This window comes from Trifolium pratense, linkage group LG6 (genome assembly GCF_020283565.1).
Source record: "Trifolium pratense cultivar HEN17-A07 linkage group LG6, ARS_RC_1.1, whole genome shotgun sequence".
Lineage (NCBI taxonomy): Eukaryota > Viridiplantae > Streptophyta > Magnoliopsida > Fabales > Fabaceae > Trifolium > Trifolium pratense.
Window position 1 is genome coordinate 14,985,024 of NC_060064.1, and position 69,031 is coordinate 15,054,054.

At 32.3% G+C, this 69,031-nt stretch overlaps 4 protein-coding genes across 5 annotated transcripts; 3 read left to right on the top strand and 1 right to left on the bottom strand.

Moving 5' to 3' along the window:
* Window positions 1-409: 409 nt before the first annotated feature.
* On the bottom strand, window positions 410-7,017 carry LOC123893179 (amino acid transporter AVT1A-like). Of its 2 annotated transcripts, XM_045943107.1 has the most exons (13): window positions 6,932-7,017; window positions 6,528-6,796; window positions 6,117-6,388; window positions 5,224-5,438; window positions 4,303-4,326; window positions 4,036-4,216; window positions 3,673-3,892; window positions 3,279-3,414; window positions 3,153-3,172; window positions 2,897-3,042; window positions 2,389-2,432; window positions 2,039-2,101; window positions 410-847 (listed from the first exon to the last, which is right to left on the bottom strand). In XM_045943107.1, the coding sequence occupies exons 2-13, from the start codon at window positions 6,713-6,715 to the stop codon at window positions 746-748; spliced, it is 1,611 nt and encodes a 536-aa protein (XP_045799063.1). In that variant the 5' UTR covers window positions 6,716-6,796; window positions 6,932-7,017; the 3' UTR covers window positions 410-745. The 2 variants fall into 2 exon arrangements, with proteins under 2 accessions (XP_045799063.1, XP_045799061.1); XM_045943105.1 differs by lacking the exon at window positions 6,932-7,017 and having other exon boundaries at window positions 6,528-6,902.
* Window positions 7,018-13,592: 6,575 nt separating this feature from the next.
* LOC123893181 lies at window positions 13,593-15,167 on the top strand. Its single transcript, XM_045943109.1, has 4 exons — window positions 13,593-14,070; window positions 14,204-14,324; window positions 14,462-14,534; window positions 14,740-15,167. The coding sequence occupies exons 1-4, from the start codon at window positions 14,040-14,042 to the stop codon at window positions 14,986-14,988; spliced, it is 474 nt and encodes a 157-aa protein (XP_045799065.1). The 5' UTR covers window positions 13,593-14,039; the 3' UTR covers window positions 14,989-15,167.
* A 1,179-nt stretch (window positions 15,168-16,346) lies between these two features.
* LOC123893180 (phosphatidylinositol 4-phosphate 5-kinase 5-like) lies at window positions 16,347-20,580 on the top strand. The gene is made up of 8 exons (XM_045943108.1): window positions 16,347-17,605; window positions 18,006-18,173; window positions 18,336-18,501; window positions 18,580-18,696; window positions 18,911-19,104; window positions 19,299-19,429; window positions 19,548-19,620; window positions 19,951-20,580. Exons 1-8 carry the CDS (start codon window positions 16,347-16,349, stop codon window positions 20,240-20,242), a joined length of 2,400 nt encoding a protein of 799 aa, XP_045799064.1. The 3' UTR covers window positions 20,243-20,580.
* A 4,361-nt stretch (window positions 20,581-24,941) lies between these two features.
* LOC123893182 (ferredoxin-dependent glutamate synthase, chloroplastic) lies at window positions 24,942-47,641 on the top strand. The gene is made up of 33 exons (XM_045943110.1): window positions 24,942-25,647; window positions 27,207-27,519; window positions 27,799-28,241; window positions 28,325-28,456; window positions 29,697-29,795; window positions 31,369-31,439; window positions 33,315-33,411; window positions 34,221-34,313; window positions 35,293-35,438; window positions 35,997-36,156; window positions 36,715-36,825; window positions 36,920-37,135; window positions 38,009-38,166; window positions 38,596-38,725; window positions 39,830-39,888; window positions 40,059-40,164; window positions 40,830-40,926; window positions 41,096-41,211; window positions 41,295-41,492; window positions 41,619-41,729; window positions 43,089-43,328; window positions 43,418-43,516; window positions 43,635-43,730; window positions 43,818-44,015; window positions 44,096-44,170; window positions 44,325-44,453; window positions 44,558-44,656; window positions 44,879-45,021; window positions 45,113-45,206; window positions 46,265-46,503; window positions 46,639-46,717; window positions 46,903-46,986; window positions 47,126-47,641. Exons 1-33 carry the CDS (start codon window positions 25,387-25,389, stop codon window positions 47,285-47,287), a joined length of 4,854 nt encoding a protein of 1,617 aa, XP_045799066.1. The 5' UTR covers window positions 24,942-25,386; the 3' UTR covers window positions 47,288-47,641.
* The last annotated feature ends 21,390 nt before the right edge of the window (window positions 47,642-69,031 follow it).

Genomic DNA, 69,031 nt, shown 5'->3' on the forward strand with positions numbered 1-69,031 from the left:
CAAAATAATATTTTCATATTTATTTTCTTAACCAATGCCCAAACACACTAATAGTATAAGTTTTACGGCATTTTTGTGTAATTTCATGAGTGTTTAATTTCCCTTAAAAAAAAGTGTTTAATTTCATGAGTGTTGACTATCTATCATCATATTGTACTCCCTCCGTCCCAAAATATAAGCAAAAGTGAGTCAAACAAACTTGATGTATTTGGTTCAAAATTTGGACCAAATACATTCACTTTTGTTGACTCAGTTTTGCTTATATTTTGGGACGGAGGGAGTATGCCACATGATTTAAAAATATTACATCACAATTTTTGAGTCCAAATATAAGAGAGGGACCAAAACTATGAGATTATAAAACTGAGAGACCAATTCTATGAGCGGATGAAACTAGAAAGACCAAAGCTGCAATTAAGCCTTGTATAATACAATACCCTATAGATTAATCCTTCAAACTTAATATCCATTCTTAATAAGAAAATTAAGTTCATTCTGAATTTTAGCAAAGAAGAAGAAAAAAGAATCTAATGAGTCACCTCACACAGCTGTACTAGTATGAGACAATGCTCAAAAACATTGCTCTCAAACAGCAATCTAAACTGACTCTATTTTCAATGAGTGCAGTCAATAAACAATCTTTGTAATCATTCCATTCACCATATGTGCATAACTCAATGGGACATGCATGCATATACCAATGGCTACAGACATAATTGACCACTTAAATGCTGATAAAAAGGTGTCAGTCACTCATCTGCACCTGCACAATCTTTAATAGTGATGAATATGTTCCAAGTGAAGCACATACTATTCCCCATGCAGCAATTACCACACTCAGAGTAACCTGCACATCATATATGCGATTAGAAAAAGTAGGAAATTAAGTTTATGAGTGAAAATATGGATTTGTATTCCCTAAACTAGTTATAAGTATATGCTTTTGACCGATTCACGGAATCGGAACTATTGAATCAATATCGAACGGTTCACATATACAGTTGAAACATGAACCTTTCAATCTTAATCTATCTGAACTATTGGATCAAGATTGAACCGTTCATATTTCAACTTCGGCCAAAATATAAAATTAGAACATGAACCGTCCAATCTTGATCTAATAGTCAACTATGTAATTGTTGTGAAACCAATTCCTTATAATGGAGTCTGAGAAATTGAAGTCTAGGCCTTGAAATTAATTTTAAACAAAAATGGAAATAAAGAATAAACAAGTGTGTTCGTACGGTTTTCCCAGATCCCGATACTCTGCGGCAAGCAAAACAAGTAGTTACTCTTAGGATTGGGAGTTAAGCCTAACTCAACTCTACAAAATTGGCTTCTAAGGTGAGGATTGTCCTCACTTATAAACATATGTTCTGCCCATCTCGCAACCGATGTGGGACTTCTTAGCACACCCCCTAATGCCCAACACTATTGGGCTTGGTGCGCGGATATAAATGGTGAATGGCCCTATCAGAAACCTTATAGCAGGCGGCCCAGCGAATCGTGGAGGAGGCTCTGATACCATCTCAGAATTGGGAGTTAGGCCTAACTTAATCCTACAAAACCGGCATTCAAAAGATGTTTGGTAGAATCGTGTTTTAACTTTACCAAAGCAACTTAACTAGTATTTTGAGCACACTTGTTTGCATTTGCCTTTAAGAGGCATCTCAAAACCATGATAGTATTGTGTGATTGCATAAAATCCAAATCCACTTTCCTCTTGCAAGTTGCAACTTGTAACTACTTAATGTGACAGCAAGTACCCCACAAAAAAAAAAGAGAAGAAAGTTGATTGTCACAGGGGAGCTTAATATAGCATAAATATATGTTGTCAGACTCATAGCTATGTTACTGTCAGCTATCATGAATAATTAATTACTTGTAATTATGGCTCAGTACTAAAATGTACTATTCAACTGTTATTTTCATAATCAAAGCTGGTTATTAGAATTTACTACCCTGATAATTTTCACAATTAAGATTATTGCACTTGGAAAAACATAAAATTAACAAGATAAGCAGCACTGATATATACCTGTGTACTTGTTGCCTTTTTCCCCACAATTTTCAGAAAACATAAAGATGGCAATACCACTGCCTGAAAAATATAGCAATCCTTAATATTAGCTGAAGAAAATGGCCAATCTAGTCCACATGAAGTTGACGCAGACATTGCAAAGGTATACATGTGAAAAAGAATCAAGATGATGTTCCGAGAGAAGAAACAGATTAAGAGATAATTGTAGATGTTTAGTGTTTATACATGTATATAGATAGTATTTTTGCTTCAAATCTCATTCCTTTGAAAGAGAACAGTATGTGCAAGTTCCTTACACATTGTTAGATATCAACTGCAATTAATATTTAACAGAAATGTATGCTTACCACAAGTACACTGAGGAGAGAACCGATTAAAGCCATCACTAGCCCTGAAATTATAATAAAAGATGCCACAACTATGTTATCCATCTGACACATAATACCAGTGTTGATTTTTTTATACAATTTCTTATAAAAGTGTTCTACATTAACTGTTTGATGATGATGCCATAGTTTGGTGCTCTTGTTTAGCAGGTACCTTGTTTGAATCTTGGCATTAAAGTCGTGTTTAACCACTCTACCACGGTAGGTATTGTAATATTAGTGGCAACAATAGTATTGATATTAAAACATGTATATATTTTTAAAATGCGGAGGATATGTCCTACTCCCGCCTCTAAGAAGATCCGCTGCGGCTGTTAAAGATTATCATCATAAGAGGAAGTAGTCTAGCTCGTCATTGTTTGTTAGAATCGTTCTTATATAAACAACCAGTTCATATACCTATCTTGAGTGTGTGATGTGAAGAGATAGAAATGTATTGTATTACACTGAGACAAAGATTGAGACTTACCGAAAAATGGAATCAGAAAAGCAGCAACAACTGTAGATATAACCAGTGCTGTTCTAATAAGAATGAAACACCAATTAGTTCTTGCAATGTGATTAGGCAACAATTCCTCTACACTTCTTGCGAGCGGGTTCATCATCAAAGCATATTTGTTCATAATTAAGGAAAAAAGAAAAATTGAAATTTCATAATATCTTCGCAATATGATCAAACCTAGTTTAACTTTATTAAGCAGAATTATTACGACAGAAAAGGATATTTCGTTAGCGGGAGAATTGCCTGAAAGAGAAAACAGACTATAATTAGAAACAATGCGAATGTACCTTGAAAGAAAGAAAACAAAACTATACGAAAATAATGCAAAGAGAGCCAAAAAATTTCTTACTATAGTCCACATGGAGAATTTGGTAGCAAATGCATCTCGTGGTAGATTCAATGTTATCTGAGATAAAGTCCCTTCACCAAACATGAGAAACCCTGCGATTCCGACGCTTCCGTATAACAACATGGGCAAAATAAAACTGTACAAGAAAAAAATGTATGAGGTAAGTGAAAAGAACACTGAAAAAAACAAGTATGTGTTGCTATCAAGGTTTTAAATTGTAGTCTCAGTAACCGACGTGTCAAGATCTTTAATATTCCATAGAATCATGGTCTAATGCGGTCTCACTAACAGTCACATAGACCTTGATGCCACAATGGGGCAATCTAGATCACGATCACAAACCTTTTTTTAAAAAAAACCTTGGTTGTTAGACAAAGAAAGTTATGTAGCATACCATATGATCATTGCCTTGGAAAATTCTTTTTTGTTAGCCATAGATTGATAAATATTGGGAAAAACCGAATGTCCTGCAAAGCAAAATCCATAGATACCAAAAGCAAATGGAATGCCGCTCCATTTCACAAATGGACCAGTTTGATGGAATCCAACATCATTTCTTGTCCCAACAACAAACACACACATACCAATCAAAGTTGTCGCAATAACCCCTCCAGCTGCAGAATCATCACAAGTTATCTCAGTAAGTACATACTGAAAAGAGGTTGAAAATAAGGATTGATATTTTAATAGATATTATGAGTATTGTCTCCACAACTTAAAATTTTTGGATCGGCAAAATCGTTTGAGTTTAGAGAACCTGAGAGATAGGAGATTATACGAAGATCCTTTAACCAAACGGTAGGGAGAATAATCAGTGCAGTCAAAATTGAAAATAAGTGCTTGTCATCCAAATTTAAACTTCCCCAATTCAAGGATGTTCCAGGAAACAGACCAGAAAGGTTATCGCCTTCCATGATGATATATTCCACACAATATGACTGCATTCATAAAAATTGATATATCAAACCGATGGCTTAGAGTAATAAAGGTAAAAGAAATGGATGTACGGCACAGAAGCACTTACATATAATTCAGTGTACAAAATGATCTGCCACAAGATAAAAATTAAAAATAAAATGTCAGTTCACAGATTATTAAAACCATCAAACTATAAAATAGGAAATACATGTTATGTCACCATTCTTTAACACTGCTGGTATAGGGAATTTGATTGAAAAAGTATAAAATAGAGAATAATCGTATCATAATATGTTATTTCATGGCCTCAAGATATAAAATAAAATGATCAAAGATATGGAGAAGCCTACACCATTCAGGAACATGTTGAAGAATTATAAGGAACATCAAGCATGAGTCATAAAGAATGGAAATCCATAAAGTTATCACCTAGAACTATAAGGAAGGAAGCTGAATGAAGAGACAATGAGGCATAAAAAACCCGAGGAAAGAAAAAAAGGCCAATTAAACTTCATTTTGCCAAGAAACAGGAACCGCGCAGCAATTTTAAATTTAATTTCAAGTGTTGGATGTCCAAGGAGCACTGAGAGCAATAATAAGCTAATGACCAGGACTACCTAGATACTCAGACACTGCATCTTCTCTCAAAGTTTTAAGGCATTACATATACAAATCGCTTATATATAATTCATTTAGTCCATTTCTAGCCAGTGAGACTAATAATTCACACTTGAATTCCAACAACGAAGAAAGAAACTTAGCATATGTTTGGGAGTTTGCTTTGGTCACTGCTACTGAAAGTCTGATTGCATTTCACCGTGGAAATGCACAAGCTACAAACTGTAGCTTCAAATGGAACACATGTTGGCCTATTGCTTACCAACAAAACAAACACATGCTTAGTATGTGTTTAGATTAGTACATATGCGGTTAAAAACAACTAATGATCAAAATCTTACTAAGAAAGATTATGCAAAAAATAAGCAGGTTCTGTTTGAATATTAATCAAAAGCAAAAACATTCTTACTGATATGATAACTCGGCCATATTTTCCAAATGCAGCTTCTCCTATATCTGGGTAGCTAACAATGCCTTCTCTGTTTTGAAAGCAATGTCTCATAAGCTCTGCTGTATAACAACATATAACTGCAAAAATAACCATCACCAGCATACTCGCCCACCCAGCTTGCTTTATAGTATCAGGTGTAGATAGAAGCCCAACTCCAGCCATCACATTAATCCCTAACCAGGTACAATATTGCTTCATAAAATAACCACTTATAAAATATAAATAAAGGAAGCAGGCTTTATAATTCATATACCAAATAACAAATAACACTTCTTGTTGCCGGTAGCTACAATTGTGGCCGCAAAATAAAGCTTTTAGAAGTCTTCGCAACAACATCACAATTACAATTGCGGCCATCGGCCACATTTTCTAGAATTTTGTCACAATATCAAGGTTCACGGCATAGCCGCAACTGTAATTTAGGATAAATGTTCAAGGATATTGAAACCATATTTCTAAATTGCGGTCAACAACTGCAATTGTGGTCGTAATATAAAGTTTTTAGACGTCTCGGCAACAACATCACAATCACAATTGCAGCCACATTGACCACACTTTAGAAGCCTATGTACCACTGACACTTCTAATAGAAGGCGTGTCTGGTGTCCAACACCAACACGATACCAACACACATGATTACATTACATTGAATTATGTTATTTTCTCAAATCATTATTGGTGTCTATGTATTAGTGTCAGTGTCTGAATCAGTCTATGAAGCACAGACACTCCTCAAATTAGATGTCCTGGTGTCAGACACCAATTACTATCGGTTTCAACATGTCTGTCTATGTCCGTGCTTCATAGGTATCGGTGCTTCATAGGTGAACATGCAAAATGAAAGAACATACCATTAAAAATAGTTTGAGTGAAGGTACATCCATAACCAATAGGCAATTCTTCAGGAAAATGCATTTGAATGGAAGCTTTCTCCCACCATGTTGATTGTCTAGGAACCCCTTCTGGAATTTGAGCATTAGATAAAAAAGGGGTCTTTCCATCATGTAAGTCTAAGTTACTCTTTGATCCAAGATTTACAAAGCTTGAATAAATAACACTTGGTGCTTTGAATATTGATCCAAGATTTGGTGCAGCAGCAATTGTCAAAGGATCAATAGCCTCACTATCATCATCAAATCAAAAACATTATCATAATTAAAAAAAAAAAAAAAAAACCTAAACAATATATAACATGAAAATGTAACCAAAAAAAAATGTGATTAAGAAAACTATAATCAAGGATTAAGATAACCAATACATACTTGTAACTTTGAGGCCATTGATGAGAAGTGAAAGATTCAGGTTGTTCTGATTCATTGCGATCATAATCTTCATCATCATTATCATTGTCACTGTCGTAGTTAACAGCTTCGATATCAGTTTCATCTTCATTAGCGTCCAAGAAAAATTCGTTCTCTTTTTCTTTAGTTTTGTTGTCGTTGGTGGCCATGATGATTATTGTTACAAAAAAACACAGCAATGTTTGCAACAAATACCGCTATTTATTTTGATTTTGATGTTGATGTTTGTTCTGCAAAAAATTATGCTAGTAAATAATAAATAGTAATAATATGTATTTCTATATTGTGAAAAAGACAATAATTATAAGATAAGAACAAATTAATTTGTGTTGAGTAATGATGTTTGTGAAAGTGAGTGAAATTACAGAAAGGTGGTGAGGTGAATAGAATTTGAGATGCGGAACAGTTGCATTTAGAAGCGGAACGTTGAATGAAATCACTCACCATTGATTCTCCATGGACAAGAATTTATTTGAAAATTTAGTTGAATATAAGATAATTCATTATTTTTTGACTGAAAAAACTATTTTTTTTATTCTTACGGTCCAATTTAGTATTTAAAAAAAAAAACTTAAATTAGTTTTAAAATTTTTATAATAGAATTACTTATGGCACATTTAGATTAGCTTATTTTTGAGCTTATGCAAATATGTTATGCAAATTTTTATGTATTATTATAAGTTTGTCAAGGTAATTTACGATAAAATAGTTAATAGAAATACAATTTTCACTTCGCTAGTGTAAACTTATAAAATAGCATAAAATCTAATTTATATTGTATAAGCTGTTTGAATAAGCTAATTCAGACGGGCCTTTAGTCTTTGGAAATTGAGATCTATAAAATTGTGAACGATTAAAATGAGTTTTCACTTCTAATAAATATTTTTTCATACGCACATGGATTAAATCATGAATAATGGTTAAGAGACTAAAATATTTACTATTTACCTCGTCAATTTTTTTTTTTTAATATTTGTATTGCATGTTTTTTTTGTTATGAACGGGATATTCTCTGCGCGCGACTGTAGAGATTAACCTCTCGAGTTATATAGAACTACAAATCCTAGTAAAACTCTGATATAAATTAATTAACTTATCTATAAATATATTTATCGTTTAGAGGTTGGTTAAAAAATACATCCTGTGACAGTTCAGTCGCGAGATAAATAAATTCTGCCAAAAAATTGTTCTCAATAGTAATCGAATTCGAATTTTTCTGAACAATTTATCCTAAAGAGAGCTCATTAACCACTTTAGTCAAATATTTTAGTTTAAAGTTAGGATGTATTATACTAAGGTACAGTTTGGCCCAGCTTATTTTAGACTTTTTACTCCAAAAAAGGAGAAGTCAGGCCAAACAATTTTTTTTAAAAGTACTTGATAAAAAAAAGTTGCTTATTTTCATGTGTAAAATACATCAATTGGCAAAGCTAATATTTTTAACTTTTTCTGAGTAAAATTAGCTTTTCGGTGGTTCACCTCTTCGAATCCCACCAAAAGCAAATGCAAATCATATATTTGTGATATTCACGGCACTCATATGTGCACAGACAGTGCACCATTATTTTTACTTTTCTTGATCACAAGTCATGTGCACTATTATTATAATAATTATTTTACTCATATTATTATAATATTATTATTTTGAAAAATGCACAATTTATTAATTTTCACAAGTCATGTGCACTATTATTATAATTTTTTTTTACTCATATTATTATAATATTATTATTTTGAAAAATGAACAATTTATTAATTTTCACAGTCACATATATACTACTATTATTTAAAATAATCAAATAAAATGTAGTACCATGCATAGTAGTATTTTTCTTCTTCAAACTACAAAATTATTCATTTCAATATATATATATATATATATTATGGATAAAATTAGACCGATAATGTTATGGCCACATATTAACATTTTAACATTATAAAAAAATAACATTCTAACAAATATAAATTTTATAAAATATTTAATGAATTTAAAATTTATATTGTTAGCTTATTCATATAAAATTTACACAAATTTAAAATTATTTTATATGTTATTGAGACATCTAAAATTAAGAACTTATGCATTTTTATTGAATATTTTTTATTTTTATGAATATCAATAACGTATCAAATGAATTTTCATTAATAAATATAGGATAATATTTTCATTAATAAATATAGGATAATTACATATGAAATTATGAATAAAAGGCGCAAACGGTTAAATGGCAAAACTAATTCTCTTAAAAACAAGATTCATAGAAAACAAGATTCTCTTAAAGCCACATAAATGATCTAAATAATATATACTTATAATTAAACGGTAGATTTTATAAAATACTATTCGTTAAAATATTTGTTTATTATATTTTTAAATTATTGCACACAAAATGTTAATATTTGTTAATTATATTTTTTAATTATTTTATTTGTTTATAATAATTTTTAATATTATTATAAATTTCATAAAATATTTTAACAAACAAATTTTAAATTATAATTTATTTTAAGTTTTTTAAAAATGAAATCACCAAACAACTTTAACTTTATTTATAAAGCACTTATTTTAAACTTTATTTTAAAGTAGCTTTTAGACCATAAAAAAGTTAGGCCAAACGGTACCTAAGAGCATCTTCAATAAGAGTATCTAACAGAGTTTCATAGGTTAATGAGACGATACCTTATTTTTTTCATCATTGGAGTTCCATGACGTGGCACGGAGGTATCAAAATTGATGATACCGCTATCTTAAATAAGGTACCGGTATCATCAATTTAATGTTATTTTTTTTTTGGGTATATAAATCCAATTTAATAGCTTCCATATATGTCAAAACATTACCGTTTGAAATTCAATGCCTCTTGATCTTTCTTTTTTTTTCTTCTTTTTTTCTCTCTTTTTTTACTAACATTAATTTGATGATATTTCATATTTTTATATATTATACAATTTTTATTTGTTTTGTTCTCAAATCATATTTTATTTGTTTTCTATCAAATCACCGACAACTCCAAGCAGATCTTGTGGAACACATTTGTGAGCGTTTCGGACAGGAGAATAATCAAAATTAATTATTATATTTTTCATTATATATTTCCCGTCATATTTATGCATTTTTCACCATTTTTTATTTATTGTCATGTATTTCTCATTATATTTAATTATTAATTTATTTATCTACGTATTTATTAAATTAAATAAAATTTTATTTTTATTTAGACAAACTAAAAAAATATAGAAGGGATCACTCGTTATTAATGTATGATACTCAAAAAGTAGTATCACCATTGAAGCAAAATATGTATGAGTTGCATAAATATAAAAGAGACACTTGTTAGTAATGTATGATATCATCATTGGAGATGCTCCGAGTATAGTAAGCACATTCGATTGTTACCAGAAAAAAATACTAACAACATTCCATATGTGAAATTCAATTTCACACCTCTAAAATTAGAGTTAGGATCCGTTGACACCAGGTGTCAAATTTTAATTTGACACCAAATCTTAACCGTATATTTTTTTTAATCAAAGGCTAATAATAGTTTCCTATATTATCTGGTGTGTGTCTATTTAGGAGATTCTTTATTTTTAGGTTGCATAAAAATTTGATTTATTTAGTAAAAAAAATAAATTGATTTATTGTTCTAAAAAAAATTGATTTGTTGTTCTAAAAAAAAAAATTGTTGTCATCGCCATCGTTACTATGCTCCTTGTGTTTTCATTCCCCTTTGGTTAACTGCCAAAATCAATGTCAATTGCAAACTCTGCGGATAAATAACCGACTACAAACTCAATTTAATTAAAAGGGTTTTCTATACTAAAACCATAAATTGAATTTTTATACTCATATATACCATGATTGATGATTCATATATGCACTTGCTTTCGATGATTTATAACCTATATGTGATTTGTAAACTCAATTCAGACACCATGGGAATGAAAACGCAAAGGTAATGTTGGGGGAGATTGAATAACAACAAATAAAATTTTTATGCAATCTAAAAATAAGGAATCTCATAAATAGACACACACCAGATAATATAGGAAACTATTACTAGTCTTTGATTAAAAAAAATAAACGGTTAAGATTTAGTGTCAAATTAAAATTTGACACCTGGTGTCAACTCCTAAAATTATTAGAGATCAAAATCAATTAAAGGGATTATAAAAAAGGAAAATAAGTTAAAGAGATTAAAGAAATACTTAAAAAAGCTGAAATTTATACAATAAAAAATCACAAAAATCATCTATAGAAGTCAATGTTTTAGCAGTCTGTTTCAAAAAATATATTTTTCCTTTAAAATAACAAGTTGTTTTCAAAAATTTCTTTTAGACTTTCTTTTAAAATAGAATACATGTACAACAAACCAAAATAAAATTAATACGTGTTCATGAATTGAAAACTGGTCCCAAATCTGGAGTATTATAAAAAAACAAAAAAAACCCATTAAAATAGTATATTTATCTTGTTTGCCACTAAAAACATAACACATATTATTAATGTTCTGAAGCTCTGTCACAAAATCACAAGTCTTGAATCTGATTAAACATAACACGTCATACTCATCTCAATTAAACAATCAACTTACGTTAGTTTCCAGCTCTGTTAAGCTTTGTCAAACAAAATCACAAGATGTTTCTTTCTTCTGCCGCATAACAGCTGCGCTAAACACACAAATTACATTGCTTTTAATAATAGTCAGTCTTATAATATTCAGCCCCAATTTTCAACCATCTGAATCATGCATGTAGTGAGGAGAGACCATTACTGTGGATTTTGTAACTTGTACCAATTTTAAATTTTAGTGTAAGTTCAACCTATTAAATAAAGGTCGAAAGTTCTCAATAATGTATTATGTGTTTTTCAAAATTATCCAGACACATCGTATGATAAATTTCATCAGTAGAAAATAAAGAAATCATGAAATTATATTAAGATAGCACAATACTCTACTGATGATATTTGTTAGCATAATTCATCGATAGGGATAACATGAAAAAAATCTTGAGTATGTGCGACTTGCAAACATCCAAAAATGTTTTCTATTTTACGGTCATGTCAAACTTAATTTCCAAATCTGAACAATTTTGCCAAACAAAACACGCGGCAAAACATATTAAATTTTAAGAGAAAGTGTATCCAAAACTACTCAAGTCAAAACCAGAAATGGTTTCACTAGAACAATCCAATAAAACGAAGATAAATGAAAATCATGTGAACCCATGCAAGCAAAGATTAGAGGTAACGAATTCAATCTAAGCTCAAAATGAATCGTGATTTTGTGGATCTGATTGGCACAAAAGCTCATGCATGTCAGAACCACATTGAATGTTCTGAAGTTTATTAGATTCCTGTACAAAATTGTGGATCTAATTAAATAAATACAATGGCTCTTTTTTCTTAAGTAATGATTTTTCATTTTTTATAAAAACCATATTACCAAAGTTTCTTCAACCCAACCCAAGCCATTAGGTTTTGATCTAGCGGTGAGAGATTTAAGTAGTACGTTATAGGTCATTGGTTCAATTCCCAGCTCATTGTAAACAAAAAAAAATTCTTCAAATGTTAAAATATTATTTTTAATATTTTCACAAATGCATAGTCTTTCTTCTTCTTCCGAACACAATTGTTCAGTTCATGAATCTCACGTTTTTTTTATTAACAAGTTAAAATGAGCATATATTTTAAAAAATGAAAATAGAAAATATTTTCACAAAGTAAAACCCGGGTGTTTGATTTTGCTAAAAACTAAAGGACTGGACAAGAAAACTTCAGTTGTACTATGTTTGATTTTAAAATTGTTCCTGGTACTGGACAAACTGGGGGCTAATGGACATGAAAAAAACTGAAATTTTTGTCCCCCACTGAACCACGGGACAACTTTTTGTCCTCTGCACAAGTTGTCTAAAATACCAAAATAACCTTTTGTCCACAAAATATCGTATAACACAAAGTTTCTTAAAGTTTCTTCAAAACCTTAAACGTTTGTCCTGTGTTGTTCTTTCTTGTATTGTCCTGTACCGTTCTGTCCAGTTATTATATTTTGCAGATCAAAACATACGACAATTTTCATTTTTTATCAAAATCCACTTGGGTTGGTGCATTGGTATTGACTTGGGACCTGGGAGTGTACTCATCTTGAGGTCTGAGGTTCGATTCTCTCTGGCGCCAATTTGGGTGGGCTGATTTAGCTTCTTCAAAAAAAAAATTCATTTTTTATCTCAATCCAGACATTTACGTCCGTCAGCGTCATGCCGCCCATAAAAATATTCTAAAAAAATTCACTTCACTATTTAAAGTACGAACTCAGTTCGCTACTTAAATGTTCAGTTTACACTTTAACTAACGAATCTTATAAAAATTTAATCTTTTTTGTTCCCCTCACTCCATGAAAATCTTTTGAATGAAATAGCGAATGAGTGAGTGAGTCATTGAAAAATAAAAAAATTATATTTCAATTTATAGGATCTAGGATAAGTGTGATCGATTGATGCTATTTCACAGCCACTCCGGTGGCCAATTAAAATTAATTGGACACCGTCCAATATTTTGCATTGAAAAAAAAAAATTGACTTTTAAAATTGAAGTCGCATATTTAGTTGCTTAAGAGCACATGTTAGCATTAATTACTTAAAAAAATACCAAACTTAATATCTAAATCATCCAATCTTGATCTAATGATCACGAATGTGCCCACCACGTGAATGCGTCAAACTTTTGATGGTAGGCAATCCGATCTATCAATCATAAAGTCACTGTAGTCCTAATTTAAGCGCAATAAATTTATAATTATTAAATAAAAAATAAAATATACATTCTTTAGACCTTTTGATCAAGATCAGCCGGTCCTTATAATTTAAGAAGAGTATATTTATAATTATTAAACAAAAATAAAATATACATTCTTTAAACCTTTCGATCAAGTTCAGACGGCCACACACGTCATGACTGCATCAAAAAGGCGACCAGATCTAATCCATTTCTGGCCATGTCCTCAAGAGCATGATAGAAAATTGTAGTTCTTTTTAGGGACAGTTAGTTAATATTTTGAAATGCTACTTGTTAGATAGTAGTAGTGAAAAACAAAAGAAATTCTACAAAATCTTTGAGTTTCTTGATTTAGTAATATATGTGTGTGTTGAATTGTCCATGGTAGGTTTGTCAAACTAAACCTATGCTGAATAAAGAAATTGTCACTCACACCACCCTCTCACAATCTTTATCAAGAAGTAATTGGTGATGAGAGCAAGAAGTCAAGAACAATATATTGAAATGAATAATTAAGATTCATTTCTTTTGTAATATATTTGCTTGTTACCTAAGATATGCAAATGTTCTCTACCCAATGAAACAAGTTTTATTCAGCTTTTATTCTTTACTATAAAGTTCCTCTAATTTTCATTTCTCGGCTGCCATTTATCTGCCTCTCTTTTAAGTCAAACTTAATTAATTAACAAAACAAAAAGATGGGTCAATCTCTGAAGAAATTAACACCAGGTTCAATATTTAATTCTCTCAATTTTTTTTTGAATGTTATGATTAAGTTATGATTGTGATTAAGATTATACTAATAGTATGTTCATCTTTTGTTTCTTTTAAATTGTTTCCTTTTTATGAAAATTTAATGCAGGAACTGATGAAAAGAAGGCCAAAGAACTTGGTCCAATTATAGATGAATTCTATGAAAAAAATATAAAAAATAACTCGAATGACTTCACGAAATTCTACCGAGGAGTATGCGAGATAGTCGAGTACGTACTTTTCGCTTTTCATACTAAAATCTTACTTAACTAATTATTTAGCATAAATAGATTGCATTGATTTTTTATTATTTTATCAGCTAGGAAACTTTTCTCATTTACAAATTTTTATCATTCTTCTATGGCAGGGAACTTAATCGAAAGCTTGGATACACGCAGTTTAAACTCCCGAAGCCCGATGACCTTGAGAGGGCATACAAAGTATGTGCACATATATTTATTTCATAAATTGTGGTTATGATCACATCGCTCGCATAGACATAGATAACATTCAAGTCGCGACTACAATCTCGAGTTTACATGCCATTTTTTGAAAACTTGGCTATATTAATTGCTCTTATGTAACAAACAAGATCATGTGTTCATAATTAATTTATGGTTGATTTTTTTTAATGGCATATTGTAGGAACATCATGATGGAAAAGAGAAGCCGTTGACAAAAGCAGAATTTCAAGAGATTATGAAAGAGATGATTAAGGAATCAAGATTCACTGGTGTAGGAGCAAAAGAAGCACTCTTATACATCTTTGGTGTTCCTGTTACTGCTCTGTTTGTCAAGCAGAGAGTGATGCCTCAAGCAATTCCAAATGAATTTTTCATTCCAGGAATCACTTCTGTCACTGTTTTAATTCTTGCTGCTCTTAACAAGATATGATTTATATATTGCGAGTGTGACCAACCTAGCTACAATGTGTTTATTGCTTTGTAGCTTTTACTTTGCACTTTTGCAAGTGTACAACATTATTGTTTGATATTAATGTATCTATCTATATGCTTTAAGGTTTGTCATAAAAAAAATATATCTTTATGCTTTAAGGATTAATTTCATAATTACATTCATGCACAAAAGTTTCGGCAGTTGACACAGATGGTTGGATCTTCCGCTCACACTTGTTATAATTAATTTGTTTTATTTGATTTTTTATATAAGCAAGTAGATTTATTGAGCATAAAAGATTTATACTAATCATAGTTTAGATCTCAAGATGTGCTAAAATTGCACCTACCCGTAATATTTTTTTGGTTACATGAGAAAAAACGAAAGTATGAAATAAATCGTGTATCCTAAAAACCGACACTCCTAAAGCAACAACTAACAACATTGTAGACAAACTAAGTAAAGGTTTAGGAATCATGGTAAGAGCTTCGTCACAACTAGAGTCCAACTACTTTGCAAGAATATCCGCACAAGAATTATCTCCCGAGTCCCGACACCTACACACTACAACAAAATTGCTTTGTAGCTTCAAAAATATTAGCGTCGGCCATTACGTGGACGCTACTAGCGTATCTTTTGAGTCTACTCGATGTAATGATACATAAAAGAAAGAAGAAAAAAATATATCAGAACCAAACTATATAAATTAATAACTACCAATGGTTTGATGGTGATTACACACATTAAACAAACTTGAAAATAGAAATTTTGTTAAATAGTCCAAGAATAGCATATATACAATTGATTTCAAGGACCTTGATTTCATCACTTAGCTCCATTTTTCATGGTTCTTAGAGGTTATAGGAGATGAACCATAGCCCTCTCTTCCCATAGGGGTCATGAAATTTTCAAGGTTAATTTAATTTCAACAATTATCACAAAATTACACACACCTTCATGAATTATTATAACCAACTAACATGGTTAATGGTATACACAAAATTAAGGAAAGTCCTCATACTTAGTTTACAATTAACAGCTGTCAAAATTTTGACACATTTGACGAACATTGTGCATCTCCTAACATCAACATGTCTCCGAACTTTATGGAAACATGAGATAACAAAAAAAAAACATTACCACAACATCAAATCTGGTTTTGAAACTTTTGGTGCATTCTCTCTGCTTGCATAGTAATTAATTACATAACATTGTTGGTTTAATAAGTTTTTTTCTTTTTTCATTTCTTCAATTGAGGTATATATAATATATCCATGATGATTTCTCTTGAACAAATTTTAATGGAGAAGTGTATTCAAAATAATTGAAAAACATTGGAAAGAAAAAAACACACAATGATTGGTAAAGATGGAGGTGTTTTCAAGGCATGGGAAGCCACAGTGAGAAGAACGCACGCAGTAGCTAAGAAGCGCGCTAATAGTATATTTGGAATTGGAACATTATCGATATCAGGCACAGATGATGAAGAAAACAACAGCATTAGCGATAACGAAGATCATGGAAACGAAACATTTGAAATATATAATGAAGAGAAGGTTCTTCCCAATGGAGACTACTATACCGGACAATGGGCGGAGAATTTTCCACATGGGGAAGGAAAATATCTATGGACAGACGGGTGTATGTATGTCGGAGAATGGTTCAAAGGAAAAACAAAGGGAAAAGGAAGATTCAGTTGGCCTTCAGGTGCAACATATGAAGGTCAATTCAAGAGTGGTTTCATGGATGGTGTAGGAACATATACAGGTTGTAATGGAGAGACATATAAGGGAAATTGGGTGCTGAATTTGAAACATGGTCATGGATATAAGAGTTATGTGAATGGTGATTGGTATGAAGGTGATTGGAGGAGAGGGCTGCAAGATGGAAAAGGGAGGTATGAATGGAGAGATATGAGTCATTATATTGGTGAATGGAAGAATGGTGTAATTTGGGGTAAAGGGTCATTTTTTTGGCCTAATGGGAATAGTTTTGAAGGGTTTTGGGAAGATGGTTTACCAAAAGGTGATGGAACATATAGATGGCAAGATGGAAGTTGTTATATTGGGACTTTTAATAAAGATGGTATGAACAAAGATGAAGATGGAACACTTTATCCAATGGATCCATCTGATGAGAGATGGAATTATTGGGATCCTCTAGAATTGTATAATGAATTGAATGGCTATTCAGTTTCTCCTGGTGAGAAAGTTTTGGTTTTGCCATCACAAAAGAAACTTGCTGTATGGAGGTCTACTAAAGGAGGGGAGAGTGTTAGACCTAGGAGAATGTCGGTCGACGGAAGGGTGAGTATTGGAGCGGATAAGCCAACTGATAGAATGAATTTGTGGGATGGTGGTGGGAGTAGTCATGGAGGAGGATGCCATGGTGGTGGAGGAGGTGATGGTGATGCTAGTACTGGTGGTAATAGAACTCCTCCTTTAGGGAGTGAATTTGATGAGGAATCGATTGGTTCACGTATTGATGATGCTAATGATGCTTTGAATCAACTTCAACCTTTGAAAGCACCTAAGAAAGCTAAGAGGCAGGGTGAGACTATATGCAAAGGGCACAAAAATTTTGAGCTTATGCTTAATTTGCAGCTGGGAATTAGGTAATCTTCCAAGCTGTTAGAAAATCTAGTTTTTAATACTTCTTGTTATGTTGTTTTGTGTGATCATATGTGTCAGTGTCAGACACCAGAATGTCTTTAATTAGAAGTGTGGTTGCCTTAAGAGATGATAATTAATTGTTTTAGTTATGTTACTTATCGGACCGAGATTGTCTGTTGTAACTGCCACACGCAGTTTCACGCAGTAGCCAATCTCGGCCATTAAAAAGTGATCTTAACCGTTCGTTTCTGATCGGACGGTCTACAATTACTGCATTAGTGCGGTAACTGCGTATAATCCGTTTCCGTTACTTATCCTCCAAATGAGAACACTATTGCAATAATTGCACTGATTTAACACTATTGCAGTAATGATGACTTTACAATTTGTTGGACTTTATAGGCACTCAGTTGCAAGACCTGCTCCCACAGCATCACTTGATCTTAAGCCATCAGCTTTTGATCCAAAGGAGAAAGTGTGGACAAGATTTCCACCTGAAGGATCTAAATATACTCCACCACATCCATCATGTGACTTTAAATGGAAGGACTATTGCCCGGTAGTTTTTAGGTCAGCCCCACTAATACTTTATCTTTAGTTTCTTTGTGCATGTTACAAAGTTAACTTATGAATTACATCATTTTAAGGTGCTTATTTGATATGATAAGTCATGAATAAGCATTTTCTGTGTCGCATTTTCCTTTATTTATACACATCACACTCTGTCCTCAGGACTCTTAGGAAGCTATTCAATGTGGATCCAGCTGATTACATGCTATCCATATGTGGAAGTGAAGCTCTTCGCGAACTTTCCTCGCCTGGAAAAAGTGGAAGCTTCTTTTACTTGACCAATGACGACCGTTACATGATTAAGACAATGAAGAAAGCTGAAGTAAAAGTGAGGTTCAAAACTTACTTTATCACATTTAAATTTTCACATTTATTTTCCTAATTTAGTTTTTTATTTCTATTGCAGGTCCTCATAAAAATGCTTCCAGCTTATTACAATCATTTTAAAGAGAATCAAAATACTCTATTAACAAAATATTATGGCCTGCATTGTGTAAAGTTAAATGGACCTATCCAAAGGAAGGTACATTTCATATCATTAATGTTACATATATTATGGCCTGCATTGTGTAAAGTTAAATGGACCTAACAAAATATTATGGCCTGCATTATGTTTTAATTAGGCTAAATTGTACTTTTTACCCCCTAAGTTTCACAAACTTGCGACTTTGGCCCCTTAACTTTCACAAACTTGTGATTTTGGTATAATAAGTTTCATAATATGTTTGGCTTTTCAGGTTAGATTTATCATAATGGGAAACCTCTTTTCTTCTGGGCATATCACACATAGACGCTATGATTTGAAGGGTTCTTCGCTTGGTCGCACGTCAGATAAACTTGAGACAGAGATTAGTGAAACAACTATTCTTAAAGATCTTGACCTTAATTTTATATTTCTACTTCAGAAATCTTGGTTTCAAGAGTTTAGCAGGTAACACATGTTTTTTATACATCAATTTATAGTTATGCACTTTTTCCTTTAAAATGCAACATCTTAATTTAGATAAGTTAAATAATTGAACAAGTTAAGCAAATGCAAATGCAAATCCAAACATGTTTTGCAATTTTTTTTTGTATCACATGAGAAATTATACTAAGCAAGTGAAGCATATATTTGTTCTGCAGACAAGTTGATATGGATTGTGAGCTTTTAGAACAAGAGGGAATTATGGACTATAGTTTGCTACTTGGCATTCATTTCAAAAATATATCTCCAGATGGGGATATTCTTCCTATAGCACCTCCGACTCCTTCCGGTAACTTTCTTATCCTACGTGTAGTAATTAATAATGTGTGTATGTGTGTATGTGTGTGTGTATGTGTGCGTGTCCGTATTTTGGAAACTTAGTAAGAATTTTCTACTTTCAACCTTAGGTGATTCAGAGAACGAAGGAACTCTACACACTTCAACGGAAGACACAGAACAAAATCCTTCCGATCCTTCTAGGTAAGACCTCTTGTTCTAGGTCTATGTCGTAATATATGTTGTCCTTGAAAATTAATATTCAAGTCGTCGTCTTTTAGTTTAGAAAGTATAGTAAGTAATCTCAATCGGTGATGAACAAGTCAAGTAGTCAACGTGTTGATATTGATATTACAGCACATTCATGATTTGTTATGCATGTTTATGTAACATTAATTGTTGTGTTTTTCAGCAATTCGTTGAAAACACGAAAACATGCATAATGATTAGATGTACAAAAGTTTACGAATCTAGCAAAAGACAAATATATAGCTCAAATCTCAATATAGTATTTGTCTATTTGGATATCTGCAGTACAATATTAGGTATAAATATTCCAGCAAAAGCAGAAAGGACAGTGAGAAGAGGCGATATCGAAACACAATTAGTCGGAGAACCAATTGAAGAGTTCTATAGTGTTCAACTTACTTTTGGTATCATAGACATACTTCAAGACTATGATATCAGCAAGAAGCTTGAGCATGCTTACAAATCTATTCAATATGATCCTACCTCAATATCAGCCGTTGATCCTAGACAATACTCAAGGCGTTTTCGTGATTTTATATTTAGAATATTCACAGAAGAACAAATTCTTGAAATCTAGAACATGCATGATTATGCTATTCCTTAATAAAGGTATGACATGTGCAATATAGAAGTGTATTTGGTAGCTGCAAGTTACATTCCTCTAATCTTATACTTCATAATTTTCATTTTTTGTATAGAACATTATATATATGAGCACATTGTGAAGAAACTCTATATGTATATGCATATTGTACACATTTGCTAGAATATTTATAAGAGATGGAGAGGGTGAAAGGGAAAGTATATTCCAATGTTTTGTATCAGATTGGGATGTATATATAGGTAATGGATCAATGTACATGTTTACTTTTTCAATCCTTGATGCAATTAGTTATCTCATCAAATAGTAGTTAACAATCAAGATCCAATGAAATGTATTACATTCATGAATAGGCTTCTTCCAAGTGAATCAAGATTACACATTCAGGTCATCTCGCAACGCATCCTCTCATCTCACGTTCAGCACCATTGGGTATGGTGCGTGGATATAAACGGTGGGTGGCCCGCGGATCGTGGAGAGACTCTGATACCATCTTAGAATTGATTATTGGGCTTAACTCAATTCTACAAAACGGGTTTGTAAGGTGAAAATTGTCATCACTTATAAACACACAGTCAGGCCATCTCGCAACTGATGTGAGACTTTTAACATTATATATATATATATATATATATATATATATATTTGGATTGAGCGTGAGTTTGACGAAATTGCGTTATAGTAATTTTGTTAAAGTCGATCCAAATGTGCACTTGATATTAATTCTCTAGTTCCTAGAGAAAGTTGATCCGGGTAATCTAATATTCGCTTGCAAGATAAGTAAAATTCTGGCCAAATAAAATGTAACGGTGGAACCGAAACTGTTATCATTGAGACACTAGCAAGAGCCAAAATTGGGGTACCACTGCTGAATTTTTAAAGATGATGAATGAGGGAAGGTATCATGTCAGCTATTTGTCCCAAGTGAACAAAGAGGAAAGGTGGCTTTCGGATGCTGGAAAAGCCACTTTTTTTTTATTTATGTACTGTACAAGTTTACATTACACCACAATTTTGGGAGAAGAATCAAGTTTTTTTTTTTTTTTTGATAAATAAGAATCAAGTTTTTCAACAAGGCACACATGTGGTATAGTGTACCAAATTGGAATAAGATTTTTTCATAAAAGGTAAACATCAAAAAAGAAAGAAGTAGTAAGTATTAATGCATTTGATGTGACTTTTGTAAAAATAATGCATTTGATGGTGAGTGACTTTGGCCATCTTAGAATTTCTCTATTCCACCAAAAAAATATCTAAGAATTTCTCTATTCATAAAAATAAACAATATACCGAAATAAATAGGAAGATAAAGTACCTGCGGTGCTAGCTGCTTGTATAAAACCGAAGTCGAGAAGCGCAAATAGGACATAGACAAGTTGATTGCTACTTATTTGCTTATGTTCATCAACTTATCAACCTATTTTGTTTTTTTGCTTTACAAAACAATATATTGTTTTTTCACTGCATAAAAGAGTAAAAGACCGCAATTAATAATTGTAATTCAGTTGTCAATATTGTTTTATAGTCAATTTGTGAAGGAAAGGATCAAAGTTCAATTTTTTTGTAAACACACTTTTAAAAAGAGATAGTAAAAGAAGAAGAGACAATATATGTTGTTTGTGATGTGTATCTTTTGAAAAATCTTTGAGCATTGAGGTATCAGGGTTGATATATTTATTACTATTTTAACTAAGTCGTCTCTAAGTTGAAAGAAAAAAATGGAAAAAACCTAGAGCGTTTAAAGGGTACTCGATTAATTCGGGTTAATTAATTCGTGATAAGGAAGACCGTTTAAATAAAAATGTTTAAATTTTGGCTAAAGTTTGAAAGAGTTGGACGCCTTTTGATATCGTTGTTTTGACCTAACAATTATTTCAAGATAGTGTTCGTTAATATCTTTTTAAATAGAAAGTAATTGTTGATTTTAGAGATAGTTTTCAATTGAGTCGGCTCTTCATTTATTTGTCACTATGAATTTACCCTATGAGTATAGTATAATATTTTAGATGGTTAGAGGTATGAGAGATTGTTTTTGTATTTGTTATGTTTATTTGCAGTTTTTTTGGGACTCTTAGGATATGACAATTGCTTTTGTGGTCCATATCAAAGTTCTATAATGAATCAATTTTTTTTGTAATACAGCGATTGTTGAACAACTAACTAATGAATATGATAAAATGATTCTCGTTAAATTTGTTTCTTTGTAATCTCTCTCCAATGAATTGTCTATAAATGTCACTAAGTAGTGAGTTCGATCTCTGATTTGGACATACAATAATGTTAAAACTCTTAAGTAGAATTTGCCGATATTTGAGTTTCACAAAGCTCAATGATTAGCATATATAATTATATATAAAAGATACCTGATTTATGTTAGAAAATGAGAGAGGTCTAAATCAAATCCATAAAAAGAAAAGGATATATAGGAAAGAAAAAAAAAATCTAAAAAGCAAAAATAACAAAGCTAAAATGAGTCTTATGAAAACCACTCAATACAACAGGTATTATAACCATCCATATGCTTGTTTTTTTAATGTTTTTTTTTTGTTCATTCTGAAATTAGAGAGACAATTTCATAAAAATATTGATAAAAAGAGTTTGCTATGCTGTTTTTTTACTTTGATTAAAATAAAATATTGATCAAACGTAAAAAAAAAAATATTGATCACAAGAAGCCTTATTAGGCTGCTCTAGAAAAGAAATTCACATTAAAAAAAAAATCAACGGTGAGATAAAAAGATAACACGATCTACGGCTACCGGGAAATACCGGTGATTCCCGCGTAGTTAATTCTGTTAACAGAACTGGAAGTTGTCGGTAAAAAAATGCGCGCGATTGATTAATCTTTTGACGTGTGCAACCAAGTGTTCCCAAAAACAAATAATAAATGACAATTTTTGACGATAAATAGCATTAAATAAATATGTGATCGACACAGATTCTTCTTGGGGGAGGGTCTTCGCTTCAGGAACCAATCCTCTGCATCCCATACCATTTGGTATCCGTGTTTATGCCTTACCCATCACCCATCACCCATCACCCATCACCCATCACAATACTCTTTTTTTGACAAACACATATGACAGTACTATTACTCAATTCAATTTTCCTTCAAAATGATATAAATAAACTTCTTTCTAATCATTTTATTTGATAGTTTTTACTTTTTTCATTTTGGATTTGCTATAAGCTTTTTCACCGTGAGTAAAAATTAAGTTTATAATTATAAATTTTAATTCAACTAACAATATTGATATTGCTAGGTTAAATGTTTTTTATCTTAATCCAAATATAAGATCTTATAATTGTGTGTGAATTTCAATAATGATCTACCACTTTGTCTACAAATAAAAAAAAAAAATCAAATAAAATTGCCCTACAATAATAAATTAAACGAGATTAGTTAAATGACTAATTTTTTTTTTTTACCATTTGACCAAACATTTTATTATTATTTTTTGAAATACCAGGGGATTGAAGTCCAATTGGAAAAAATATTAGATGAGGAGTTAACACTCTTGACACATCAATATTAAAACGATCGTTGACCTGAGTCGAACACTCCTCAAAAGTGTTGAAACCACCATCTAACATGATTGACATATTAGCTAGACCATCATACAAATAATTTGCTTCTCAATAAACATGATTCATCTTCACCTCTCAGTCTAATTTCATCATCTAACAAATTTTTTCAATCAACCTACAACCCATAATATTACTTCCACCTCCATTTTGGATTTTGGATAAGACTGATGTGAAGCTTACACACACCCTTATACAAGGAAGGGTCTTCCTAATGTGTGTCTTAAGGGCACACGTCAAAAAACGTAAAAGTAGAATTATTGCATTGAAAGAGACAACAATACCTTTTGAAAACCTAAATGCACAACTTTTGCGAGGTATATTTCTATATTAAATTGTTTATCATGTATTTTTAGGACACGTGTTAGCATTTGTCATGAGTAAAACTTCGAGCTCAGGTCAACCTTCAACCCTTATAGAATCCCCCACAATTTCACTAACTTTTAATAATAGAAAATTAGAATTAAAGGTCAATTTAGTTCTAAACGTCGGATGTATTCATGGGTCATTTAAGCTTTTAATTTGTTGCACCGTTACCATTTCAGTTATCTTACATTTACATAAAGATTCAATCTGATGTGAACCATGAGGTCCATACAATTAAGGTCTAACTAAAAGAGGAGATATATGGAAGAAGTAAATACCATCAATGACTGTCGAAAAATGGCCGAGGAACCTTGATGTGCACTAATGTCCATCATTCCGATGTCGACCGTTACAAGATGGTAGGATATTGCGACCGTTGAGCAGGGACACATGGCTTTTGGCCAACATGCAATTGGGTCGTGCTCGACGACCTAGAAAGGCCGAGCTCAACGTCTAAGTGATTCATGCTCGACACTTGTGTGGACTGTGCTCGACGCTTGTCTGGATTGTGCACAACGTTGAGTCGTACTTAGGCCAATCGAAAACAATAATTGTTATAAAATCAAAACCTAAAGAACTCCTAACATTTGACCCAAAAACTACTACTCAAACTAATTCGTGACATTTATTATTTTTGTTGAAAATTAAAATTTATTGAAAAAAATTGTGAGAGACCGAGTTAATCATTTACCAAGAACATTAATCATTTATCAGTGTTTGAGTCAAAGGAACCTTACTAGTGTGCTGCACTGTACAGTGGAATAAACGACGACAAAGTTTTAGTTAAAAACAACACTTCACTGATTTGTAGTACTTTACACACAGAATTAGAATTTCATTGGTTGAAAAGTAAAAAGTATAGCATAAATTCCTACCTGCATAACGTGATCCTTTTTATCATCATCACCACCATCCAACAAGCCAGGAAGAATCAAGATAAGGTCGGTGACGCACACCCTATAACCATACACCAAACCACACACAACAAAAACCCAACACCCTTCACAAAAACTCGACGAAAAAAGGAATGAGAAGTTGGTGGTGTATATGAGCTAAGCATTTTATGACCTCTCCCTCTTCTTCCTTTTATCTTCATTCTCACTCACACAATCATTTATTCAAACACTTACCACTCATTCTCTTTCTCACACTCACTCTCTCATCTTGCGATGGCGCTGAATACGGTGTCATCGGTTTCTCAACTACTTCGTCTCTCCGATACATTTACTTCCGTCGGTAACCGTCACTTGCTTGTCGATTTCGCTCCTTTCCGACGTAAATCATCTAAACGGTATAATCGGAGATTAACGCCGTTTATTTCTCCGGTTACTCTCCGTCGTAGTAGCTCCGTTAAAGCTGTTCTTCAACTTGATAATCATCTTAATCCTGCTCCTCCTCCTTCTTCTTCGACTTCTGATTTAAAACCTCAGGTCCGTTTTTTCTTCACCGGTTACTATTTTTGCTCAGCGACTTTTTTTTTCTTCTTCTTCAATTGTATTGTTGTTTCGTTAAATTGAAACACCGCTGTGAAAAATCATTCGAGACAATGAGTATTTTCTAGTTTATAGAGAGTTGACTTGAGTTGAATTTGACTGAAGAAATGGTTGTGTGAGAATTATGTAAAGCACAATTATTCATGATCCTTGGCTTCTATGGTTTTAAATTGTTGTAGCTTTGTGATGATGATCCTTGTTAATGCGAAAAATTACAGTAATATAGAATCTCTTTCATTAAAAAAATTAATAAATATAGAATTATTACAAATGAATGAAAGACAAACGGAAAATTGGATATATTATAGGAGTATATCATAAAAAGCTTGATGTAGTGATCACAATTGCCTTTGCGGATTGTTTTGTAAATATTTTGGTGGCCTGGGCGAAAGTTGGAAACAAGCCAGCTATGTATGTGAATTGAATTTTCTCATATAAGCTTGCATGCCAAGTGCCGAACGAATAATTTAGCTAGATTAAGTTTTAACGGTTTAACCAAGGATAAGAGATAACTTAAAAAGTTGGGTATAGAGAGGTCATTTCAAAAGGGCCTCTATTGAGAATACTCATAACCTTGTTTGAGTCAATGGAAAGTCAAAAATTAAGAGCAACAATCATCCAGGTGAACGGGGGCATAGTGCCCCCTTCCTAAGTGGCTGATGTCCCCTTGAAATCAAGATCAGAGGGATCTTGAGGCTCTCTATTTCAAAAAGTGTAGCTGTTGATGGACACTTAGAAATCCATGTCAACAAGCTTATATTGGAAATCACCCTGTCAAAATCCTACATGAAGTCTATATACTGCACTTTATTATCCTTTTGATATCTGTAGCTACTTCACTTGCTTTCAAACAAAAATTTCTCAGACCGCAATGTAGGCACTTTGATTCTCTGAAACTGTATCAGAAAATTTATGTTTCAACCTTATAAAGAGGACCTTAGATATGAGTTCGTACAAGATAGTTATGAAACTAATGGGCTGATGAGTGATAATACTTAGCGGGATTTATCCTTCTTCGCACTGCAGTCAATAAATGTATAGTTAAACTCTTGTCCTTGGATAAAACTTATTCAGCACCATTTGAAGGTGCTATTCTTTTCAGAAATTCCAGTAGTGCTGGAAGAAGCAGACTGTGAAGATTCCAGCCCCTAGAGTTTCCCAATTATGATACTTTTGAAACATAATTCAGGGATGCGTTCTAGAGTATCAGGTGCCCAAATGCAATTTTCTGTGTTTATTTTTGTTGCTTTTCTAGGAATGCATTGGGACCATAATCCGTATGTAGTACGGTAACAATTAAGTGTGCTTTTAAACCCTGCCTTGAATTTCATTCAATAGTTAGCAGTTTGCATTGCTATTGATTTAAAGGCTGATCCAACGGGTCTGCGTTATTTTAGAAAATTGTCTCTCAATGCTTCATTCACGAACTCTTTCACCAGCATGGCTTGTAATTTACATATCAACATGTTTAATGATTCTAGTTGCTTGTTGGTTAGGTTGCAAACTTGGAGGATATACTATCAGAAAGAGGGGCCTGTGGTGTTGGATTCATTGCCAATTTGGAAAATAAGGCATCATATGAGATTGTCAAGGATGCTTTAAATGCTTTAAGCTGTATGGAACATCGTGGGGGATGTGGTGCAGATAATGACTCTGGTGATGGTTCGGGAGTGATGACCGCAATTCCTTGGGATCTATTTGACAATTGGGCAAACAAGCAAGGGATTGCTTCCTTTGATAAGCTGCACACTGGTGTTGGAATGGTTTTCCTACCCAAAGATGTAGAACTTACGAATAAGGCCAAGAATGGTAATAATTGTTCTTATTTTGAAGGGGCCTGATTTAACTAAGCTTGCATGATGTTTGTCTTTTATGGTTTCACTAAGATTAGCATGCTTATGTGTTTGTGCACACATTCACTCATTTGGTTAAGGAATTTTTTTCAAATATTTCTAATGGACCCAGTATGCAAAGTTTTGTTGCTGCCATCATAGCCTGTGTAGTGCTTCTTTTAAATGCATCAAAGTGAGTTTTTCACTTTAGCACAGTAGTTTGTGTTCTGACACGTAATTTTAATTTTTTCTTCAGTTATTGTAAATATTTTTAAGCAAGAAGGTCTTGAGGTGCTTGGGTGGAGGCCAGTCCCTGTAAATACTTCTGTTGTAGGTTATTATGCAAAGGAGGCCATGCCCAATATACAGCAGGTATTTGTCAAGATTGCGAAGGAAGAAAATATCGAAGACATTGAACGGGAACTGTACATTTGTCGGAAACTGATTGAAAAAGAAGTAAGCTCGGAAAGTTGGGGAAATGAGCTTTATTTTTGTTCTTTATCCAATCGAACAATAGTTTACAAGGGGATGCTTCGCTCAGAAGTTTTGGGGTTATTTTATTCTGACCTTCAAAATGATATTTATAAATCATCCTTTGCCATTTATCATCGAAGGTATAGCACAAATACTAGTCCTAGATGGCCTCTTGCACAGCCAATGAGACTTCTTGGTCATAATGGAGAGATCAACACCATACAGGTTGAGCTGCTTTCTTTGGAATTAAAAATTTTCCCATGGAATTTTACCTTGGGCAGATTCATGAAATGGCTTTGTATGTGCAGGGAAACTTGAATTGGATGCAATCACGAGAGCCTTCATTGAAGTCACCTGTATGGCGAGGTCGTGAAAATGAAATTCGTCCATTTGGAAATCCAAAAGGATCAGACTCGGCAAATCTTGACAGTGCTGCAGAAGTATGTCAATAACTATATATAATGCTATTAGTTCCTTCCTTCTGCTACAGGATCTTGATAATGTTTCGTTTATAATTAGTTGCTGAAAAAGATATGATCCTCATAATCTTATAAATATATGTTGGCAAATGCTAACTTGTTCCTTAAAGGCACATGTTAAGGAACCTACAAGTAGAAATTGTCTCAAAAGTAGTGCATTTAGGGCAGATGTAAGCATGACCCATATATAGTTAGGGTAACTCAACGAATCTTTGATATGCTCTGATATCATCTTTGATTTTGGGTTGGGCCTAACTCAATCCGTACAAAACCGACTTGTAAGGTCAACATTACCTACCACTTATAAACATATTTTTAGACCTTATCTCATTCAATGTGTGACTCTTAACAGTTATAAATAGGACTTTACAAGTCAACTTTGTGGAGTTGAGTTAGTTACAACCAAATTCGAAGATATTTTTGGAGCCTATCCTATATTGATTGAGCCGCCCATTATTGAGCCATTGGGTCACACTTAAGATGTTCAGTCCAGAGTGTAATTGGGGTGTGTTAAGAGTCCCATAATGATAATGAAATGGCCTCAGTAGTGGTTTATAAGTAAGCGACAATCCATAATTAGGGGTGAAATGTTTTTAAAAGCTTGTTCCTTCGCTTCACATATATTCTATAGTAGTTTTATGATTTGGGTGTTTTGCTCATGATTTATTTGGAATGGGGTATTTGATAGTTTCATATGAGGACTTACTGAGGGATAGGTGAGTGAGCTCTTTAGAGTTGCTAATCTTTTGTTCAAGTGTTTTATTAGTCCTGTTTGTTTACTCTAGGCAGATATTTTATTCTTGTTTACATTACTCTTATTTTTGTTGAACCTATTTCTTCTTTTATCATAGTAAAATACCACATCTGTTCCTTTTTATAAGCACCCTTTTGCACTCTATGAAAGGGGCTTATGAAAGGGACAAAGGTAGTACCGTCAAACAGAAAAACGGAAAGCAAGAAAATGATGGTCCACTTAGCAAGGGTTATTCTGAAGACACTTTCTCATCATTTTTCTTAATAATTTTTTTGAGCCTCCTACTTTATCTGTTGCGTTCCCTACTTTATGACATACAAATTCCTCAGTTGTACTGTTTTGTGATCCCTCTGTTTTTGAGATTTTTCTGTGTATCAAGTTCTGTAGACTTTACTTGTGTTATTAGTCATGTTTATATCTGAATCTGAATGGTCTCATATGGATCAGTTATTAATAAGAAGTGGTCGAAGCCCTGAGGAGTCCATGATGATTCTTGTTCCAGAGGCTTACAAAAATCATCCAACACTGACAATCAAATACCCCGAGGTATTTCTTCCCCCTTTTGAATAATGGATGTATTTTCTGCACATTGATGAAATGTCCCCATTTCACGGATATACATTCTCACTTAAAGCATGCTCGATCCACTTTTTTTATCCAGATAAAAACACATGCTATCCGGTTTATTGTATTCTGTATCTCGTATTTGCCAGTATTGCTTTTGTTTATCGAATACTACAAAATATTAGAGAAATTCCTTGTGCAGTTGGTAATTATGCTATTAATGGCAGATAGTTGTTCATGGTGGCAAGCCTAGAACCAGTCCTAAAAGTATGGCATATGACATTGGGGCCTGTAGCAGAAACATGACAACTATAATGTGAATATGATATACTCTCTCCTACCTCAAATATAAGCAATAAAGTACATGTGTTTTGTCAAATTTTATATTGGGCCTAACTCATCCTCACAAAACCGGCTTGTAAGGTGAGGATTGCCTCTAGTATATAAACACTACACAGGCCATATCTCTTAGCAATGTGGGACTAAATCCACCCCTTCACACCCAACACAATGAAGGTGTTGGAGGCTGCAATGAAGGCAACCCAAATGCCGCAATTAGGCGGACGGGGGCGGACCGCAATGAAGGCGGAATATCCAACACACCCCCTCACGCTCAGGCCCAATGGGCCTGAAGCGTGGACGATGCGGGAAGCCCAACAATAGATCTAGGATAGGCTCTGATACCATGTCAAATTTTATATTGGGCCTAACTCATCCTCACAAAACCGGCTTGTAAGGTGAGGATTGCCTCTAGTATATAAACACTACACAGGCCATATCTCTTAGCAATGTGGGACTAAATCCACCCCTTCACACCCAACACAATGAAGGTGTTGGAGGCTGCAATGAAGGCAACCCAAATGCCGCAATTAGGCGGACGGGGGCGGACCGCAATGAAGGCGGAATATCCAACATGTTTGATACAAATTTGGTCTAAATACATGTACTTTTTTGCTTATATCTAATGCCAGGAGGGAGTATACGCAAAAAGTCTACTAAAAACTACAGAAATGTTTTTTTAAAAAAACTAATAGCTTATTTCAAGAACAATAAACCAGAAACATATTGCAATAAATAAAATTAACCAAAACTATCATTATTAGCAGCCCTTGTACCACTGAACAAAGAGGACAGAATCACAATGAAAGAAATAGGACAAAGATGAGAAAGAAATAGAGATAGATAAAGGAATAGCGAACAAAATTGGGGAGCCAAAGCAGGGTTTGAAAATAGGAAAATGCACAAAAGGGTAGGAGGGAAGAGAATGGGTTGATCATCCAAGACCTGCAATATGTTGAAAATTGATCATTTAATGGAAAAAGGCCTCTTGTCAGAGATGGAAGAATGATCTGAGAGCAGCTGAACAGGGTCATTAAGGACACTCATTGTTCATGCTTGTTATGCAAAATTATAGTCATTAAGGACATTCATTGTTCATTCTTGCTCATGCAAAAATGAAAACTCTGCTGTTTTGTTGCATCTTATCATTTCTTGCAATAACTCTTTCTCTCCAGTTTCTGTATTGAAGTTTCCGTAATGCTTTTTTAATTCTTAGGCGATTGACTTCTATGACTACTACAAGGGCCAGATGGAAGCATGGGATGGACCCGCATTGCTTTTATTCAGGTATAACTATCCGACACACATCATCTTTCAGATAGAAACAAATCAGACAATGATAGTTTAGAGTACATTTGTCAGAAGCTGACTTATCAAGTTACAATACAACAACCAACTCAGAACTGTTACTGCAGTCTTCAACATTAACTAAACAATTGGTTATTCTAATAAGTGGTAACACTATACAACAAAGCTTGGTCAATAGAAACAAAAAGTAAAAACAGAGTTAATGGGGTCCTAACAGGGCCGTCCCAACACATTTTGAGGCCCCGGGCGAATTACATAGAAGCCCTTTGTAAATAAAAAAAAAATTAGTAAAATAAAAAAATCAAAATTTTTAAAATGAGTGATCTTTTATTTAAAATGTAAATAATATAAAAAATTGTCATATCCTGATCAATAATAATAAAATTGAATCTTAGTTTTAGAAATTAATTCTTTATGTAAAAAACAATAACAAATAAAATAATAAAAGATAAAAAATTGTAGTTATTTGAGTAATAGAGTGGTTCTATTTATAGAAAAACCTCTTATACCAAATAAAATTTTAAAACTGTCACAGGAAGTAAATAAAATTAACAAAAAATCGTCATGGGAAAAGACTGCTGCCAAAAGACCAATTAATATATTCTGATAACAAATTTCGGTAGACAAATATTTAATATATCATTAGAACGATGGGCCTGATATAATTTTAAATTTTTGAGGCCCTGGGCCATAGCCCAGCTTGTCCAGGTTCTGGGCCGGCCCTGGGTCCTAATCTCTCTGTGCTTGGGTGTTATTGTTGTGTAGTGCAAACAGGCGTGAGAAAAAAAGAGATATTGAGAGAAAGTGCTTAGATAGAAAGAGAATAATAGGTCAGAAACCTTTATTATTATTATTATATTTATTTTTTTGTATTAACCCACTGGTTCCCAAGGAAAGGGGACCCTGGTAATCCAGAGTTCGGCCATGAGGTAAGTAAAGTTTGGCCAACAATTGTTCCCAACAAGAATCAAACTCGGGTTCTCCCGAACGATTCGTCCTAGGGGGAGCACATTAACCACTTGAGCCCTAGATGAAAGTGATTCTAATGGCCCTAGATGAAAGTGATTCTAATGACTTCAGTCTCGTAGATGGTATTTGTAGTAAGTAACTGGTTATAAGAAACTACTACTATCTAACTATGCCTTAGCTTTCTTATAGTGACAGTAAACAGATAGAACTGTCGAACCCACTTGGGTTGGTGCATTGGTATTGGCTTGGGACCTGGGAGTGTGCTCCTCTTGAGGTCTGAGGTTCGATTCTCTCTGGTGCCAATTTGAGTGGGCTAATTTAGCTTCTTCAAAAAAAAAAAAACAGATAGAACTGTCTGATTGTGACAGGTTCTCAGAGTACAGCTAGCTAACCATTAAGAAGTAATATATTCTGATACTCTATATTGTGTTGTGTTTATTGGAAAGGAGAGGTTGAAGGGTCCATGGAATTGTATCCAGTTTGATTCTTGATTTACAGTATTCTTTCACGAAGAAATCGTTCTTGATACAGGTTGTATCCCAATGTTTGACTAGGTTTTATTTTAAGTTTTTTGGCTAAGTAGAGTTCAAATTAGCATGCTTTGTGCATGAGACTACAATATAGGAATTGAAGACAAAAATTTAACTATAGCATCTGGAGCTGTATTTTCATTACAACATCCAAATATTGTTTCCGCATTATTTGGAGAAAATCACTCTGTTAAATTGAATTTACTTTGGTTCTGCTCATTGTCATTAGGTAACAGTTTGTCCATTGCTTAATAAATTATCCTGTGGTAAATAGGTAGAGAACTTTTTTAATAACCTTTTCTCTTAAAGCTGTTGTTTTTCTGTGAGTGTTGCTAATCCAATTTACGTGTCACAGTGATGGAAAAACTGTTGGTGCATGCCTTGATCGTAATGGACTTCGACCTGCTCGGTATTGGCGAACATCAGACAACATGGTCTATGTTGCTTCTGAGGTGAAATCCCTAACTTTTATCCCTTGAATAATATGGTTGATTTAAAGTTGTATGATTTCATGGGTCAGACGATTGCTCTACTTTTCTGATTCTAGAACTTAAAGGATAATGTTGTTTTGAGTGCGTATTGGCTTTGAAAAGCCAAGATCTGATAAAATCAATTTTACCGAATCTTCTATTATCTCAAATTCTCAGTTTATCGTTGTTGAGATACATGGAAATCAAAGACTATTTAGCCGCTTTTACATTTTCCTCAGATTATTATTTTTCTTATTTTGAGAGATTATCTATTTTGTGTGTGTATATATTTGTTGTACATCCCCTTTGTGTAATGCAAGTTGATCATTCTAAACTATTCAACTGTTTGGTTTAACCTTGCTGCTATTATTGAGTTACAAATGTTTAGATTAAACGAAGACTTTTGTTTGCATGTATTATCCAATTAAGATGTATCCCCCCCTTTGAAAATCGGACCACACACACACACACACACACTCAAGGACATTATTTCAGATATTAGTTTTCTGACCTTTCTTCTGTTCTTTTCTTTCTGCGCATCCTTTGAGTGTAGGTCTTGCTTTTCCTTTTCTTTGGATGCCTTTTTATCAGTCTTAACTCGGATAATGTTGTAATCTAATTATTTGTTTCCTTTAAAAAATTATTTTTGAATGCTGCGTCTTTATTACTAATATGTACTCAAAACAATATGAGAGTAGTAATGAGAGTCATAATTCTAAAGTCAATGATTTAGTTTGATGACTTTCAACTATTTGATTTAAGATATTATGTTTTTTCTCATTCTCTTTTAGGTTGGTGTTGTACCAGTGGACGAGTCAAAGGTTATCTTGAAAGGCCGATTAGGTCCAGGCATGATGATAACGGTTGATTTACTTGGTGGCCAGGTTCGGACTGCAATATTTTCTAATCACACTTATAAACATAGACATATTTTATCTTGTATTGGTTGTTTGCTCCTGCAAATATCAGTATTATTTATTGAGTTAGATATTTATCCAACTAAGAGTTTTTCTTCTATTTGGTGCATTGTTTTGTGTTCCCCAATGTGAACAAAAGTTGCTCAATGTATCAAGAGTTTCCCTGTAAAAAACACACTAACTCTCCTTTTATAACCTTATCTATTGATACTGAAATTTTGTTAATGAAGTAAAGTTTTATTCTTTTTAGCCTTTTAAAAGAAGAAAAACTTAGTCGAGATCGAAGAACTACATCATATTAATTATATGAATTAGTAAAAGAGATGTAAGGGTTTTGTTTGAAAGCTTATAAATGGAAGTTTCATGAGTCGTCCTAAATTTTTTACTCAAGAACAGCTCTTTTGATGTCACATTGGATAACTTATGTCTAGTTGACTGGTAAAATTATTTATATCATTTGCAAGAATGTATTACTACATGGTGAGCATCACACTCACAGTGCAAAAATTATTATAGACAAATTTCATTATTATGTCATTCATTGCTTCATTGTATTAGCTTTGTACTATGGGCATGTGATCAACGAAGGCCACAGCCCAATATAGTTTCCTAGCTTTGTTACAATTACTTTATAGAGTTGGTTTACTGGTGTAAATAATTCTGTTATTCAGTCTCGGTATAAATATTAAGATTCATCAGTAACCATCAGTTCAGTACATTCTAATGCATTCAATTTATTTCATTTTCTCTCACTTTCTTCCCTCTCTGAGTTTCTAACAAGTTTGTGATTCCAATGTCTTATATTGTGGATGCCAATGTCTGAGTTCTTGTATGAAAACATATATTTCTCGTTTGTTTTCCTAATATTTTTCTCAATGTCATGTTAAAAAGGTTGAATATGCTGTTTCATGGGTTTAATTCACTTTCCAAAACTTTTTTGTGGCAGGTCTATGAGAATATGGAGGTTAAAAAACGAGTAGCCTTGTCAAACCCATATGGGAACTGGATCAAGGAAAATCTGCGGTCTTTGAAGTCTGAGAATTTTCTTTCATCATCTGTGATGGAGAATGATGCAGTATTAAGACACCAACAGTGAGAATTCTATGTAGATTTTGCTCTTAGTTTATATACTTGATGAGGGAATTTGTGCTTTAAAGTGTTGCCAATTTAAATCCCGTAAATCTCATTGCTTTACCCACTGTTGTTGCGTAAGCATTCTGTGTGCTTCTTATTTGTTTTTTGTTTTTTTTTTTTTTGAGGATTCAAATTTGGTTTTGATTGAAAAATGTTATTTAAACAATAACATGTTACTTTTTTCTAAAGTAAATATTCTTCTCTAGGTTGTAGGAAAAGGACCTTTATTGGTAGTGTCCCCTGTTTTTCAGTATCAAGTTCATTGAATTGAGGCTGCTTCCTGTGATGTAATGTTGTAATTTTTATAAGCTAATGTTCTATGGCATGTTGATGGGAAAATGGGTTCGCTCTTCATTGCAGCTTAAAATACACCATCTTTGGTAGTTCTTTGTGATGTAATGAATTTTAGGATAATGTTCATTAGCATGTTGATGGGAAAGTGGGTTTGCTTTTCATTGCAGCTTACAATGCAACATCTTATATGGTTCTTACTTAACCGCTCTTTGGTGAGACCAGGGCATTTGGGTACTCAAGTGAAGATGTCCAGATGGTGATTGAGAGTATGGCTTCTCAAGGAAAGGAACCTACATTTTGTATGGGAGATGACATTCCATTGGCAGCGTTATCTCAGAAACCTCACATGCTTTTTGATTACTTTAAGCAACGTTTTGCACAGGTAAGCAAGACCACTTTCCTACAATTTATTCTACAAAGTAATTCCCTCTCTTCCAAAGGTTCCTCTTCACAAAAGAATACTCATTTCACAATAGAACTAACAACTGTATGAATTATTTTCTCCATCCTTATTTCTCCTATTCAATATTTATACATGATTTCTCGTCTAACTAACGGATGGTAAGATTCTACAAAATTCATAAAACTCATAAATATATTATATAATACACACACATGCATGGACTTATGTTTTATTTCATTGCCAAATTAACTGAGATATTGGTAAGCTCTCTGTCTAATTGACTAATACACCTTTTATTGACTAATTTAAAGATTTTTTATTGACTAATTTAAAGATTTTTTATTAACTTTTGGGCTACCATTAAATTCCTAACTTTGAAGTTGAACTTGCCTAGACTTCAATAACTATCAAATACAGTAAATCTTCACTCTGTTGCAGTTATAGACTCACTATTTTTTATTGATGTTTGGATGTGATATCTTTTTTATGCTAACAGGTTACAAATGTTTGGATGTGATATCTTTTTTATGCCAACAGGTTACAAATCCGGCAATCGATCCGCTTCGAGAAGGGTTAGTTATGTCTCTTGAAGTAAATATAGGGAAGAGAAGGAATATATTGGAAATAGGACCAGAGAATGCTTCACAGGTATTTTAGCACACATCTGTAATGTTTGTCACCGTCAAATAATTCCCATGATTTTGATGACTTCACACACAATGATGGTATGTTTCTGGAGCAGGTTATATTATCTAGTCCGGTATTGAATGAAGGGGAACTTGAATCATTGCTAAAAGACTCCCAGTTAAAACCACAAGTGTTGCACACATTTTTTGATATAACTAAGGGGATTGATGGTTCCTTGGAGAAAGCATTAAATAAGCTTTGCGACGCTGCAGATGAAGCTGTTAGAAATGGTTCCCAGCTGCTTATTCTTTCAGACCGTTCAGAAGCACTGGTAAGGACCATCTAATAGCAAATCTATCTATATATATATATATATATATATATATATATATATATATATATATATATATATATATATATATATATATATATATATATATATTAGCTTTCAAGTGTATAGTAGAGATAGACGTGATTAATTGGTACGTATTTCATTTGATAATTACTAAACTTGATATGCGATTGTTAAGATCCTTTGGCTCAATACATGACCAATGCACTCCTTATAAAGACTCGGGTGGATGTTCTTCTTGAGCTAGCTTTTGGGTTTGATTTTAGGCTGATTCATTCTAGATTCTAGCATGATATTAAAGTCTACACTAAATATAATATTGGGCCATCCCTTCATGTTTAAACTTCATATTCTAGATATTCAGCCTTGGGTGGGAGGGAGGTGTGTTAAGATCTCACATATGCTAGAAATATGGCCATAATGTTCTGTGTAATTTGTAAAGACTAGGCAAATATTCCACTCTAAGTGACTGAAGATGGTCGTGTAGTCTCACATTTTAGATTGTTTTGGAAATATGTGAAGACATATAGAAGTAACGATAAGGAGGATAGATCAGATTGAAGATGGTCTATCTAATAGGTAGAGGTAGTTCAAGGAAAACAACAGGCTAAATTATTAAGAGAGACCGAGTTAAATGGATTTTAGCTGGATTTAATTCTTAGCAAGGAATTCTGGTGTGGTTTGATCTAGGTATTGTCTCCACCTAGTGGAAAAAAGCACCGGTTGTTGTTATTCTTGTATGATACTATCTTTGTACATTAAGATTCCATTTTTTGTGTTGAAACTTTGATTAACCTTGTGTGTGTGTGTGTGTGGTGGGGCTAATTATACAATCCATTTTCTTGGTCCCAGGAACCAACTCATCCTGCAATTCCAATACTTCTTGCTGTTGGCACTGTTCATCAGCATCTAATCCAGAATGGCCTTCGGATGTCAGCTTCAATAATAGCGGATACTTCTCAGTGCTTTAGCACTCATCAATTTGCCTGTTTAATTGGATATGGTGCAAGGTAATTCAATGCCTACACGTCCTTTCCAAAAAGAATTCATTGCCTCCATTTAAGCCTCTGTTAGACATGGTGTTTTAGTTTATTGTCTCTGCCTTGCTTTAATCTTACCTTTGGAGTTATGTTTTAATCTCTTTATATGATTTAGGCTGGGTATTAAATTGAAGATATTTTTATTTGTGTTTTCATGTTGGTTTGCCATTTTTATGATACGATAGCAAGCATTCTTACCCTTGTAACAAAGACATTTTTTTCAATTGAACTTGAATAAATCTGATCGTCTTACTTTTCCATGAAACAAATTGTTTAATGTTATTGGAATTAGTTCCAGCTTGCACTAGTTGTTTGCAGCAAAGAAAACTGGGAATCATGGTCAGTTGAATTCCCTTTTCTTGTTGTGCACCACATGATATATCTATTTGTCTGTTTTAGTGCTGTGTGTCCATACTTGGCACTGGAGACATGTCGTCAATGGCGTTTGAGTAATAAAACAGTAAATCTGATGAAGAATGGAAAGATGCCTACTGTATCAATTGAACAGGCGCAGAAAAATTACTCCAAGGTTAGTGCTTAACTTCAAACTACTATTCTGGATGTGGAACTGAAAAGCAACGTTTTTAGTTTTAGTGGTTGTAATTATGACAGCTATGTGCATTCCCTGGTTATTTAGTTTTGCATTTTAAAAAGTAATCTTCAAGGAAACAACAGAAAGCTGCATTTTTTGTTTTAACCCAAGGGAGATTTCCCAATATCATACTTAAATGGGTTAATTCATTATTTAACTTTGGATGGAACCAAAGAGCCATTTTGACATAATTAGGAAAAGATGGAAGTATAATGAAAAAAAAAAATGAAGAAATAGGTCTCAAAATGATAGATACCATTGATATGATATGTGTTGACTGGGATGTCAATTTGATTTGTACTTATAAGTATGAGTAAAGTACTGGGGATGTCAATTTGATTTGTAAATAGTGATCTTAGTGGTGATTGCCCCGTTTGGAGACCCGAAGATGGGGAATTTTTCCCCGTGGGGATGGGGATGGAGGAGAAAGTCCCCCCCGAGAGAGGTTTGGGGATGGGATTTTATCCCCCTCGCCACCGAGACTCCGTCCCCGAACATCTTATTAAAATAACATTTATAAATGTATATTTAAGTACTTTATATATTATTTTTAATTATATTTTCACACAATATGTATATAAATTTGTTTATATATGATGTTTATTATTGTCACAATAATGTCTCAATTTTTGTATTTGTTTTATGATTAAACTTTATTATTTTTTTACAACTAATTTGATTGAAAATAATAGAAATTTGATACTTTTTTTAAGGTTGATGGATCCCCGTGGGAACTGTGGGGATCCGCGGGGATGGGCAAGAGAATGAGAAACATTTTAGATGGTGGGGAAGGGAGTGGTAAAGTATTCCCCGCTCAATCCCCGCCCCGTTGACATCCCTTGGTGCTACCCAGCCAGTTCTTACATAAGACCTTAAAAACATTTAGAATATTCTAACTTTGACCTTCAGGGGGAGAATGTTTTCCCTCCTTCAGAATGTTTATATTTTGCTTCACTGTTCTTCCAGTTAATGAATTCCTCTTTCATATTATTACTTATCTAGAAACTAATGACAAATTTTTGCATTTTTCTTGCATGCCAGGCTGTAAAAGCAGGTCTTCTTAAAATTCTTTCCAAAATGGGCATCTCATTGCTTTCAAGGTACATGATTTATGTGATCCTGACAATATACGCTTGAAATGTTTTTTTTTATGGAAAGAAAATTAAAAAAAAAAGTTAAATTAATAATTCCTCGAACGTTCATTAGTTTATTTTCTCATATTTTCTTACTGATGTCATGATTTTGACAAATCAATTTTTCTTGTATATAGTTACTGTGGTGCACAGATATTTGAAATCTATGGATTGGGAAAGGAAGTTGTGGATGCTGCATTCACTGGAAGTGTATCGAAAATTGGTGGATTGACTTTTGATGAGGTGACGAAGAATACATAACTCAATACTATGAGTGAAAATGAAATGTTGTTAAAATAACTGAAATAGAAGGTTCTATTCAATTTTAATAAATAAATACTTCATCGACAATATTATTGATATCACTCATTTATCATAGGTGTTATTACAGCTAATTTATCATTTGCTTGAATCGCCATAATAGGACCTCTCTCTTAAATGTGAATGTTTATGACATTTACCTAACATTCTATCTATCTAATTTGCTCTCGAATTTCTTATCCTCCTTTAATGTACTTCTCCTTTTGTTCTCTTGTTGAATTCTTCTCTAATAAAACTTGTGTGTCTAAGCTACACCATAAAAGTATATTATATAGACTAAATTTATTTGCAATTTTAACAGATTACTTTGAATGACTCCTTCAAGGAGAATTTGAGGTTTGTTATGTGAACTTAGCGAATTCAATATTAATTGCTAGACTTTTGATACTTACCTTTTCTCTTTTCTGGGCTTAAAATCTCATGTGTCAACACTCAGGGGAAATTATGCACTGTTTCTTTTGCTTAGAATTTGTGAATAAATGTTTTTGAACTGAGTATCAGTGGAAGAATGCACATGCTTTTGGAATTTACTATATAATAGAAATCACTTGTAACAAAACTTCCCTCTTACTTCCTATGTGGCACAGCTAGCTAGAGAGACTTTGTCTTTCTGGGTGAAGGCATTCTCTGAAGATACAGCTAAAAGATTGGAAAATTTTGGATTTATAGTGTTCAGACCAGGAGGTATAATTTACTTCTTAACTTTTTAAAGTTGAAGAATTTGTCAGCATTTTTGAATTGTTTGTGGAAGCACAGAATGACTGTTTTTGTTTGTTCTATCGATGAAATTTCATTCAAATTAATATCCCTGGTGCATTAGAAATTGACCGATTCTGATTTACATTTTTTAAAGGCGAGTATCATGCAAATAATCCAGAGATGTCAAAGTTGCTCCACAAAGCTGTTCGTCAGAAAAGCCAAAATGCCTTTTCAGTTTATCAACAATATTTGGCTAATCGACCTGTGAATGTGGGTTCTGAAAATCATAATTCTGTGCCATTATTATAGATTTTATTGTAACAGTAATATGAGAGATCTTTTGTTCATTGCAGGTTCTTCGTGATCTTCTTGAGTTTAAAAGTGATCGTGCCCCCATTCCTGTGGGGAAGGTTGAACCTGCTTTATCTATTGTGAAACGGTTTTGCACCGGGGGGATGTCTCTTGGAGCTATATCTAGGGAAACTCATGAAGCAATTGCAATTGCAATGAATAGAATAGGTGGAAAATCAAATTCAGGGGAAGGTGGTGAGGTAATATAGATTCCATTCCAATTTAACTGTTGATATAGATGCATTCATGTTCCATAGAGGCATTTTTTTTCCAACTTTTTTACTTTTAATTCACCATGATTTCATGTATTCGTATATTTCATCCAGGATCCCATTCGCTGGAAACCACTTACTGATGTTGTTGATGGTTACTCTCCGACTCTTCCACATCTTAAAGGTCTTCAAAATGGGGATACTGCTACTAGTGCTATCAAACAGGTTATTTGCACTAAGATTTCAGAAAATAGCTTCATAAACTTTATTGACTATAGTAAAGTTATCCTTTTTACTGCGAATGGTTAGGTTTTATATATTCCTTCTCTCGTCAAAATCAAAATACTTCATTTTATAAAATCTTTATTGGACACAACTTCCAAAAAACTACCATTCTCAGTTTCAAACTAAATAACATGGTCTGATTGCTTTAGCTGATACCTTGCAAAAGCATGTTTTTTATGTGATTCTCAGGAACTTGTGGCAACTTCGCCACATTATCCTGTAACAGTGTGCACCCTTAAATGAAAATTGGTAAAATGAAGGGATTAGAACAAACTAATGTTACTCATTGATTGTCTTGTGCATTACTGAACAAGCATCAATGAACGTCAAAATTTAAAATTTGTCCTGCATTCCTAAACCTGAATAACAAACTTGGATCCTCAAGTATGTGGATAGTGATAGGACCTTAAGGGAGAATCTGGGCCCAAATAGTAAATTAGCAAATCAGCTGTTCAGGCCCATCATGTGCCTGCTACATGCTAGGATAGAGCAGTTTGGGAATGCTGGCGTGGCAGGGAGGGAGCATATGGATTATGTGATGTGTTCAGTTATATAGGGACTTGAGGGAGAGTCTGACGGTATCTTGGAGGGTTCGAGTTTGTTATGGACAGTTGACATCTTGCCTCCTGTTCCCACTCACTCAAACATAGGTGTAGAATGTACAATTATTTTGTGCACTTCGTACAATGGAATAGGCATGTAGAAAGCTCCATGAATGGTGGAACTTCGGACCTGCGAAGGCATTCCTGCAGTAATAACTCAGTAGTCCATATGCATGAAGAAAATATGGCTGATGTTAATAGGTTATAGATCCTTCCATACACATTGTGTATTCTTTGGAGGTGTGATTTACATTTGATTGACAAATAAGTATTCATTGTGTGTTATAAATTCAATTTCATCATGGCCGCGTTTATTTCTTAATCCAATTGGATAACTAGTTAGCTTTGATATTCATTTGTCTGGCTGGTTTCTTTAAATTGTATTTGATCTAAAACTGGTCGGCTAATCTAAAAAATGATAATAGGGAAAAATCTAAAAACTGTTTCAAATGAGCAGTTGTTTTAGTAGCTTCTCCAGAAAATCATTTTTTATAACTGATTCTTTTTTAAAAATTGATTTTCATTCTGGGAAACAAACACAACTTCAGCTTTTTTTAAAATCTCTACAAATTAATTTTTAAATGATTAAGTATCAAAATCATTTTTTTTATAATACCTAACAAACGGGCCCAATATCTCCACATAGGAATTATGGTGAACAGTGGTAATCTGATAAAATATTTTTCATTTGGATAAGGTCGCTTCAGGAAGGTTTGGTGTCACTCCAACGTTCTTAGCAAATGCTGATCAATTAGAAATCAAAATTGCACAAGGCGCAAAGCCTGGTGAAGGTGGACAATTGCCTGGGAAAAAAGTTAGCATGTATATTGCAAGGCTGAGAAATTCTAAACCAGGGGTTCCTCTTATATCTCCACCTCCTCATCATGACATTTACTCTATTGAAGATCTTGCTCAATTGATCTTTGATCTTCACCAGGTGACTCTCTTGCATGTCTATTCACTTGTCTCTTTTGAATTAACTCTAGTGTAATGTGGAAAAATCTCCATGGTGCAACGGTTGAACAGGTGAACCCTAAGGCCAAGGTATCTGTAAAACTGGTGGCTGAAGCTGGAATTGGTACTGTTGCGTCTGGGGTTGCAAAGGGCAATGCTGACATTATACAGGTTTCTCCCAAGGCCCGAAATCCATTTATTTTTCAGATGCATCTATAGTTTTATTTGTCAGATATCTATTCTTCATCTTTTGCAAAGCATAACATATAATAATGCAATTCACTTACAGATTTCAGGACATGATGGGGGAACAGGAGCAAGCCCTATAAGTTCCATCAAACATGCAGGAGGTCCTTGGGAACTTGGACTTACGGAATCTCACCAGGTTATAATTGAGTCATGAAACTGTAATTACAACTTATTCTTCATGTAAAGTTATTTTCCATTTGATTGTGGAGTATTTTTCTTTCAGACACTCGTTGCGAATGGACTCAGAGAAAGGGTTATTCTCAGAGTTGATGGTGGATTTAGAAGTGGGGTTGATGTCATGATGGCAGCAATAATGGGTGCTGATGAATATGGGTTTGGTTCAGTGGCAATGATTGCAACTGGATGTGTTATGGCTCGCATTTGCCACACCAATAACTGTCCAGTTGGTGTTGCCAGTCAGGTATTTAGAAAACTGAGTTTGTATTCCATGCTTTTATGTTTGATTACCTGTTCTTTATCTACTGATTCATCACATTTCAGAGGGAAGAGTTGCGCGCACGGTTTCCTGGTGTCCCTGGTGATCTTGTAAACCTCTTTTTGTATGTAGCTGAAGAGGTATTTTGGGGCTACTGTTGATATCTTTCATGTTCTTTTCTATTTTTGAAGTTACTTATTAGTTTTAAATTTTATGTAGATTAATTAGTGTTTTCCTCTTCCTTCCGAATAAATATAACTATTTTTACTATTTCTATCATTAATATTTGACCAGGTAAGAGGCACTTTGGCACAGCTGGGGTATGAGAAGTTAGATGATATAATTGGCCGAACAGAATTGTTGAGACCAAGAGACATATCTCTTGTGAAAACTCAGCATCTAGATCTGAGTTATATCCTCTCTGTACGTGTCGCCTATAATCATATGTTTTTTGTCTTTCCTTTATTTTGCATGAGTTTAACAAGTGCCTGCTTCTGACTTGCATGTTCTAAAATTATCATTTTCAGAATGTTGGGTTACCTAAATGGAGCAGTACAGAAATCAGGAATCAGGAGCCACATACCAATGGTCCTGTTCTGGATGATGTTTTGCTAGCAGACCCAGAGGTAACCTTATAAACAACTGTAGGTGTTGGCAATAAAAAAAAAAAACTATTGGCACCCCCATTACAACAAATTTTCTTAAAGCTGGATTCCCAGTATCTCTAAAAATTCAGAAGTTCTACGAACTCCCAGGAATGTTTTCAATAGAGAAATCAATTGAATGAAGAAAATAGTTTTCTGTACCTTATAGAAAAATGTCATACATATAAAATACTTTTTGTCCAGATTGTAGATGCCATTGAAAATGAAAAAGCTGTTAGTAAGACCATAAAGATATACAATGTTGATCGTTCTGCCTGTGGGCGTATTGCTGGTGTTATTGCAAAGAAATATGGTGACACTGGTTTTGCTGGACAGTTGAATATAACGTAAGATGTTCTAATATCCAGTTTGAACTCTAATATCTTAAAGCTGGATGTATTTAACTGAAAGATGGTTTTTTTTTTTCCATGCTTCCAGATTTACAGGAAGTGCTGGGCAGTCATTTGGGTGCTTTTTGACACCAGGAATGAATATTCGCCTTGTAGGAGAGGCTAATGATTATGTTGGGAAGGTATTTCATTTATTCTCTGCATTAATTGAGAATTTCTTTTGAAAATTTATACTTGAAATATGTGACTGATTTACTCCTCATCTAGTGATGAAAAGTGTAAGGCTTGTGCTATTAAATTTCGAGAGTAGTAAGGGAGCGTAAGAATGTGAAGCAAAATCTGAGTGGAGTTTCAGTTTCTATAGTAGCAGTCCTAGGAATATCATTCCTGGGAATATTACATTTGGTCCTTACGTTTATTTTAGGTTTCAATTTGGTCCCTTACGTTTAAAAACTATCAATTTGGTCCCTTACGTTTATTTTAGGTTTCAAGTTAGTCCTTTCCGTCAATTTTGTCACATGTGGCAGCCAATTTGCATATGTGGACTGACACGTGGCAATTGGACACGCTGACACGTGTACTGTTCAAACGGTGTTAGTGACAAAACTAACGGAAAGGATTAACTTGAAACCTAAAATAAACGTCAGGGACCAAATTGATACTTTTTAAACGTAAGAGACCAAATTGAAACCTAAAATAAACGTAAGGGACCAAATGTGTAGTTAAACCTTATCATATGCCAAGAAACAGCACCTCCTTTGTTTCAAGGATTTCTGATTTATGAACATGGTATGCATAAACATATTGTACCATCTCTTAAACGAAAAAGATCAAAATTATTCATTTTCAAATATGGTGGTATTTGATCTATTGGTAACTATCCCATTAAATAGGAAATAAAACTGAGAAATATAATCAAGACGAGAAATATAATACCATCTCTCAAACGAAAAATATCAAAATTATTCATTTTCAGGTATGGTGTTATTAGATATATATATATATATATATATATATATATATATATATATATATATATATACCCCATTAAATAGAAAATAAAACTGAGAAATATAATCAAGCTGAGAATATAAAGTTTATCCTGAATTAATACACTTTTTTTATCACAATATTGTATGAAATTGATGTTTTTAATTTGTAGTACCTGTTCTGAATTTTTTATAGTTAGATGGATTAAGTTGAGGGACATTTTCTGATGTTTATCTGTGATTGTTGTCAGGGCATTGCTGGTGGTGAAATAGTTGTCACTCCAGTTGACAAGACAGGGTTTCAACCTGAGGATGCAGCTATTGTGGGGAACACATGCTTGTATGGGGCAACAGGTGGGCAGGTCTTTGTTAGAGGGAAAGCTGGGGAACGGTTTGCTGTCAGAAACTCACTTGCTGAAGCTGTAGTTGAAGGCACAGGAGATCATTGTTGTGAGTACATGACTGGTGGCTGTGTGGTTATCCTGGGAAAGTGAGTAATATTACTTTATATTCTCCTCATGCTCATGCTCATGCTCATCCTCAACCTCTCTTTCTCTGTGTAAATTTTCGTTCAAGTATTTGATGTCAGCTAACTGAGGTTTTCACATATTCTATACCTTCACAGAGTGGGCAGGAATGTAGCTGCTGGAATGACAGGAGGGTTGGCTTACATTTTAGATGAGGATGATACTCTCATTCCCAAGGTATATACCAGAATACATTTCACTATGCTTTCTCCATTTTTCGTTACAAATGGGAGGCAAATATAATAACCTTGAAAGCTGTTATTCTATTTTCTTGAAATGAAATATAATAACCTTGAAAGCTGTTATTCTATTTTCTTGAAAGAAATCTTGTTAATGTTTCATTTTTCATTTGTCCGAAACAGATAAACAGAGAAATTGTTAAAATTCAACGAGTAACAGCGCCTGTAGGGCAGATTCAACTGAAGAAACTAATTGAAGCCCATGTTGTAAGCTCCCAATACACATTTACTATAACTTATGCATATACGATTATAACATAAGCAGAAAATCATAAATGGTTTTATCAATTTTATACAAGTTAAATAATCACAACGCACAATCATTTTTTAATCTCTCTGTATGAAGGAAAAAACGGGTAGCAACAAAGGTGAGGCAATTCTGAAGGACTGGGACAAGTATTTATCACTATTTTGGCAGTTGGTTCCACCTAGCGAAGAAGATACCCCCGAAGCTAATGCCAAGTATGACATAACTGCAACGGAGCAGGTCAGTTTTCAGTCTGCTTAGGGAGCAATGCAAGCAAAGATTGATTGCGCCGGGGTATGGAGCCATAGTTGTGTCACTGCATTTTTATAGGGATGAGGAGGCTATCAATTGGGTGAAAATACTAACCAAAATATGGGATTAATCTTCCCATTAAAACTTCGCTGGGCTTCATTCAATCTCAAGATCATATTTTCCATATTGCACCTTAAGAGCCCCTCTTGTACATCCCTTTTAAGCATTAGCCTTCTCTTTCCTCAGATGCTTTTGTATAGTCATTTGAAATAAAACTGTAAATAAATTGCAGTTTATTCAAATCTGATTGGAGGTTTTTGTGGATGGTGAAATTAAATTAGTTAGGGCATGATTCCCTGTTTATCTCGGTATCATTTGATAAAATGGAAAATTTAATTTATTTTTTTGGGTCAAGTAGCCTAGTGGATGGTGAAATTAAATTAGTTAGGGCATGATTCCCTGTTTATCTCGGTATCATTTGATAAAATGGAAAATTTAATTTATTTTTTTGGGTCAAGTAGCCTGGTGGCTAGAAAATCCACCTTAAAGGTGAATAAGTGGAGTGACCCGGGTTCGAATCTGGGCTCCTGCACATATAGTGCGATGTCCCTACCAACTAAGCTAAGCTCACGGGAACAAATTCAAATTATTTTTAATTGTTGAATCAACGAGTTCCTTCTTTGTTCTAATTCAAATTGATATGTGTACGTTGCTGCATGTTCGATAAAACTCTAATGGCTTTATTACGTTGATGTAATAGATCAATAGCTTAAGGGCAACAATTATAGGGACACAAAATTATTTAAATATGATAATACCATTAAAAATAACTTATGTCAATTAAAGAATGATGGTAAATTGAGAAATTTCATAGTGTCTTATTTTCATAGATTTATATGATAAAACTAAGAGTGAGTAGAAAGAAAAAAATAGCAATAATTAATAACTTTTCAAAAACAAAAAGCATATATTTGAAATTTGTTACCGTAATTAATAAAAGTTATTGTTTTTAAAGCCACTAAATTTAGTCCAGTTATGAGAGATTTGAATAGTATGTAAGAGGTCACAGATTTGATTCTCGACTCTATTGTAATAAAAAAAGAAATTATTGTTATGGAGAGGCGTAGTATACAATACCAATGAGTTATAGTTTTTAAACGTGTAAGTCTAGTTATTAAATTGAATTTGACAAAAGAATCTTTTTTATTTGTTACAAAGAACGAAAGCATTAAAAAGCGTGATATAAAAATAGCTAAATAAATTTTTATTTTCTATAAATATAGCATAATTTGTCTTTAGTCCCTCTAAAAAAATCTAGTAAGATTTTTGTCTCTAAATATTTTCTATTATGATTTTTGGCCTTTTTTTTTTTGACAATAGAATAAATTTAATTCATTCATATGCTAAGATTTCAATATGATGTTAGTCCATGCAATTTTTATTTTTTAGTGTCCGTAAGTTTTTTTGTTTAAGTTTGGTCCTTAAAAATTAAAAAATAATTATTTTTAATCCCTAATAGCACCTTATTGGACCACTTGGTGTAATTATATTGAATCTTGTATGACATTAGGGACTCATCGTTAATTTGTATTTACCTTCTTTCAATTTCAAATACATTAACAAAATTCGAGGGGTGGGATGGGTAACTTAACTGGTTAAGCTAGTTGAGCTAAGGGTTAATGAGCAGGAGTTCCATGGTTCAAGTCCTGACAAAGGAGAAAAAACTAACATTATAATACTAACAACTAACATTGCTAAACATTTAATAGTTAATTAAGTTTGTTTGATTAAAAAAAACATTGCTTATCAAAAAAAAAAAAAAACAGAATTTGAGTTCGAAATCTTCAATTTAAATTTTTTATTTTATTTTATTTTATTGGTTGACAAAACTCTTATGTGTTTACTGTTTATAAAGTATGTTTTTATTTGTCATCACAGGCGGCCCTGAGCAAGGGCAACTCAATTTTCTGATTTGTTAGATATTTTAAAATATTAGTTAAAAATGTTTAAGCATTAGCTAATTTTGTGTAAAAATAATTAGTAGAAAAGACTTTTCTTAATTATCGAAGCTAATGTTTTTAATGAATATGAAAATATGTTTTACTTTTTTTCAATTTTTTACTACACAAGACCTCAAATTATTGATGACCATAAAAATTACTAATTTTTATATAATTATCTCTATTTAATTACAAGTTGCTAAATTTTAATAAATAATTTTATTTTTTAAAGAATAAAAAGGCATCTTAATCTCCGTTTTGTCCTCATTGGAGCTCTCCAAGACTCCATGTATGGTGAAAGTTGGGTATGCCGGTGGAGAGCCCCACTAATAAGTACTGTATTGTTTGTAAGTAATGTCTGCAAGAAAGAAAAAGAAGCCGCACGTGTAAGTCGGTTCCTTGCATGCGAGACCCACCAAAATAGTACTACTGTTACTAACTTACTACTCCCCGGCTCCATCCCAAAAAGAATGACCCAATTGACTGTTTCACGTATGCATAATGACCCAATTGATTGTTTCACGTATGCATAACTTTGACGATTAATATTTTTATTTGTATAATAGTAAAAATTATAAAAATTTAATATTTTAAAAATACTCATCGAGACAAGATATATAAATAGCATACATTTTCAAAACGGATCACTCATCGTGGAGAGAGGGAGTACTTTATCCCGTAGAAGTGAAACTGAGTGGTAAAATACTAAAAATAAAATTAATTCATATCTAGGTTGTGGATAAAAACAGTACCATCAAAAATTTTAGTCTTAGAATGGGAGACGTTCTTTCGTAGGCACAATCACAAATAAATTTTACTTAATTAGACATACACAAATTTAACAAATTAAAAAAAATATTATAGTTACATCAATCATTATCATTTTAATTATTTTTCATTAATTTTTTTCATTTTTATGTGAGTATGCCTAATTAGACTTTCTCCTTAGAATGAATCAAGATTACTTCAAAATAGATTACCAATTCGGATAAAATTATGAAAAATATGCTTCATTCAAGATGTGCATCAACATTATTATTGTGTTGTCGTGTTGTGTTGTTTGCTTCAGAGAAGAGGAAAAAATTGACCATGTGTTTTTCGATTGCTCTTTTTCGCAACAAGTTTAGAAGAGAATTTTCGAGTGGCTGAGTGTGGGTTTTATCCTTTGAAGTTTATTGGAAGCAATTTATCTCTTTTGGTGCTTTGGTGAAGAATAAGTCATATGAGTAATAATATATTGTTATGGCGAGCCACTTAGAGTTTATGGCGAGCCGACCCGTAATAATATATTGTTTAAAAGAGATGTCATTAACTTGCAATTCTTAGTGGATCAAATTATTTATATCTTCTGGTTTTGGTTTGTTGGTAGAATAACTTCTAAGTCTTCTCTTGTATTTTCAGATTGGTGTAAAGATCAATTATCTTGCATTTTTAGTATCTAATGACTTCTTTCAAAATTTTAAGGATTGGATACCCCTTGTACTCTTTATAATTCATACTTTGTGTATAAAAAAAAAAAAACTATTATTGTGTGTTTCGTTTTAGAGAAATTAAAACGGCAAGTCATTTATTTGCAAGATGTCAAAAGTCATAGATAATTTGGGAGCACATTTTTAATTTGATGGATTGAAATTCTTCGGGATGGAGAGATGAATTGGTGGAGAATTTTACACTTTTTAATGGCGTTTTTGTAAAAGAAGAAAGATCGGAAGTGTCTCATCTAATCTAATATAATTTGGTTATTTTTGTGGTGGTATATTTGATACAAATTCCTTTCAAATGTAGTGAATGTATCATACCGTGCATCAGGGAGTCTCTGAGTTTTAGGAGGCTCTGTGCAAAATATAAAAGAGGTCTCTTAATAAAAAAATATAATTTTTTTTTTAAAAAAATCGATTTAAATTGCATATATATATATATATATATATATATATATATATAATCATTCTTATTCTTTCTAAACATATAAATTATCAATATTAAACCAATTGCATTAAATCAAATAGGACAAGAAATACAAAATAATTATCTTTGTATATAACATCAAAAATAAACCTCCTAATCTAAAGTTAAATTTTATGCAAAGATTAAAATGGACTAGCTAGAACCATATTTACGAGTATAGATAACTAATCTATTGATACTCATATGATATTTTATGAATATTAACAATATATAACTATTATTTCAGACCTAAAAATTAATCTATTAATATACATCTGATATTTTATAGGTATAAATAATATATAAGTAATATTATAGGACCTCAAAATTTTGAGTTGAGGCCCTCAAAATTTTGAGCCCCAATGCCGTCGCACATCTTGCACATGTGTGCAAGCCGCCACTGCCGTGCATAAACGGTTTATGAATTTTTATTGAATACCGTTAATTTTGATGAGTTTCAATAATATATTAAATAATTTTTAATTTCTTTAAAAAAAATTATAAATGATCTATATAATATAAATTTTCAATCAAACGATAAATTTTGAAAAATTCATATTCATTACTTCTTCCGATACTTTTTAGATTCATTGTAAACTTGATGTATCTAGATTATAATGTTGTCTAGATATACATCAATTTTACAATAATCTAAAAAATAAACATTTTCTTATATATAGTATCAGAAGAAGTATAATGTTATTCGCGACTGATCCACAATTAAACATATATGTTAGACAAAGCCATAATAGATTACCGAAACGTGTTGGAGAAATTTGAAGGGCGGCCCCTGATGTGAAGGGTAGTAGTACTTGATAGAAACCGTTTTGAGATGGAAATGAAAATGTTAGACATACACTTACTGTTAGAGAGTGGCATGGCATGCATTTGTGAGACTGTCAGTGACTCACTATGTCCGTAATTTTGGCTGAGAATGAGTAAGTGATTGTGAGGGTATGGTATGGCTAACACAAAGACAAGAAATTGTGGATTATGGAAGAGAAGAGAATAGGAACTTCCTTCTACATTACCTTCCATTGAAAGGTCAGCTCAACTGTCTGCATCAAATGTTAACACTCATTGTATTGTCAAATCATTTACAGTATTTGGAACCATCATTGCATGAGAGCAAGATGGATATACGTCAGGTCGATTAACAGGGACCTACGATCTAACTTACGTTATAATAAATTTTTTTAAGTAGGTAAGGTTAATGTTTTTTAAAAATTTATTTAGTTAAAAATATGAGAAGATTACATGTTATAAACAAGTATTATTTTTATTTGGGTTATGATAACTATAATGTCATTGAATCGCTAGTTAAATAGACAAAACAAATAACTTTTTATATTTTTGACCAAGACTTTTGTATTTTTAAAACTTTAACCAAGTTCCAATTTTTATTTTACCATATTTGGTACCTTAATTAGTATCTCTAGAGTATTAGTTATCATTTATTTTTCTTTTATTTTAGCTTATCTGACCAACTTACTTAAATAATATGTTGATGATATTCAGTCATATTAAAAATTTAATTGTAATTTTATAGTATTTTAGTTAGATTGTAGGTGTATTACATTGTTAAAGAGAATATTTTATAAAGAAAAAATCATCACAAAGATTTTGAAGACAAAACATGAAAAAACTTAGAAAAATTTGGAATTTTTTAAGCTGCAAATTTTCCTGTTATCCTATTTTTTTATGAACACATTCCATTTTTTCCCGTGACACGATTTTGAAATAGTGGCGCGATCCAGATTCCCAAGGGACAGAATATTCTTCCGAATTTTCTATCACTTGTACAAAATACGTCAAGTCGATTAACAGGGACATGCGATCTAACTTAGGTCAAATTAGTTTTTTTCCAAGTAGATAAGGTTAATGTTTTTTTAAAAATTTATTTAGTTAAAAATATGAGAAGATTACATGTCATAAACAAGTATTTTTATTTGGGTTATGATAACCAATGACACTAGTTAAAGAGACAAAACAAATAACTTTTATATTTTTTACCAAGAATTTTTATATTTTTAAAACTTTAACCATAAGTTTCAAAATTTGTTTTATTATATTTGGTCTCTTAATTAGTATCTCTAAAGTACTAAACTAGTTATATTTTAATTTATCAGACCAACTTACTTTTTTTTAACCGTCAGACTAACTTACTTAAATAATACTCTGATGATATTCGGTCATATTAGAAATTTAATTGTATAATATTTTAGTTAGATTTTAGGTGTATTACATTGTCAAAGAGAAAATTTTATGAAGAAAAAGATATCACAAAGACTTTGAAGATAAAAACACAAAACATGAAAAAACTTAGAAAAATTCGAAATTTTTTAAGCCGGAAATTTTCCTGTTATCCTATTTTTGTTTTAGGAACACATTCAAGTTTTCCTAGGGACACAATTTTGAAATTGTTGTGAATTCGTCTTAAAAATCACACCAATGAAAATAACTTGATGTGTGGAGCAATAGAACGACAACCAATAACAAGAAGAATAAGCAATAATAATAATAACGATAAACAAGATAAAGAAGAAGAAAGAACACAATAATTTGTTTACCCAGTTCGGTCCAACAATGACCTAATCTAGAGGAGAGAGCGGCTCCTCCGTTCCATTATATCAAAGAGTAACTTTACGTACAAAGAGTTTCCAATTGGGTTACAAGAATTAATCTTAATTCTACCCAAATCCTAAATCTCTTCCCGTGGCCAAGAGACTTAATTTGATAAGTGTTTCCCAAGGTGTAATCAATCCCCTTTGCCCAACCCTAGAGTTATACCAAGAGACAACCCCTCTTGTTTCTCTCTAAAATCCTAGTCTTGTGTTGGCGGCAAATCCTAATTGATTCCCTACATCTCTACTCTCTTGAGTTGCTTTCTTTCTCTCTCAATTTTTCTATGAATAAAGCACTTCCTATTTATAGAAAAATATATGCCTAAAAAATTAGTATAACAAATCTGTTTTTAAAATAAAACAAATCCAAGTCAGAATATCTTCCAAGAAAAGATTTTTTTACCCAAAAAATCTCCAAAACAGCAAAGATGCAAAAAGATTTAACAAAGATTTTTCTGACTTCTTGTAACTGAGATTTCAATGCATATTTCAACATAAATAAAGGCGCGATCCAAATTCCCAAGGGGCGAAATTTTCTTCCAGATTTTCTGCCACTTGTGCAAAATTTGTTACAAGGATGCGAGTTTGGTTCCCAATGACGCGTTTTTAGGCTGATTTGAGGCTTATAAATAGAAATCTTCACCAAAAATAATGAAAAACGCCCAAGCATCCTGGAGACTAGAATTTGAAGGTTTCCATCATTGAATAACACATTCAAGCGTGCTATTCCTCGATCGTTTATGTATAACTTTCAAAACTCTTTTATGATGTTAGTTATTATTATGAATAGCTAATTTTCTCAGGTTAAGAATTGTAGATGAATCTCTTTGAAAGTATCATATAACTACTAGTTTATTCAATAAAAACTAATAGTAGTTATTCAATTAATTTTGTGTTTAATGTTTTTCTATTCTTGATCACTTCCGAATTTTTTTTTTATAAACAAAAATTGTATTAATAAGGAATACTCAATCCTTACAATACAAAGAGGGATACAAAAACCTCAAATGCTTTGTAGACAACATAGAGTATTAACACACCAATTGAAATAGAAGTATCCTGAATTACGGCCCGCTCTACCGCTAAACCAGAGTCAAGAGATAAATTTAATTTGATCGAGCAAACCAAAAAAGTCAACAATAACACCTCTAAACAAGATATTGTTTCTCAAACGCCATAAACACCAAGTTGTCGCTAACCAAATTAAAAATGTCTCACCTTCATGCCTTTCTTGGATTTAACAAGAGAACCGAATAAAAAAAAATGTTTGCAACTCCCTTCGTGTAAGTTAATTTCGATGGAACCTAGTAAATAATTTTTGTATGTTTGTCACTCGTCTTTTTTTATCTTGTTATTATTTGGATTGATTGTGTGGATTTGTTTATAAATCAAATGTCGCTATTTGAATATCTAAATGTGATGCATATCAATATTGTGACATTTGTGTTTAATACTTTTGATTTTTTAACACTAGACATAGTGGGTCTTATGAAAAGAATTCAAAAGGCTATGCATAACAATGTTGTGATTTCTTTTAGGTCTATGAATATGTTGTTTTTAAGAAAATTAATTTTACCATTAAAAAAGAATTAACGGCACAATTTGTTGTCGGTTTGTCTTTCATTCACGTATAATTATTAAATACATGTGTAAAATTATTTTACAGTAGTCATGCATATAAGTAAAATATTATTCATATATATTTTTATTTTTGCTTATGTTTTATTAAATGCATATATATATCTCGACTCTTTGATAAAATAATGTGTGGACTTCATTTGCCCTAACCATTATCACAAAAAATTAGCGCAAATAACTCCTCCCTCCGTTCCTTTTTAAATATCGTTTTAGCATAAAGCTCCAACCAAGATAGTGAATTTTTATAGTTTTCTTTCCTACTACCCTCATTTTAATTCACCATTTACCTTTTCTTTCTACATAAATTCAGCAATACACTATCCTTCTCTCCAATAATTAATTTTCCTTTTTTTTTTTATCACTCTCCTAGGTCTATGAATATTGTTTTTAAGAGAATTAATTATGTCATTCAAAAAGAATTAGCGGCACAACTTATTATCTGCTTATTTTCATTCAAGTTCTAGGTTTTGCTGATTCTAATTGGGCCAATTTTGTTGATACTAGGAGATTGACTGTCATTTTGTAAAGGACAACGTTTAATAAGGGTCTTCAAGCTGCTACCTACCCCAACTAAATCTCAACTAGCCGATTTCTTTACTAAATTAAAGCTTTGCTACCAAAGTCTTTCAATTCCTTCATTGTCAAGCTGAGCATGATAAACATTTATCACACTCCAACTTGTAGGAGTGTATTGAATATAGAGGATCAATCACTCAATAGAAAACTACATAAACCACCTTACTTATTGATGAAGAAATTAACCAACACACGTGATAGCTAGTTGCACCATAGCTTATAGTGAGATTGCTTGTAGCCTATCACTCCACTTAGGTGGTTATAACAGAATTACTTTCGGTTAGTTAGTTACAGTTATCTTCTACCATCTTCAAGAATATACTAAAAAACTTTTTTTTTTTGACAGAAGAATATACTAAAAAACTAATATTGTAATTTTACATTTATTTTCTTTCACTTAATTTCATTCTAAATCACTTAAAGTTAATCTCATTCCTCCTGCTCTTAATTTTCATTACACTTTCTTGATATTTATTCTTTCTCTCTGCTTTTTTTTTGTCCATTAATCTCTGCTTTTTATTTTATAAATTAATTCTCTTTCTCTCTTTATGTGAAAAGCTAACAACTTTATATTTCACATCATGGTGGGAGAAAAAGGTTCCTTTTATATGCTTGCTTTAATCATGTGAAGTTCCTTGATACGAAAGATCAAAATTAAATTATGCTAACTATAATTCACTGTAGTTAATGAGATCTGATACAAAAGCCAAAAACTCAAACTACAATTGTTGATGCAAAAGCAACTGATTTGATAAAGGCTCTCTCTTCTTGCTACTTGTCTTAAACTCCTTTCTAGACCAAAAATCAATTGAAGATTTTATTTAATCTACACACACGTTTGGCCAAATCTTATTTGTAAAGTATTTATCTCTCTTTATTTATAATTATATGCTATATGAATGTTTGGTGCAAATTTTGGAGGTGCTAAAATTATTAACTTTATTTCGGGTAACAAATATTTTTTTAATGTCATTTTTGTCCTTTTTTATTCTTAATTCATATTTGTATATGATTTTTTAAGCTTCAAATCTATAATTTTTTTTGTCAAGTAGTTTAGTGATTAGAAAGTGGATAAGTTGAATGATCGGGGTTCGAACCTCAATTCCCTGCATATATAATGCAATATCCTGTCAATTGAGTTAAGTCCACGTAACTATAATTTTCTTTTATGCATAAAATATACTATTATGATTGAGACTGAACAAAGAAAAAAAATTATAAAATTTAAAGCTTAAAATCACTTTTTTTTTATAACCCGTAACAAAAATAAACACTTACACTTATGTATCTAAGCATAGATTATTTTACGTTCATTTACTTTTATTTAAATTAATTTTATAAAATAAATTAAGTTAAAATCAATTTATGTCAACCTAAAATTAAACTCCCATCCTAAAATCAATTTATCTCAACCTAAAATTAAACTTCCATCCTAAAATTAATTTATGTCAACCTAAATTATTTATATTTTCTACAGAAACAAATACTGATCTTACAAACTAAGCATATATGTGTTGCTTGGTGGACATTCCTTTTTTAATCCTTTATCCCTTATTATAAGCACTCTTTCAAACATAAATTTTGTTTCTAAATATAAGTCATTTTTCAATTCCCTAAATACATTTATTATTATTTTTCCAAATATAACCCTACTTTGCATTGGAATCCGTAAAGTCAACTACAAATACTCCAAACATAACCCTACTTTGTATTTCAATTCCCTAAGTATATCTTTTCACTAAGGACAATTTAATAATTGTAACATTTAAAAAGTACACATTAATTACACTACCAATTTTTTTTAATATGCGTAAAAAACATCAAGAAATGCTTATAAAAAGGGTCTGAGGGAGTAATTTTTTGGTAAAATTCTTTCGATTTGCGGAAAAGTCAGATAAAATGACCCCTTGTGGGCCCCCGTTTAGGATGCTTTCCCTATTTTACACCTGAAACTGAAAGTCATCTTATTCCCATGTTTGGTCTTCTCCTGAAAATAGCCAATGGTTCTGACTGTAGTGCTGATTCTAATTGAGAAATGTCCCAAAACAAAGGCCATGAATTTGATGATCTGCTTTCTAACATTAACATCACAAACACACAAAAAAAATGTAATGAGTGTGACTAAGTTGATTATATAGTGTTTGAGTTAGTAAAACATGACAATATTTTGAGTTTGCCAAAGTTTATGTGGGGAATGTTTGCGTGATTTGGACAACAGAGTTTTTTTAAGTAGTCTAATAATTAAAATTTTTACCATTAAGTTAAATAAGTGAGGTATCTAGAGTTCAAACTCCGCTCATATATATAATGTGATGTTCCTACCAACTGAGTTAAGCTCACGGGAACAGACACCAGAGTTTATTACGGTTAAAATTGATTTCAAAATTTTGTGAGTGCTCATAATGATACTTATTGAGGTCAATTCTAACATGCACAACTACATTAAGTGGTGCATAGTGCACAAGTTCTTGATATCGTTATAACGAATACGAATTTTAGAAAGTCCATTGTTGGATTGAAAATTTGTATCATATATATCATCAATGTCAAAAAAATTAAAAATTGAAAATCATTTGATATGTCATTGAGACCAATCAAGATTAACGGTTTATGAGTTTTTATTAAATACTGTTAATCTTGATGAGTCTCAATGACATATCAAATGATTTTCAATTTTTTTAAAATTTGACATGGATGATCTATATGATACAAATTTTCAAACCAACGGTGAATTTTATAAAATTTCTATTCATTATAGTGATATCACGAACTTGTGCACCATGCACCACTTAATGTGGTGGTGCATGTTAGACAAAGCCACTTATTGATTATCCAGGAGATCGTGTTTGAATATTAAAAACTGGTCCTTAATAAATTTTGTGAGTGCTGATAATGATACTTATTTGATTATCTAGGAGGTCGTGTTTGAATATTAAAAAAAAGGTAAAAATAGTATATTTTATGAACTATGTTATTGATAAAAAATCATATATCTATTGATGCACATCTTATACTTTATGAATATTAACAATTATAATTAGTATTATAGGACCTCAAATTTTTGAGAGTGAGGCCCCAAAATTGATTCGCTCGATAACGTCGCACACTTGACACATGGACATGTGAGTCGGGCCAAACCTGAATATTAGTCAACTTCTTTGCAACAACCAATATCAATTTTTTTTTTGTAGAGTCAAATAATTTTAAGAAAATGCTAACAAATGCCTTTAAATAAAAAAAATATAGATTTTTTATATAGATTTTTTTTACAATAAAAAACTTAATTCATTTCATTTAACAATAAAAGAGTAATACAAGGAGGTAATAAATTAAAATTATAGCGACTAGGCGAAAAAAACGACCGCCTTAGCAAGTGCGTGAGTAACCATGTTCGTTTGTCGCTTAATGAACTTAACCACAAAGTTCGGATTTACACTACATTATTAATGTTACAAATTAGAGAACTAAATTCAGAGTTTCCAATGCGGAGTTTGTGAATTGCATCACGTTCTTCAAATCGATTTCAAATATAACATGAGTGAAACCTCTTTATTTCATTCCTTTCATAGCTTCTAATAATGCACTAGCTTCTAATATCGAAATTGTGTAGTTATTATTTTAATAAACATTTTACTTATATTTTGAAAACAAAACTTCATTTTATATATATCCAAACCAATATTAGTGGGATAGTGAGTCCAAAAGACTTTGGATACTCGATGTATCATATCATATCAACTAAAATGCAAAAAAAGAAGGCTGTATCTTAGACTACAATCCACCAATCTAAAGTTTTAAGTAGGGTCCGGAAATTCTTTGTTGTCAATTGTCATGTTATGTGGATAGTGAGAGAGCTGGGACACATGCACTTCCTATAGTGTTTGTGTTGTGCCCATTTATTCACAATGTAATGATGGCATCCTGCCCTAATTAGTGCATGTTTTTAGAAACTTTAAAACTCATGTGTGGGTACTGTCCAACCCTGCCCGTTTTGTCGATGAGGAAAACTCAAGTTGACTCGGTTTGACTTTAGGTTTTGGGTTTTTTTCGATTTTAGAAATGGGGTTGGGGCGAGTAATGGAGACATTAATATCCACTCCAAAACTATTTCCGAACCCGCCCCGCTTATATTAAAATTATATTTTACATCTGTTAAATTAGAAACCCTTAAACAATCTCTTAAATTTACATTCATATGTTTATTTTTTTTATTTTTAATTTAAGTATTAAACAAATCATTTTCTCTATATATTTGTTTCATTATTTAAGAAAATATTGTTGAAACAAAATAACTTTGGGCTTTTAACTTCTTTTTTTAATAAAAAATATACTAAAATACAATCTAAATTCATGTGCGGAAGAGGTGTAACGGGGATATCCGATCCCTGTTGGGGATGAGTTTGAAGTTATACTTTTTAACTCCGCTCAGAATTGGGATGAGTTCGAGGATACCCGAAATTTATGAGTTTCGGAAGGGCAAAAATCTGTCCCCGCCCCGTTGTCATGCCTAATTTCGACAAACCACCATTTTTGTCCTTAAAAGAGTAATTTGTTGTTACATTGTAGGAATTGCATACGTTTTCAAAAAAAAAAGGAATTGCATATTTGACTCATACCTAGTGAGTATCCGCAAAAAATACTTACAATAGGTAGGGTAAAAATCTACATTTTGGATACGGGTACATGCATGAGTAACTATCCGCAAAAATATCAACATAATATTTATTTATTTTATTTAGGGTTAAATATTGTTTATCCCCTTTTAATATTAGCGAATTTTGGTTTACCCTCCTGTAATATATATTTTTTATTACCATGTGTAATGTCAAGATTTTGTCATTTTAATCCCTCATTGAATATATTGGCTTATGATTCTTCCTTTTGCCCCATGTAAAGTTAGTGAATTTTTGTTTACCCCATTCACTAAGGATGTCACGTCATCGTGTATGAGGAATATTAAGTCAGCATATTCCATGAGGGGCTAAAAAGATGGAATATTTACATTACAGGGGAACAAGCCAAAATTTGCCAACATTATAGGGGTCAACACTATTTTACCCTTTTATATTTACATTATCATATAATAATATATGTATACGGGTATGTGACCATTCCCGTGTTGACGGTCGCTTCATTCGCCTTGACATTTAGGCCTTCTATTTTGTCTTTTAGGATTATCTAGAAGTTAGTCTGTTTTGCTTCATGGTCCTTGGACTCATTGGGTTAAGGTTTAATTTATGTCCCCCAGTTATGTATATATTTCTTTTCTTTTTTTTATGTAATATAATAAGGAGATATAGGCAGAGGAGCGAAGGCTGCTTTGTCCCCTGATGTCTAGATACTCTTCGCCTTATCCAAAAAAAAAATATATATCAATTTTAAAGAATACAACACTATTAAACTATTACAGATTTTTAATAAAAAATTTATTTATACAAACACAGTGTAAATATGGGTAATTTTTTGTTTACATTTTGTTAAACCCAATTTATTTTTTAAAGGTTGCCAAACCCAATTTTGAAGACCAAAGTTGTAATTGACTAATTTTTTTACAGTAATTTTAATAAGGACAAAACTTATATGCATTTTCTTATATGCTGTTTTTCCTGTTCCTCTCACCAAAAGATAGTTATTTATATTTTTTAATTAAAAAAAGAAAAAGAAAAATTGTTTTTAAATAAAAATAACTTGCCTCCATGTATCTAGCACAGTAAAAACTGTGTATATGAAACTGTACATAAGTTTGGTCTTTTTAATAATTGGGTAAATTGTCATTTTAGTAAGTATATCTCGCTATCACATTCATTTTTTAATGTTTCAAAATTATAATTAGGTCCACAAGTCTCTCTTTTACTAGTTATGCTGCTCCTAATATCTATTTTTTGGTAAAATTGGTCCTCAAATGTATTTTTTATTAATCATTTTAGTTTATAAAATGACTAACAAAAAACACGTTAGAGTTATATTTATGATTTTAATACATCTAGAGATTAATATAACATGTACTTTTAAAGACTAAAATGATGGTTAATAAAAAAAATATTTGTAAAACTTCACATCCCATCCAATTCCTAAACTCTGAATTTTGAATTCAAATGAATTGATTTGGGCAGTGGCACATTTTTTCCATTATGACAGAAACCTAATCTCCCTAATTTATATGGTCAACGAGACAAATAGGATTTGGAGGTGGGCCCAAAATCGATTGGGCTTTCATTGCAAAAAGAAAGTTCATATGACTCTTGGCTGGCTAAGTGAAAGCATTCTGCATGCAACTCAATTAAGCTAGGTGGGTCAGCACTCACCAGTGTGACTAGACAATCACATTACTTTTTTTTTTTTACTGTTATAAAAAAAATATTTTCCAAAATTATAAAGAATAATTATTTCCACTTTTAATAGTGAACATAAAGAAAGCAAACTAGTAGTTAGCATTTAAATTGAAGTGTACTTGCGGGCGGGACAATGTATTTTGGTAGTATTTATTAATGGGTCAAGTCAAGTTAATTTTTTTGACAAAATAAACTAAATAGAAACGACTTTAGGAGTAGTTATTCTAATATACTATAAGCTAACAATAATGAGCTTAGCCTAGTATAATAATGTTCATATACTCGTAACCCATGACCATGATCGCATTCGCAAGAGCATCCACACAACCATTCTCCTCACAGAAAGAATGACACACGTTGATTTCTCAATTCAAAGTAAGCAATCTATGAAATTCTTGAATTAACGGCCAGCCGAAAATACTTCCCTCTTTAGCACTATTAAGAATAATATGTACTATAACACTTGAATCGGCATACTTCCCTCTCTCGCGCCAAGTAAAGACCGTAAAAAACTATCCAAAGCTCCGCTATGTAAGCATTACACCAACCCAAGTGTACTCTTGAGAAGTTCATTACAATCCGTTGAAATATTTCTTCTATAATATCATTATATCATCTGCTTTCTTGAGCTTATATGCATCCGCTTTCCACCTTCAGCTTATATGCACAATATCATTATATCATCTGCTTTCTTGTATTGATAATACCCATCCCAAAATAAAGAGAGTTAGACTCTGTTTGGCAAAAGTAGCTTATAGCTGATAAGTTAGTTGATAGCTTATGGCTGATGGCTGATGACTGATAGTTTCTAACTGATAAGCTGATTGAAGTGTTTGGTAAAATTAGCGGTTCAACTGACTGATAAATGTAAAATGACATAAAAGGACATCTTTAATTCAATAATTTTTTTTATCAAATTAATACTATTTAAGATACTTAGAATTTATTATAAAAAAATACTTAGAATTTAATATTTTAAGTTTATTTTATTTTATTTACAATATTTTAAGTTTATTAATTCAATAAATATATCTTTCAAATATTATTATTAAACTAATTTTTATATGCTGAATTTTTTTAAAAAAAAATTATTTTCCTTTCAGTTGATATACTTTATGAAAAAATAACAACAAAATATATTCACAATATAGTATAATGGTAAATTATAGTAAGGTAAGTTGTTTCAAAAAAAATTATAATGAGATAAGTACCTATGAATTGATAAAAAAAAAATGTTTTAGCCTTCATATTTAAAAATAGATAATAAGGCAATGTTAAAACATACTATATACATGTGATTTTAAAAAAAGCATCACATGTCTGCATCACATGTAAAACTCATTGTAAAACTAATGTATCAAGACTATAATTTTATTTTGTAACAAATGATTTGTTGAATTCTTTGGAGCATCTACAAGAGCATGGTGGAATCGATTATGTTAAGCGGTTGTGCGAGGAGTTTGGTGGGCTTAATTTACAAGGAAATGGTGAATATTTCACCTTGCTTAATTTTCATTGTTAAAACATGATTTAGTTGTGTGTTAATCAACTATATGTATTTGGGCAACTTTTTATGCTTAACCACTTTGAGGCTTATATATATATAGGCTGGTGTTTAATTTGATTTTTCATGAATCATAAAATGAGTTTTGACAATGCAGTAAGATGTTATTCACCATCGATATTATTTTGGTAAACTAATTTCATTTTTGGTTTGCTTTCAACAATTAATTGAATTAGACATAAACATCGTACACATTAATGAATGCATACTTCTTTCAGTAGGTGTGAGGAAATGTATGTTTGGGTTGATATAAATTGATGAAATAATGCATATATAAGTTTTTTTTTTTTTACTTCTTTACACTCTTGGCTAGATTTTTATTGTGTTTGTTTTATCTATTGATAATGTTTAAGAGTTTCAATGATATTTGCCCTCAATTGTTAATTGATTTATTTGTGTAGAATCAATAATAGATTTATGGTTGAAATTTTATTGAGTAGAAATTAAATTGATGTTCACTTGAATTTGTGTGAAATATATTTTGATGTGGGGACATATTTATATTGGAGAATTAAAGTTAATGCGTGTGTATATCAAAAGTATTGTTTGATAAAGTTTTATTTTATCATGAAAGATTATTTTGCCTAATATTTATTGTGTGCACTAATCATAATTTGAGTGATGCAGTAAGTTTTAGTTGCCACTGAAGCATAGCAATATTGAAATTTGGCAACATTGAGTCTCTCCCTATTAAAAAAAAGGATAGTTGCATCTGTTATGTATTGAAAAATCATCGGGCATTGTAACACAAAATTGTCCTGAGATTTACTAGTTGATCTCTCGAGTTTAAATACTTAAACTAGCGGTTGTTTACCAAATTCCTACGTAAACAGACATATTTGAGCCCAAAATTTTAATATTTGAGAGATATTATGAAATATAGAAAAATATATATTGTAGAGTATCCATTGTATTAGAATGATACAATGATGATTAATAAAACTTTCGATAAGAAAATAAATATTTGTGTGGATTAATTTTTTCAATGTGGGGGTTTGTCGCTTGGAATTTTTTCAAGTAGACTTGGATAAATAATTTGTTTGAAAAATTAATTCTACCAAATATGGTGGTGTTGTTACTTGAAAATTTTCAAGTAGACCTGTACCAATAAATCTAAATATAGATTTAATTTGTCACTTAGTGGAGATGTTGTTGCTTAGAATTTATCTAAGTAAGCCTATGATAATATATCATAGATGTACATTTGAAAATAAATGATGAAATATTGATTAAGAGACGTCTTAGTCAATGTATTGTGATTTTGTGAAACAACGCGTTGTTGAGTGATATATATAAAGGATCCTGTGATAACCCACTGAGCAAGAAACTAGTAGATGATATATACATCGAGGGGGATGAAAATATGTCCAATACAAAAATTGAGAGTGATGGTAACCCAACATAGATTGTGAAAATTCGCAAGGCTATGTTCATATGGGTAAGAACAAGTCACTTGTCAATTTGAGGAGACACTATCCATTATTTTATTTTTTTTGAAAATTCATCCCTATGATGTAGGATAGTGTATACTACAGCGATGGAGGTTGAGTTTATTCTCTTAATGAATCTATAGCTCATGAATGAGTAGTGTGTTTGACTGTGGTGTACACTTGGTAGATTCACCTATATGAGTGTTGAGGTGGGGCCGCCTCTATGAGAGCTTGGACAGACTTTCTAGAGCCACTCATGAAATCCAAGTATAGGTGCAAGGCCAAAATGCACCACACCACGTTGAACAACTTTGGACGAAAGATCAATGTGAGTGATGAAGTCACTGTTTCACATACGGAATGAGGTTCATAGAGGTTATAATCTCACAGACATTCTAGTGAATCAAATTTCATTTGCTCTATGTGCTAGTTCATAGTCCAAAAGACACTAGTGCTTATGCGTTGATTTTTCACGCTCTTGGGAACACTTAAAAAACTTAAAACTTTAAAATAAATTGTGGGGGGTTGTTGGATTTTTTATTAATTTATTTTAAAGTATTATTATTATTATTATTATTATTATTATTATTATTGTTGTTGACCAGCTGTTCCTATTTACATCTATATTATTATCATTAACATCCCTTAATGATATATCTAATGACTTTGAAGGAGGACAGTTACACTTTGCTTGAAAATAAATATAGTGCAACGTTAACATATGATAGGAGGTATGACCTATATATAAGGGTTCTCTAGAAGCAGAACAAGATATATGATTATAAGCAACACAAATAAAATATATATAATATGAAGTTCTCTTGAGCATCCAAAAGTAGTTCGTTGAAACCTTGCTAATTCACGTGTGGTGCTAGCAAGAAGTGATTGTTGTATTCTGGAGGGTATTAACTATGAGACCAACTGCACCGTGTAACTTACCTGTGGTGGCGAAATACTCTTAAGCCCAATGCATTTGCACGCCTCAGTCAAATCGATAAGCTTTTCTTCTTCTCTATTTTATTTTATTATGTATCATATTTATTTGTACCAATATTTTATTTGATTTATATTAATGTAAGAATTCTATGTCAGATATTTTTCCAACAGCTATTTGTAAATAAATCAATGTTGGCCATTTTATTAGCACACCAATTTTTTTCTCTGAAAATCTGCGTAACTTTAAAATGCATTTGAGAAAGAAGACGTTTGCAATTTTGTCATATGTTACAAAGAGTCGAATAAATAATGTGAGGTTGCTTGAAAGTCAATGTAATTTCTAACCATAGATAATGTCAACCTTTATCAAAAGCAATTTCAATGGTCAAAAAATGACTCTCATCAATTCAGCACAGAGAACATAAAAAAATCAATATTAGAAGCATAAGAACCTAAAAAATTAGCTTAATGGTCTTTATTTTTGAATAGTGAGATTACACTTTTTTCTTTTCTAATATGAAAAGTACACAATAGAGATTTATTCTATAATTATAGTTTAATTTCCATTTGTAGAATTAAACTAAAAGTTAATTGAAAGCAACACTTTTTTTTCTTGCTAAAAAATATCTAGTTCCGAATCTCCTTAAAGTTGTACATATCGCATTGGAAATGGAATGCAAAAGAACTTACAATTTTCTTTTTTGACAAAGACATAATTATACTATTAAGAAGTCGTTTTCAATCACGCTAAGACTGATTAGTATTACTCACATGCATGGATTAAATAGTGGGTTACTTAATATTAATAATTAATTAACGCACACATATACGACTAATTTACAATTAGTTCTTGAGTTGAGGTACTTAATTATTTTTTGGGTCACTTTCAAGGGATCTTTGGTAACTTGGCTTTCTACTCAAACCAACTGCAAAAGACAGGAATCCAAATAATTAATTTGCCCGCTGTGCTAATTATAAAATCATGATTATATGCAAAATTATTGAATTGATCGATTGAAACATTTATTCCTTTTGTTCATAAAACAATTACCATTTGATTAAGTAAATACTTAAATTATGATTGATCCTTGAATTAAGGTGGATGATTGATTGATTTTAAAATTCAAAAAGAATAGAAAAATAAGAATGCATTTACAACAAACACCCGCAAGCAACGAAAAAAATTTCGAATTTATACCAAAAAAAAATATGGGATAGAATTTGGTTACTGCTGATAAAAATAAATAAATTACTAAGCTATAGATTTTGCTCTTGAAACAAAGATTCTCTATCAAAATGATTGAAATATCTACAATCTTGCATTTTTTTATTTAGGGTAGTAAAATGAAAGTTTTTTTAACACAATTTCAAAACAAGATTTTTTTAAAAAACATAACTTAATTAATTTATTTATACTTGTTGGAAGCTTTTCCCACGAGTTGCAATCATCAAGATCGGATCTGATTCGGCCTGATATATGTTCGAAAAGACTAGGTGTGTAGATACTCCGTGTTGACGTGTTCGTCGCACTACTAGGTTGCTAGTTTTTTTGGTTATTCTGTATCATTCCTCGATCTGACTTTCGATTGGTTCTGAGTTGCTTTGGATTCTCAACAACCTGTGTCGAGTCTATTTCAATATCTGTATATAATTTCTTGATTTCAAACTATTTCACTTGAAAAATCCATCATCGCTAGGTATGGCAACAGAACCCGTACCCGCGGGTACCCGCCCGAACCCACCCCGAGTTTGACGGGGAAAAACCGATTTGATTGGGTTTGGGTTCGGGTTCGGGTTTTCCCCGATTTCAAAACACGGGGATGGGGCGGGTAACGGAGATATTGGTACCCACCCCGAACCCGTCCCCGAACCCGCCCGTATATATAAAATTACTATATTACCCCTATTTATTTATTTATAATGACACAAATCATATAATTTATCTACTTGAGTTAGGATTTTTAATGAACAATGGTTCTTAGTTATTTGTTTTTTTAGCAATTTCAATGAACAATGATGTAGAACATTCTTGGTTATGTGGTTGTTTTGTCGGTATTTTGGAATATTGGTTTGTACCGGTACTATTTTATGGTTTTGATAATTTTGGTTTGATATTTTGGAATATCATTTCATTTGTATGTTTAATGCATTGAAATTTTGGTTTGTACTTTATTATTTGAAATTTTTTGTATTGTATGTATGTCAGTGTTCGGGAAAATTTTGGGTTCGGGTAAGGTTCAGCAGGGCAGGGCAAGGTTCGGGGATACCCGAACCCATTTGGGTATACCCGAACCCATTTGGGACGGAGATTGGGTTCAATTTTCCATCCCCGTCGGGTAATGGGCGGGGAACGGGTATTTATCAATGATTCGGGTATGGGGAACGGGGAAGGTAAAAACCGTACCCGCGGGTACCCATTGCCATGTCTAATCATCGCTTGCTGCAAGGATAGCGGGTACGTGAATCATTTCCGTGTTGACGGTTGGTATGTTTAATTGTCCTACGCGTTTTTGTGTGGACTCATTGAGTTAGGTTTATGTTCCCTCAGTTTTGTATTTTTTTATTAATAATAAAGAAATATAAACAAAGGATGATGGTGAAATCTGTTTTATCCCTTGATATATCTAGATGATCTCCGTGTTATAAAAAAATATTATAAAATGACATTCAAAACAAGATTTGTCCTCCGATTCAAAAACTTTGTATTTA

What these genes read in the sequence shown, in the direction of transcription:
- LOC123893179 (XM_045943107.1), bottom strand. Translation starts at nt 6,715, where the DNA reads ATGGCCACCAACGACAACAAAACTAAAGAAAAAGAGAACGAATTTTTC. An exon ending in TTTTGTACACTGAATTATAT is followed by an intron (nt 4,217 to 4,302) that starts GTAAGTGCTTCT and finishes TTATGAATGCAG; the next exon opens with TCATATTGTGTGGAATATAT. An exon ending in GCAATTCTCCCGCTAACGAA is followed by an intron (nt 3,043 to 3,152) that starts ATATCCTTTTCT and finishes AATTATGAACAA; the next exon opens with ATATGCTTTGATGATGAACC.
- LOC123893181 (XM_045943109.1), top strand. Translation starts at nt 14,040, where the DNA reads ATGGGTCAATCTCTGAAGAAATTAACACCAG. An exon ending in TCTGAAGAAATTAACACCAG is followed by an intron (nt 14,071 to 14,203) that starts GTTCAATATTTA and finishes AATTTAATGCAG; the next exon opens with GAACTGATGAAAAGAAGGCC. An exon ending in ACCTTGAGAGGGCATACAAA is followed by an intron (nt 14,535 to 14,739) that starts GTATGTGCACAT and finishes GGCATATTGTAG; the next exon opens with GAACATCATGATGGAAAAGA.
- LOC123893180 (XM_045943108.1), top strand. Translation starts at nt 16,347, where the DNA reads ATGATTGGTAAAGATGGAGGTGTTTTCAAGGCATGGGAAGCCACAGTG. An exon ending in AATTTGCAGCTGGGAATTAG is followed by an intron (nt 17,606 to 18,005) that starts GTAATCTTCCAA and finishes TGGACTTTATAG; the next exon opens with GCACTCAGTTGCAAGACCTG. An exon ending in AATCCTTCCGATCCTTCTAG is followed by an intron (nt 19,621 to 19,950) that starts GTAAGACCTCTT and finishes GGATATCTGCAG; the next exon opens with TACAATATTAGGTATAAATA.
- LOC123893182 (XM_045943110.1), top strand. Translation starts at nt 25,387, where the DNA reads ATGGCGCTGAATACGGTGTCATCGGTTTCTCAACTACTTCGTCTCTCC. An exon ending in CTTCTGATTTAAAACCTCAG is followed by an intron (nt 25,648 to 27,206) that starts GTCCGTTTTTTC and finishes CTTGTTGGTTAG; the next exon opens with GTTGCAAACTTGGAGGATAT. An exon ending in TGTGTGGTTATCCTGGGAAA is followed by an intron (nt 46,504 to 46,638) that starts GTGAGTAATATT and finishes ATACCTTCACAG; the next exon opens with AGTGGGCAGGAATGTAGCTG.